Source organism: Pyrus communis, chromosome 5 (assembly GCF_041283825.1).
Source record: "Pyrus communis isolate YQ-2024b chromosome 5, ASM4128382v1, whole genome shotgun sequence".
In the NCBI taxonomy this organism is placed as follows: Eukaryota; Viridiplantae; Streptophyta; class Magnoliopsida; order Rosales; family Rosaceae; genus Pyrus; species Pyrus communis.
Window position 1 is genome coordinate 32,579,964 of NC_142569.1, and position 72,089 is coordinate 32,652,052.

Consider the following 72,089-nt stretch of genomic DNA (forward strand, 5'->3'; position numbering starts at 1 on the left):
TGCATGCAAATTAAGTGTCGACCCCCAACCCACATACATAAACAAGTTTTAATAACTTAGATAAGCAAATCACATTCATGCCTTAAGAAACAATAACTGGACATAATCAATTCATATAAAACATATAATCATGGCTTCGAATTCACCTCTAACTAAAAAGAAGTTAGTTCCACATGTTCGCAAAACAAAGATAATTAAATTTAAACATTAAAAACAAAGATAGAATACACCTAGAAACACTCCAGGTGGCTCCTCCTTCCTTGCTGCCAACAATAGGGATTTGTGTGAATTTAGGCTCTTGAGGTGTGGTGGATGGTATGGTGTGAATTTGTGGTAAAGGGTGGTGGTTTTTTAGTGTTGTGGCATCATGTATTTATAGGGTGAAGGGGAGGCACGAAATTAGGCTAAAAAGGAGAGGAATTACGACTCTAAATCACCAAAGAACAAGGACACTTTCAATCAGATTCCAAGGAGGACAAGGAATGGTCCTTGTGGCAGATTCTAGAACTTCTAGAAGGGTTACATGTGACATAAACTTAATGCACGAAAATAGGGCTTCTAGAACTTGATATTTAGGTGATTTAATGTAAAAATGAGTCCTCTTTGAAGTTGGGATTAAGGTAGGAAAATATTAGGATAGGATAAGATAAGATAAGGTTGGATAAAATTTGGATAAGATAAGGAAATTTAGATAAGGTTTCTTATTTCTTGCTATTTCCTTATCTTCTTTGCATTTGAACTCTTTTCTCCAGATTTTTAGCCTTTCCTAACCCTTCTTGACTTCAATTTCGTCCATCCTCTTTGCTCCATGGTTAAGCTATTCAATCCATGCCCTAAACTGCTCCATTTAGCTTCAAAATGTCCTTTCTTGCTCCTTTTGCCATTAGGACCTAAAAACATACGAAAATAGCTTAAAAGACTAAAATAAATAGTAATTAACTCAGTAAATGCAAGGAAACAACATAACTAAGTAGCATAAATATGCTCCTATCAATTAGTAAATATACTGTACAACGGAAGGAAAAAGGTTGAAGATGCCTAACAACTGAAGGGCAAATCCGTCAAATCACTGTTAATGAACAGTGTTCATCAACTGAGTTTTAGTATATATAACTAGAAAGTTCTGCCCGTGTGTTGGTACGGGATTAATAAAAATTGTCATAAAGCTTATGTTTCAAAGATGTAAAGTCTATGCCATGAAAGTTTTGTACTAATTACATATGAAAATCTATGCAACAGACACCAAAAATTGTAGAAGTTTTATTACTTTATGTAGAATGACAAAATACGACAAATGTTGTTTACTGCAACGCTCAAAAGTTTTTCTCCAATACTGTTGATTGATAAGAAATCACCCTAGGTAAGGAAAGAAAATATTGTAACACATGAAATAAATTTATATGACAATGGAATTATACTGTAAAGAAAATAAGAATATAGTATGGTTACTTTTTTAGCAATTTTATAGCACCTTGTCAACTTTTTTGCATTTGCCTCTGATTAGTTTTATCTCACTACCTTAAATGTATAACAAAGATTGAAAATGACAAATGTATATTAAATAAAAGCTGGATGAAAAGTAGGAGAACACACTGTTTGGTAGGGTGTAAACAGAAAGTTTTATACCCGTCGATCAATTGGGGTGGCAAAAGTTGTATAGCTGAAGTTGCAATGTAAGCGTTCTATATCACTGCGAATTTGCATCATTCATTTCTTAGTTTCTTTTAGTTCAAACCTAAACCAAAGAAAACAAAAAAATATTAATTACAGTTTATCATGTCTTTGCAATTTAACTTCTAACATGACTAAATATAATCTGAAGGCAATAAAGCTTGAGCCTAATTCTATCAGCCAAAAGGGAAGAACACTAAATTTTACATACGAAGTCCAAAGGGGTTTGATAAAGAAATCCCAAAACAAAAACTATAATTTGAAAATTGTGCATAAATGGTCAATTGTGTTCAAATGTGTTAATAAAGTACATCCACCAAATTGGAAATATCAAGTTGTGAAAAATGAAGCTAATTCCTTTATAATAACAAAATGTTGGTCAAAATACCACAATGTGAACAAATATATCATAAAGAACAAAAAGAAAAACGATACTTACCAATATCAACATATGGATTTCTTCGAAAGAATGTTACATGCAGTGTTATTATCTCAATGGTTTGGTCTGCAATAAGAAAAGTAACTATTTAGAAAGCAGTATCATTGCTACTTGCTAGTCTTCCTACATGATTTAGGAATATAATTAATTAAATAGATATGGGATCACATTGACCATAAATTATTATAGGCAACTCAAACAAAATAAAAAATGAGAATAGTCGTCCGAAAAATAGAAAATCCTTGCTAGAAAAAGTAACTGTTATGCAATTAGATCTCTTTTAATAATTGCACATTTAAATTTTTTTCTTGATCGGTAAGATGTCATTAATACAATGTTCCACAGTTCATTACATTCTCATTTCTAGCCATCAGAATTTGAAACACATAACTAATGAGTGTTATAGAAACTTAGCACAACATTGTTAAAAGAGAATATAAGACCATAAGCTACATCTAGTTTGAGGACATATTGTATTCGTTTAAGAAACTCTTATTGCAGCTTGTCTTCCAAAGAATCATACTTACAGTAAAAATTAACAGTAGCAAGTCATAGCATAATCAGTAAATTAATTTCGACAGAGCATATAAAACAATCACTACCATACATATAACTCCATAAATTACACCACATCAACCTTGAAAGGTCCAACATGTCCAAAACTTTCAAAACCTTCTCCATATTTAGCTCCAATCGCCTAAAAACAATGAAAAGTGGACTGAAAAAAACATAAATTCATCAAAATTTCCTACCCAATGATAAGTTAAAAATGAAAGTATTTTCACTGACGAATATATGCATAGTATTAGTTACTATGTTGAATTGTTGGTAACACGGAAAATACTCTTCCATTCTCTTACCCACCAAAAAAAGAAAGCACTATAAAAATCTCAGAGAAATTCTTTGCAAGATTATTGAAATTACAAAAGTGGTAAACCAACAAGTCATGTTTTGGATCAATGTTGGACCACATTTGTTTCACTTTAACTGTCATAATTACAACCTTAAGACTGGATTCTAAATTCCAAAATTAGATGAGCAATGCTTCCTGATGCCGCATGATTAGACATTTGGAATTCACTCAACCTTAAATTTTAAAAGAACACACAAAAGAAACAAAACTTAAAGTATCCCTCTCTTTTTACCTAATCAAAATCGTGTCTCAGGGAAGCTGTTGTCAGAGGCTTAGCTTTCTAGTGTTTACAACCCACGAAATAAAAAATAAATAAAAAAAGAGCCTCGATAACCAAAATATGCATGATGGTATTTTTCATTAGACAAATTAGTTATTGACTACAAATTGGGTAGTTTAATTATAATTACCTCTTGAGTCCTAGTTTTAGCTTTCCTTATTTAATGGCTTTTAGAGCTGAAAGCTTGAGAGCGACTGCAAATAAATGATCAAAAGAAATTTAAATTCATAAAAATTAATAAAACACCAAAAGAGAAAACTGAGTTTGAAGTTTTTGCTGAACTTACAACACATAAAAGATCTGTTTTTGTAACACATTTAGATTCTTGGGTTCAAATTTTGGAAAAATAATGATTGATACATGAAAAAAATGTCGGAAAAATATGTTGAAAAGAAGATGAGTTGTTCATATTATTTGATTTCATAAAGTTTGGTAATACTCACTGGTCCACTTTGATGCTAGAGAGTGGTTGGCCATCTGGCTTGAACAGCAGAACACAAGCGCTTCTGTGTAAATACAATACCAAAACAAAAAATGAACAAAAACTCTTTGAAAATTAACATCTCTTATTCCATACAATATATACAGTATATATAAGTAAATTGCTTACGGGTCTGACTTCAATATAACCCCACTCCTCTTCATCCATCTAGAATCGCAGCAGCTACTACTATTGTAGTTCCTGCAGCTGCTACTGCTATATTGAAATTGACTACCTTATATAGTTGATTTCACATTCTTACACACATGACAAACCAAAAAACATCCAAAACATATCAATAATCTAAACAAAGGCCAATTTAATACATTTTCTCAAACAAGTGGTAAGCACTGATAACAAAAAAAATGAACAACCACTGTGAAAAATACACCCGAAGAGTTAGTGAAATTTGATATAGAACATGCAATCATTTATAAAACATCATGAATAAATAAAGGAAAACTTAACAACTCACCATCACCAAAATCAATCAAACACTGTAAATCTGCAATTAACAAAACAAACAGCAAAAATTCATAAAATCAAACATGCAACAATATAAATCTACTAAACAGAAGTTAAGATAACTGTGGAAAATATGGAAGAGAATGCTTTTTCTCATTATATTTCTCTACAAGATTACAAGGATATATATACATGATACAAGTGTGTAGGTAGGACAAGGTAGCCGTCCTAGTGTGTAGGTAGGACAAGGTAGGACAAGGTAGGACGGCTGTAGGGGACAAGGTAGCCGTCCTAGTGTGTAGGTAGGACAAGGTAGGACGGCTGTAGGACGGCTGTAGGACGGCTTGACGGCTGTAGGACGGCTTGACGGCTGTAGGACGGCTAGTGTGTAGGTAGGACAAGGTAGGACGGCTGTAGGACGGCTTGACGGCTGTAGGACGGCTTATTCTTCCAATACTCCCCCTCAAGCTGGATCAAGGAGGTTAATTGATCCAAGCTTGGAGAGCAGACTTTGAAACTGAGGAGAAGCAAGAGACTTCGTGAAAATATCAGCAAGTTGATCTTGGCTTCGAGTGAATGTGGTTTGAATTACCTTGGACTGGACTTGTTCCCGAACGTAGTGACAGTCAACTTCAATGTGTTTGGTGCGTTCATGGAACACCGGATTGGAGGCAGTATGCATAGCTGCTTGATTGTCACAGAAAAGAGACATAGGTGTGTTGATTGAGAACCCTAAGTCCGAGAGAATGCCCTTGAGCCAAATGAGTTCACATGCAGTGGAAGCCATGGCTCTATACTCAGCTTCGGCACTTGAGCGAGCAATTACATTTTGTTTTTTGCTCTTCCGTGTCACGAGGTTTCCTCCAACCAACGTGCAGTAGCCAGTAGTGGATTTTCTATCAATAGCATTCCCTGCCCAGTCAGCATCGGTGTAGGCAATGATTTGAGTATGACCATTGTTTTTCATGATGATTCCTCGACCAATGGAGCCTTTGAGGTATCTGAGAATTCTTTTAACAACATTTAAATGAGCTTCAGTGGGTGCATGCATGAATTGGCTTACAAGACTGACGGCGTAAGTTATATCCGGTCTGGTGATGGTGAGATATATAAGCTTACCCACCAATCGTTGGTAGTAACTGATATCACTGAGAGGTTCTCCTGTCAAGTCCAACTTCAATTTGCTATCAAAAGGAGTACGAGTTGGTTTGCAATCCATCATCTTCACTTCTTGAAGTAAGTCAATCACATATTTCCTTTGACTCAAAAAAAGTCCCTTGGGTGAAGTGGCCAGTTCAATCCCAAGGAAGTACTTTAAAACTCCTAAGTCTTTAATGGAAAATTATTGATGAAGAGAATGTTTAAGAGTGTGAATATCATCAATGTTATCACCTGTGATGATGATATCATCAACATAGATTAGTACAACTAATATGCCAACTGATCTTATTCGAACAAACAGGGAGGAATCAGCATGACTTCTCTTGAACCCAAAATTTTCAAGTACCGAGCTCAGTTTGGCATACCAGGCACGAGGAGATTGTTTCAAGCCATAGATTGACTTATGAAGCTTGCAAGCCATACCTGAATTCTGTGCTTGTGGATGACCCGGGGGTAGTTGCATGTAGACTTCCTCTTCGAGGTCTCCATGTAAAAAAGCATTTTTTACATCCATTTGGTACAATGGCCATTCATGGTTCACTGCAACAGATAACAAAACCCTTATTGTGCTCATCTTAGCCACGGGAGCAAATGTCTCCTTATAGTCCACTCCAAAAGTTTGAGTAAAACCGCGAGCCACCAATCTTGCCTTGTGTCGTTCAATTAAGCCATCAGAATTAAACTTGATTTTATAGACCCATCGACTGCCTACCACCTTCTTGCCTTTGGGAAGTTGAACTACACTCCAGGTTTTATTTTCATTCAAGGCTTTGAGTTCTTCTTCCATGGCTAGCCTCCACACAACTTGACGATTGGCTTCTTGAAAGTTCCTTGGTTCACTTTCATAGGACAGTTTACTGAGGAAGACTGCATGAGAGTGAGAGACTTTGGAGTAATTTACAAACTTGTGAATAGGGTACCTGGCATGGTAAGTTTCATAGTCTTGTAGCCTTGATGGTGGATGTCGATCTCGAGTCGGATTCCTGCGGGGTTGAGCTGGGATCACAATAGGTTCAGCTCCACTCTCTTGTATAGATGTTGTGTTATGGTCATGGGGAACTACTTGTGCTTCTGAGGCTTCAGTGTCGTCTCCAATAAGCAGGTTGTCATTAAGAGTTGCATGAGAGTCCCGGTTGTGAGGTAGTGAATGGACACAGTCACTTAGTTCGACTGGATTTGGCAATGGGAAGAGATCTAGGAAATGCTCCCCCTGACGATTTTGATCTGATGATTTGTTGAAATATGGTTGGTTTTCATCAAACCGTACATCTCTTGAGACAAACATCTTCCTGGAGCACGGATTGTAGCATTTGTACTCTTTTTGGGTGGAGGAGTATCCCATGAAAACACACTTGACAGCTTTGGGATCAAGCTTGTCTCGGTGATGGGATTGAATATGAACATAACAGGTACATCCAAAGATTCTCAGATGGGAAAGATTACCTTTTTTGTTTTGCATAACCTCAGATGGTGATTTTGTATCCAGAACACGACTAGGCAGTCTGTTGATAAGATAGGTGGCTGCAAGAACTCCTTGAGACCAAAACCTCTTAGGCACATTCATTTGCAACATTAGCGCCCTGGTTTTTTCAAGTAGGTCCCGATTCTTCCTTTCGGCAATTCCATTTTGCTGAGGAGTACCTACACAACTTGTTTGATGTATAATTCCATGGGTGCTCAAATAGTTAGTCATATTTTTGGATGTATATTCAGTGCCATTATCAGACCTTAGTATGTGGATTTGGGACGAAAAATGGTTCATGACAAGATTATGAAAGTCCTTGAAAGCATCCATAACTTCACTTTTGAATTTTAGGAGGTACAACCAAGTGGCTCTTGAGAAATCATCAACAAAGATAACGTAGTACCTATAACCATCAAAAGACTCTAGAGGTGCAGGTCCCCAAACATCGGAGTGCACCATCTCAAACAACTTGCTAGTCCTAGACATGGAAGAATTGAATGGGAGTCTAGTAGATTTTGACAAATGACAAATTTCACATACAACGGAGGATTTGCATAAACTAGGGAACAACGTAGACAACACAGATTCTGAGGGATGTGCTAGGCTTTGATGCCACAACCGATGTTCTAGGTTTGAGCTGACTTGGAACCCCTTTGGAACATTGAGGTCCTCTGAAAAATACTACAGCCCATTTAGGTAATGACCTTCACCAATCAGCTTCTTGGTGGCTAGATCCTGAAAAACAACATTGTGGGGGGGAAAAATTGCACGACAGTTTAGAGAGTTTGTAATCCTTCCTACAGACAATAATTGAAAAGGAAAAGATGGAACATATAACGCTGTGGACTCAACAGTTTCTGAGATCAGTTTAACTTTCCCTCTACCTAGAACTGGCACACCTCTACCATTTGCTACAGAAACTAGTGATGGTTTAGTGTGGCTTTCAAAATCGTATAGCTTAAAATATTGATTTGTCATGTGATCTGTGGCACCTGAGTCTATAATCCAAAAATCATGAGAGTGACTAACATTTAGAGCAGTTGAAAGAGCACACATGATACCTGGAATGTCTCCTTGAGGTACATGACCAGATTCAGCTAAGAACCTTGCAAACTGTCCAAGAAGAGCAGTTTGACTTTCCCCAGTCGACGTTTCACCTGTGCTTCTTTTTCTGGTTTGAAGGTAGGTTGAGAACTCATTCAGCAAGTCAGCCGGATTGGCTGTAAAGTTCATCGACCCACCGATGGATGTAGCAGCAGCAGCATGGTACTTGTTTGTATGTGGTCTGGCGTGTGAGCCCTTATGATCTCTTAAAGGCTTGTTCTCAAACCTTGGCTTCAACTCAGGGTGCAATATCCAGCATCGATCTATTAGATGTCCAACATTATTACAATGTAGACACTTCAGATCTGGCCTTTTTCCCTTGTATACTTTATCTCCAAATGACTTGTGATTTGTCACAAAAGCTCTAGCCTCAGACACACTAGGTTTTACGTCAACATTCATGACTTTTCTGCGTACTTCTTCTCGCTGGATAGTAGTGCAAACACTTGCAAATGATGGAAGTTCGGGATTCATTAGAATATGGCTTCTAAGATCTTCATATTCAGAACCCAAACTTGCAAGCAAATGAAAGATTTTGTCTTCCTCGGACCTTTTTAACAGTACGGCAGCATCGATAGTGCGTGGTCGATACATTTCTAGTTCGTTCCACATGTTTTTCATGCAACCGAGATGATGAACAAATGATTTATCACCTTGTTGAAGACTTGCAAGATTCCTCTTAAGCTGGAACACTCGAGCAGCATTGTTTTGATTTCCATACATGTCCTTGACTGCCTTCCAAAGAGCACTAGAGGATTCTGAAAAACTGAAAATTTCAGACAGCTTAGGATCCATGGAGTTAAGGAGCCACGACATGACCAGCTGGTCTTTGCACAGCCATGCTTCATACTCCGGCGATGCGACGTCAGGTGCTTCAATACTTCCATTGACGAATCCAAGTTTGGATCTTCCTCCAAGGGCAAGAGATATTGATCTAGACCATGGAAGATAGTTAAACTCATTTAACAACACAGAACACAAACGTTGGTTTGGGTTGACTTCAGCTTCTGGAAAACTAGGGCGAGGAGCTGTGAAGCTTTCATCTTCTGAGTCAAAAAGATTATCTTCTGCCATTATCGAAACGAATGTGCAGAAGAAGAGAAGGGACAACAATGGAGTCAGGCCGGTTAAGGTTCCGGCTCTGATACCATGTGGAAAATATGGAAGAGAATGCTTTTTCTCATTATATTTCTCTACAAGATTACAAGGATATATATACATGATACAAGTGTGTAGGTAGGACAAGGTAGCCGTCCTAGTGTGTAGGTAGGACAAGGTAGGACGGCTGTAGGGGACAAGGTAGCCGTCTTAGTGTGTAGGTAGGACAAGGTAGGACGGCTGTAGGACGGCTTGACGGCTGTAGGACGGCTAGTGTGTAGGTAGGACAAGGTAGAACGGCTATAGGACGGCTTGACGGCTGTAGGACGGCTTATTCTTCCAACAATAACATTAATGAATTTGACCTACTATTTTACTGTATTCGATTTTTGGAATTTTGAGTGAATGAATGGCAAAAGAACATATAACAAAATAACAGAAGCGTACCCCATTAGAGGAAGCCTGCCCAGCCAACCGGCCAGAAACATCAGCAAAGGTACAGAGCCCCGTTGCACTAAAGAATCAGAAGACCAAATCACTATATGAGCAACCCATATGAGAGGTAGAGAGAAGCGGAAAAACAAAAGGAAAAAGTGAGGAGAGAATGCAATGAAAACGAAAGATAAAGCATTAAGGCCTCTTAATAGAATAGTTCTCGATGATCAACACGTGGAAGACAGAGGCTAAAAAATCAAAGCAAAACCAAAAAATAAAACAATCAGCCTCTGAACAGAACCCCCCACAATGATCAACACGTGGAAGACAGAGACCCAAAAAGCAGAGTATAACCAAAAATTAAAACAATCAGAGGTCAAGCAACGGAACCGGATTCTCTCTCTTGAGCTCAGGATGGGATCCTCCTCAGCAGTTCATTCAGATTGTTGAAATTTTATCCAAAGGCTCCAAATAGGAGGCTTCTCTAAAAGTTATAATAATTATAGCAGTTAGATCAAGTTTGAATGGCCCAGATAGACTGCTCATGAGGATCCCCATCCTGAGCTCAGGAGAGGATCCAATTCCGCCAAGCAACAACATTTGTGGGACAGAGAGAGAAAAAATAATAATTAAAAAATTAATGGCGGGATAAACAAATTATTTAAAATATGGGAGTTAAATCAGGCCAAATGGTTTGTGGCACAGCAATCACTAAAAAATTATAAAACACCAAGAGAAAAGCACAGAAACAGAGAGGAAGAAAATGGAAGAGCCTTCGAGCATCTTCCCCACCAAAAACGACGCACACAGGGAAAGCACGTGCAAAAAACCCCAAAATGCATGTGGCATGGGTAAAATCGCCAATTCACGTATCATCTTGAAGAAGCCAAAAAATTGTGCGTTCCACCAGGTTTTAGTATATAGATAATTTTTTAGCTATAGGGAAAGCCCCTTTCTCAAGCTTCATGGTATTTATACGAGGAGAGAAGAAATCAACGGTGGAGATTGAGTAGTATGAATAAATGGATAGTGGGTACATTGTTTGCATGTATGATGGGTTGAATGTAGTTGCAGCCCATGTGTGATGTTGGAACACTGCTTTCGGTTTGTCACTTTGGGGCAAAGGGAATCATGAGGGCCCGTGGAGTGTGATGGGGTTGGGCTGTTTGGTGGACCTTTATGGCATGGTTTACGGATGAGGATTCTCTACAAATCCTTACATCTCAACCGTTCATCGTACATCATGCGATCAGTTTTCGTTAGGTACTATTTGTGTTTAATTTTAAATAAAAAATTCAAAATAATTTTTGACCGCAAAATATACGATGAACAGTTAAACTATAAAAATCACTAGAATCTCCACAATTGAATCGGATCGGATCCAAATCCTTGATTCACATGGTTGGATGTGGACCCAATACAACAGCTTTGTGTTATGTGTGGGACCCTTCAGTATATAACCTAAGGTTAAGGTATTTATTATTTGTCCGCTTGTCTGGAGATAACTTATATCACACGGAGAAGATCCTCATTCAATCGATGTTGGTGACTAGGTGTTGTGGTCAGTAATATATATAAATTTTCACATAATATTCATATATTTTGAGAACGGAATGCAGTTGTTAACAAATTAGCAAATTTAGTGCTTCTCTCGTTTTCACTTGTTTGGCATGCCGCTCCTCTTGTAGGGATTCTTCCTCTTCTGCACTCAGATTTTTTGGGCATGTCAGCCTGCAGATTTGTCTCTACTTCTTGATTTGTGATTTTCTTTTTTACCTAATCTTTTTGAATTTTTCTTTTCGTTTTGCAGCTTGTCTTGCAGGTTCTTACCTTTTAGGTTTATAGAGGGGTTTGGGCTTATGTCCACCCAATCTTTTTCTTGTATTTTCTTTTTCAAGAGATGTAAGGTCTATGTCCCCCATTTTTTTTTCTTGTATTTTCTTTTCCAAAATGGGTAAGGTGTGTATCCCCTGCCCTCTTTTCTTGTATTTTTTTTTTTTTTGCTCTATAAGGGGGTAAGATTTATGTCCTCCTGACTAGGTGTAATTTTTTTTTTTTTCCTATCAATAAATTTCACTTGTACTGTCGAGGTTTTCCAAAAAATAAAAAAAAAATATTATTAGATTGTAATGCTGATGATAGCTCGTTCCATGTAAAATTTTCTCACTTGTTTGAAAAAAGAATAGAATCTCGAGCATGCCATGCATATATGCATGCATGTCGATTATAAAATTTGTACAATCAAAATATATTATTTGTAAAGGATAATGAGCTCATTCCAAGGAATGCTAGTATTATCCACTCATTTTGTGCAAGTATTATCCACTCGTTGATTCTAATTTGCTTCCACGTTGACTCACGAGTCAGGTCAGTCAAGCGTCGTGTGCACTGACATTGTTATAAACTTGTAACTTAGATATTTTAGCAAAACTTGAACAAATTAATCCTCTTATCAAAACCCCGTGGTTTTTCCATGCAACGTGACATGATCCCTTTCTACTTTCTCTCCTTACTTCTTATTGCATTGCCCGGTACTAGCTTGAATTTTGCAAACGCTCCCACAAACACCCGCGGCGGCTCTTCAATTGTCAACTGCAAAAGAAAGGACACCAACTGCTATAGATCGTCGTCAGGTAATCAGCCTCCGTCGGAATCGCTGTCGCCGCCTCCTCCGCATTCGCAGTCGCCGGAATCGCTGTCTCCGCCCCCTCAGCAATCGCAGTCGCCGCCTCCTCTGCAGTCGCAGTCACCTGCACCGCCGCCTCCTCTGCATTCGCAGTCGGCGGAATCGCTGTCTCCGCCCCCTCAGCAATCGCAGTCGCCGCCTCCTCTGCAGTCGCAGTCACCTCCACCGTTATCTTTGACGCCTATGCCTCAGTCACCACCGCCACCGTTATCTTTGCCGCCTAAGCCTTCGCCCCCGCTGTCACCTTCGCCGCCTCCTTCGCTGCCAAGCTTGCTGACAAACAGATCTGGTAAATGATGATATCCTTCAAGCTTTCTACAATTCTTGTGACTGATAAAAATTGGTACCCTCGTATATAATTTCATATGCCACAAATCACCGTGTTGAGTTTCATCTCACGACGTAATAATATGAATCGTTCATTTTTATATTCTCCTTTAAAGATGATTCTTATAGCAAATAATCAAAATAAAAATCGATTAGCTCTTTGATTATTGTTAGGTAGGCCCAGAGATATATTTATTATAATTTTGTATTCATACAGGAAGCAGCAAACCCTCATCGATGATAATCATCGTTGGTACTCTTGGTTCAGTTGCTTTCTGTTCGTTAGTTGTGGTTGTGGCCGGATGCTTCTTTCGCAAGAGACTTCGAACAGTCAAAGAGAGATACCACTCCAAACGACAAAAGAAAAAAGGTAATTACTTAATAAAAAGATTTGAAAAGTATTTATATATTACTTCAATTTCTTAATAAATTTTTTATTTAAGACATCTAATCTTTTGAGTCAATGTTTGTAGTTGGTAATGATATGAAGAAAACTGTCGAGTCATTGCAATTTAGATTGGGAACTATTGAAACTGCCACGAACAAGTTTTCAGATGATAACAAATTAGGTGAAGGAGGATTTGGTGCCGTTTTCAAGGTATGAAAATGTTTATTTGCATGAGATCCTTCGCTCCACAAAATTATGGAGGCATTCCTACGCGAAAATAGTTCCTGATCATCGCTATGTGAAAAAATATTCATGCAAAAATCAACAAAAAAACATGTGAACTTTTACGCATCGAACTGTATAAAACTAAATGGTCAAAATAGGTAAAAATATATATATTATGAACTATCTATCTATTTACTATAATTGATTGACTAAATGACCTTAATTAGTTTTGATTACATATTATACTACATAATTAATAGTATTTACAACGCTTACTGCTTAGTTCACATTACATATTGTAGGGCACACTTGGTAATGGACATGAAATAGCAGTAAAACGGCTATCGAAAAGCTCCACACAAGGTGTACAAGAATTTCAGAATGAGGTGGTATTGGTAGCCAAACTTCAACACAGAAACCTTGTGAGGCTTCTGGGATTTTGCTTGGAAGGAGAAGAAACCTTACTTGTCTATGAATATGTACCCAACAAAAGTCTTGACAAATTTCTATTTGGTTAGTGAATATCATTTGACCAAATATTTTCCCTTGTTAATTACAATATATATGTGCGTGTGTGTGTGTAATTGGCTGTAAATTTTATCATGTCCTTGATAAATGTTACCCATGCAGAACCCAAGCAACGAGAACAGTTGGATTGGTCGAGACGTTGCATGATAATAGGAGGAATCGCTCGAGGAATTTTGTATCTTCATGAAGATTCTAGGCTTAGAGTTATACATCGTGATTTAAAAGCCAGCAACATCTTGTTAGATGGTGAAATGAATCCAAAAATATCAGATTTTGGGATGGCTAAAATGTTTGGAGTTGATGGTCAAACTCAAGGAAATACCGAAAGAGTCGTCGGAACTCTGTAAGTTTCAATTTATATAACCTTTGATCCTATTTAAGTTTCAACTTATATATCTTCACATATAAAATAGGAGGATCTTACGGTACCTCATTAAAAAAGGGTAAATCGCCAAAATGGTCCCTGAGATTTGCATAACTCATCGCCTTGGTCCCTGAGATTCTAAATCGATAAAAGTGGTCCCTGAGATTGTCCACCATCCATCATTTTGGTCGTTTCGTTAAAAACTCCGTTAAGTGTCCTGGAGCTCTTGGCTGGAAGTTTGGGCAATTTTCAAAGCTTCGTAACTCATTCGTTTATTAACCAAATTGACCCATAATATATCAAAATGAAGATAGGAAAGTTTAGAATAAGATTATACCTATTTCAAAGCCCAATGGTTGCCAGAGATTTCCAGAAAATAGCCTCAAAGTTGACTGGTTCGATTGAAAACTTGAAAACTTGTCAGAAACTGGGTAAACTTTAAACGTTCATAACTTCTGCAATACTCAACAAAATCAAGTGAATCAAAAATGAAATTCATACTTCTTGACGAGATGAAAAGAATGGTACCTTTTTTTACTGCTAACTCACGGTGGTTTGGCCAGAAAACGGCTCGAAAGTGTCTGTCTTGGTCTCGAGTTAGCCATTTTCGAGCTGTTTTCCAGCCAAACCACAGCGACTTAGCCGTAAAAAAAGGTACCATTCTTTTTGTCGAGTCGAGGAATATGATTTTCGTTTTTAAATCACTTGATTTCGTTGTGTATTGAAGAAGTTATGAATGTTTAAAGTTCACCTAGTTTCCGATGAGTTTTCAAGTTTTCACTCAGACCAGTCAACTTTGAGGCTATTTTCCAGCCATCTTTGGCAACCATTGGGTTTCGAAATAGGTATAATTTTATTCTAAACTTTCCTATCTTCATTTTGATATATTATGAGTCAAATTTGGTTAAGAAACGATTGAGTTACGAAGCTTTGAAAATTGCCCAAACTTCCGGCCAAGAGCTCCGGGACACTTAACGGAGTTTTTAACGGAATGACTAAAATGATGGATGGTGGACAATCTCAAGGACCACTTTATCGATTTGGAATCTTAGAGAGCAAAGTGATGAGTTATGCAAATCTCAAGGACCATTTTGGCGATTTACCCTATTAAAAAATAAAGGTACCAGTACCCTTTAATATAATCATATTTTAAAATTATTTTAGACCATTGATTAAGTTCAACAAATGATCTTAGTGTTAGATACAGTTTTGAATAAAAATTTAAGGATTATCTTAGACTATTGATTAAGTTCAAAAAAATTTCTTAATCATAAACGTTAAGAATTATCTTAGACCATAGATTTAAGTTTAATGAATTACCTTATACCATTGCTTAATTTTATTTTTGTACAAATGCGTAAATTACCAACGGTTAGATTACCAAGGTTGTCAGTTACTGTGTGGAAATTAGATTACACTGTCAAGGTAGTATATTACAAGGGGTGTGCTATCCACACACCTCATTTTACTTCTCACACATCTCTTGATAATTTATGTCCGTTGATATTTTTCAATTCATCCGATCCGACGGCCGAAAATTAAAAAGGTATGTGAGAAGTAAAATATTGTGTGTAGATATCACATCCCTATTACAATTGTGTTGAACGTTATTGAATTACAATATTAACATTAAAATTAAAGAGTACTTGTATCTTATTGTTTTAATAAAGTACCATAGACTAACCCTAAAATATATTTGTTTTTTCTAACTACAAAGTCTCAACGCATTAATTTTGTACATGCAAGTGGTTATATGGCTCCAGAGTATGCAATAGAAGGAATATATTCAGTAAAATCAGACGTCTTTAGCTTTGGTATACTCCTGCTTGAGATCACCACGGGGAGAAAGAACTTTTTAGGCTTTAACTGCCGTTTTCCTACACTTCTAGCACACGTAAGCATTTAATAACTTGGTATAAGAATTATTTATATATACATCATTATTCCCAAATTATTATATGGCTAAGCTATCAAAGATTAGAGTAGTATACCATTTTATAATTACATCCTTAAAAATTATTGTTTTACAGGCTTGGCAATCATGGAATGAAGGAAAAGGGTTGGATTTGATAGATCCAATACTGTCGAAAGATTCATGCAGGCCAGATCAAGTTTTGAGATACATCCACATTGGACTATTGTGTGTTCAAGAGGATGCAAACAGTAGGCCGACCATGTCATCAGTTGTTTTAATGTTGAAAACTGAAACTATTAGTCTTCCCAAACCTGAGCGACCGGCATTTTTTACAGGAAGATCTGCAGATATGCAGGATCAACTAGCTGCTAAGAGTTGCACCATCAATGGTTTAACAATTTCTGATGATCTTCCCCGTTAGGGATAAATTATAAATTATATGCTTGTATATACAGCCTATGTCTCGCATTCAACCCCTATATATATACTTCTCGTTCAAGTGACATTTTTTGTGAGACTGAGAATGAATTACGAAGTGACATTGTCAAAGTTGTTCGATGTATACGTGAGTAGTGGAAGAACCGAAGAAGGAGAAGACCTTGATAACGAACAACTCATAAGCTTTAGAAATATTCAACAATCCTTCCCTATTTTGAGAATATATAATAAATGGTATTACAATACTTCTCTCTTTTAAATTAATCACAAGCATACCGATATAATCATGCATACAATAAAGATGTCTTTCGAATTAAACCTTTAATTAGTATAAGTAATTCAAAGTTATAACGAATGCAATGGTGACCTAAGTTTAAACCACCTATTCTTATGTTAAAACCGGAATCACTACACACATGATTATGTCTTATTTCCTTAAAAGAAATTTCTGAACTAGTTAAGCACTATTATGGCCCTGTACTTCATCCTGGTTTCATAAATATTTACAAGAGAAAACCCAACTCTAAGCTATATATTAATTTTCAGTGCTTTCACAACCACTTATCAATAACATGTTATTACCCATTAAACTTTTAAACTAGTGATGTTCTAGAGAAAGTCGGGTTACCATTATAGGTGGCTAATTTTCTATAAAGGGTTTTAGCCCCATTCCACTAGATGTACTAACTACCAAAGCTCTTGAAAGTGCTTTCGTTAACGGATCCGTCAAGTTATTACTTGATTTAACATAAACAATATTAATAACTCCATCAGTTATTAATTGCTTGACATATTCATGTCTCAAGCTAATATGTCTAGACTTTCCATTGTATAGCTTATTGTATGCTCTAGACAAAGTAGCCTCACTATCACAGTATAAAGAAATGGATGGAATTGGTTGTGGCCACAACTCTATTTCCAATAACAAATTTCTAATCCATTCCGCTTCTTTACCTACTACTGCTAATGCTATAAATTCAGATTCCATAGTTGAATGTGCTATACATGTTTGCTTCTTCGAAGCCCAAGATATTGCTCCTCCGACAATTGTAAAAATTCACCCTGATGTAGACTTATTATCGTTAGCACTTGTTATCCAACTTGCATCTGAATATCCTTCAAGTACTGCTGGAAACTCGTAGTAAGTTAAACTCAGGTTTATAGTTCTTTTAAGATAACCAAAAATTCTATTTATTACTTTCCAATGAGCAGTACTTGGATGACTAGTGTATCTAGAAAGTTTGCTTACTGCAAATGTGATATCTGGCCTGGTACAATGCATGACATACATTAAACTTCTGATTACACTAGCATACTCAAGCTGTGCAACGGATCTACCAGAATTATTAAGCAAAGTTTCACTAGGGTCATAAGGGGTATTTGCTTCTTTTATTTGTAGATGCTTAAACTTAAGAAGCAATTTTTCTATATAATGTGACTGACACAAAGCGTAACCTTTATTATGTTTCTTTACTTTAATTCCCAAGATAGTATCTACTTCATTCAAGTCCTTCATCTTAAATTTTGAATTTAGATACTCTTTAGTTTCAGATACACCTTTCATGTTTGTACAAAAAATTAGCAAGTCATCGACATATAAACATATAACAACACCATAATTATTTGTGAATTTAGAGTATATGCATTTATCAACATTGTTATGTCTAAATCCATATGATAAAATGACAAAATCAAACTTTTCATGCCATTGTTTTGGTGCTTGCTTCAATCCATATAATGACTTTACTAATTTACAAACTTTCTTTTCATTCCTAGGGAGAACAAACCCTTCTAGTTGTTCCATATAGACTTCTTCATCTAAATCATCATTTAAAAAAGCCGTTTTCACATCGATTTGATGCACATGCAAATTATATAAAGATGCCAATGCAAACAATATTCTAATTGATGTGAGCCTAGCTACTGGTGCATACGTATCAAAATAGTCTATTCCCTTTTTCTGCTTAAAACCTTTGGAAACCAGCCTGGCTTTAAATGTCTGAATAGACCCGTCTGTATTGTATTTTCTTCTAAATACCCACTTACATCCTATTGCTTTTGATCCTTGAGGCAAGTCTACTAAAACCCATGTCTGATTAGATATCAATGATTCAAATTCATCATCTATAGCCTCTTTCCATAAAGCTGCATCTCTTGAAGTCATTGCTTCGCTTAGACTTTTAGGATCATCCTCAACATTCAACAATATGGGTATTTTTTTTAAGAACCTTTGTTCTATTTCCTTCAACTAAAAATACAATAGATTGAGATGAAATAAAATCAGAGCCTAGAGTCTTTTCTTTTCTTACTCTTTGGCTTTTCCTTAGTTCATTAACAATTTCAGACTATTTTCTTTTCTCACCTTGGGAATGACTACTAGCCGGATTAGAGAAAAATGTTTGATCATTCTCTTTTCCAGACATTGATTAGTCATTATAGAATTTATTTTCTATAAATTCGACATCTCTAGACTCAACTATTGTATTTGAGTCTAAATTAAGCAACCTATATGCTTTTGAATTTTCTGCATATCCTACAAATATGCTTTTAATTCCTCTTGGACCCAACTTGGATCTCTTAGGATCCAGTGCCTTGTAAAAAGCTACACAACCCCATACTCTCAAATATGGCAAATTTGGTTTTCTTCCTTTCCAAATTTCATATGGTGACACATGTGTGTTCATAGATGTAATTCTATTGTGTATATGGCATGCAATAAACAATGCTTCACCCCATAAATATTTTGGAGTATTAGAATTAATCATCATAGAATTAATCATTTCAGTGAGTGTTCTATTTTTTCTTTCTGCCAAACCATTTTGTTGTGGTGTATAAGGTGCAGTTCTTTGATGTATAACACCATGCTCTTCACAAAAAATATCAAATTCATGTGAAAAATATTCTTTACCTCTATCACTACGAAGACATTTAATTTTCCTTCCTTTTTGGTTTTCAACTTCAGCTTTATAGCGCTTAAAACACTCAAAGGCTTCATCTTTATTAGACAATAAATAAACATAAGTGAACTTAGAACAATCATCTGATAAAATATATTTTTCCTCCTATTGTTAAAACACCATTAAATTCACATATGTCAAAATGTATTAAATCTAATAAATATGTATTTCTTTCAGCAGTTAGAAAAGGTTTCTTAGTCATTTTCGCTTGAATACATGTTTCACATTTATCATTATAATCATCATTGCAAGAAATTAAACCAAGTGTGCGCATGTATTTTAAAGATCTAAAATTTATATGTTAAACGTAAATGTCATAAATGAGAGGAAGATTCAACAATATAAGCAGAAGAATTCACTTTATTATTAATACTTAGTTTGAACATCCCATCACAAATACCCCTTCCCAACAAACATTCCATTTTTCGACATTATTAACTTGTCGGACTCTAGAACAGTCTTTATACCATTCTTACATAATAAATTTGTAGACACAAGATTTTTTCTAATTTCTGGAACATGCAGTACATTAAGCAACATCAATTTCTTCCCAGAAGTAAATTGAAGTTCAATGGTTCATTTTCCTATAACTTTGGCGGAATTATAATTCCCCATTAAAACCTCTTGATTGTTCATTAATGCTTCATATGTCATGAATGGTGCCTTGTCATTGCACACATGTATAGTAGCTCCCGAGTCGAGCCACCAATAAGAGGATTTTATTGCTGCTGCCATATTTAGTTCGGTAACCATGCCAATATGCATCATTAATACCATTGCAACAATGTTATCAATTCCAGAGTTTTCCACCATATTTGCATTATTGGTCTTATCAGCATATTCCTCACTTGCTTTTATGTATCTACAATCACGAATGTAATGGCATTTCTTTCCACAATGGTAGCAGACACCATTTGCATTCTTTTGATTGTTGTTGGAATTGGTCTTCTTAAACTTCCCTTTATCAACTTTGACTTTGAAGTTCTTTTTGTATTTGTTTCATTCGACAATGTGAACTTTGGACAAATCTTGATTTGCAAAATTCTTATTACGATTTCGAGTTTCTTCTTCAATTTGAATACTGTTTTGCAAATCTTCCAAACTAATATCTTTCACCATGTGTAGAAGTTTCTTTCTATAATTATTCCATGTTTGGGGTAATTTTGTCATAATAGCCCCAACTATCATAGGATCCAGAATAACTATTTTAAGTTCACGAAGCTTTGAGACCAAGACCAATAATTCATGAACTTGGTCTAGGATGGGTTTGTTATCAAACATAGTGAACTCATAATATTTGAACATTAAAAATTTTATCGGTACCTCTTTTCTCTGTTGTGTACTTGTGTTCAAGTGCTTCCCAAATTTCCTTCGGAGATTGAATGTGTGCGTACAGGTCATATGAGCGATCAGATAATGTGCCCAAAATGTGTCCTCTACATACCAATTCATCTTCTTCACGTTTCTTTCTATCGGCAACTATTTTGTCCGTATCTTTGTCACTTGGTTCACCAATAGGCTCCAATTTCGAGTCCAACACATAAATGACATTTAGAACAATAAGCATGAAACGCATTTTGTCCTTCCATCAGGTGAAGTTTGATCCATCAAATTTGTCTAGCTTGTAGACATCTTGATTGATAATCTTCAAAGCCATGTTATCGGACTTGTTCTCCGTGACGAAAATAACACTTTAAGATTGTTAAAAAATGTAGAATTATGGAGAATAATCCAAAGATTGACTTTGAGGTACAACTTGAATCGTTTCCTTAAAGTGTTATTTGCCCCCACTCGAATGAAGTTTGCTAAAGGGTTCTTGGCAAATCACTTCCAGTATACAACAAAGTATGGAATATTCGATTAGCAAAACCGAATTATATTCCCTTAGAAATAACTAAAAAGAAATTGTATAAATGTGATGGAGAGAGAAGAGAGTAAGCAATGTAGAAATTAATTTCTGAAATTGTATATGAAACATTATGCCACAATATGTATTTATAGACATCAAAGTACCCGTTCATCAAGCCCCTTCATTTTAGTTGAAGATGCACAACCCTTCTTAATAGTGTTTACCCAAAAGACATGTCTTCTATTTAATATTTTCAGAAAATAAATTTTGATTATTTATATTTTTTAATTTTACTCATACAATTTGAGTAAGCATCATGTCTTTTAACTAAAAGTTGTAACCATTCAACTAATTACATTTGCTGCGCACTGCAGCACCCTTTATCATACACACACGCTGCACAATGCAGCACCAAATCATATATATATATATTGTTAAAATATTCAACAATACCCAACCGGTAATGTAGCCCTTGCAGTTGGAGAGATTTTTTAGTATATTAGGAACACAGTTTGATATATTAAGTGTCATGATACAATTGGTTGGAAACTTGAAAAAAAAAATTATTTTAACAAATGTATTATGACACTTAATGTACTCCTGGCACACCACAACATTTCTCTTGCAGTTGGATCCCATTTATACTCAAGTTTACATGGTCTCAATAATGACACTACTTTGTTTGCAGTGCTGCATCAAACACATCTACATTGGACAAATCACATACTTAATCCATTACCCTTACAATTTTCTTTTGTTTTTGCAATTTGAAGTTTTACACCAACGACCTCCAATCGTTATGCTTATACCTACTTTGGTCAGCACTATGATTAACTCAGTAACATGCATAGGGGTGTGAGTGTGCTAGAGAGAGAGAGAGAGAGAGAGAGAGAGAGAGAGAGAGAGAGAGAGAGAGAGAGAGAGAGAGAGAGAGAGAGAGAGAAGGAAAATAAAACAGACAAACAATATGAATCACCTTAAGGAAGGATGAATCTCATCCCTGAAGTCAGAATCCAACCCACTTAAGACACCTCTGATGTCCTCAGAATACGTTTCTCTAAATGCCTTTAAGTTCACCTTAAAGGTGGCAAATCTCCAGCCATAACTTTACCATTCTGAGTCTTCACTGAATTCAAAGAAAAACTATCACATAAGATCCACAAATACCACACCATATCAAAATTCAGATAAGCTAGGGAACAAATTATACATACTTTATTTTCTAGACTGCACAACTAAACCTGCGTGAACTGGCTTTGAAGCGATTGATCCGTAATGTGAACACCCACATAACTTGACATCTCCACCAATTACCAAGTGGAGAACAAAATAATTTCCCAGTTTTTGAAATCTTCCTCAGATTCCACTGCTGGAGAACAATCTAGCACGAATATATCAAGCACCAATTCAGTAGTCAACACCCAATTCCAGAATCAGAATCACATCAAATCCATATAACGTATACCTAAATCAATAAACACAGAGCACCGAAGCAGCCTAATGATTGTGCTCTATAAAATCACCAACCTCTCCTACTCTGTTCCTAATACTCATCATGATAAAAAAGCTAAATCAAGGCATAAATTTAATTACTAAATCAATGGAATAATGATGAAAATTTCAAATCAGAAATATATTATCTGCATATGAAGCACATATCTAAATAAACAGTAAAACACACAACATCAACATGTTAAAACACCCAAACCAAGAGCTTCTCCGACTCTCGCTCCCTGCCCTTTGATTTATCATTCAAAATATTTATCAGGAGTCAAAATTAATACTCACTTAAAACAATGAGTACATTCGAATCCAACAAATACTAAAACATAATAGTGCCAGCATAATGATTTGGCACTTTGAACGCCATAAAGCTTCCTGCACAATGAGAAAACAGCAGCAACCAGACAATAGAAAAGACAAAAGGAGTTGCAAGGCATACATATAATGGAACTACTTTCCTATCGAGCTTCATGCGATACTATGAAAAACATCTTAGCTTTAACCAATCAAACTATCGGTAATATATTTTCTGATTAATGAAATAAGTTTAACCATATATTCAAACAACAATGATATAAGCAACATAGAAATAAAATTGCAGAAAAATTAAAAGCATCTATTCAATTCAGGTGCTTGAAATTCATATGTTTACAATTCATCTATTGAATGGAGCATGTGGAAATTGACTAAATTCATATATATGTTTAGGATTCATCCTTCTTCGTCATAAAAATTGCTCCGAATTGAAATTTTCAATACAATTTGAGCCAAAATTCAATTTAGTATCTGTCATCATCAAAATCTTCTTCTGAGTCAAAACTCGTGATTGGGGGAGTTCAATAAGCAACAGATAATTACCTAAAGGGTTCATCCACCAACAACAATCCCTTCCTCAACAGCCGAATGAAAAAAATAAAAAAAAAGTTTAAATTTTGATGGTGCTTTCTGTGCCAAAGATATGATGAAAGAAAACTTAACATGTGTACCTGCTCAGGTAGAGTGAACAAAGATTTTATACAAAACAGAAAAATTAGCAATTTGTAAATTTATTTTGCCATGCTATACAGTTTTTAAGAATCGAGTAACATATATTTTTGGACATACTGGTTCTTCGCGCGAATAAACTGAAGGTGTAACCCCACCTTCTCCTGTGGAATGCTTCTCTAACAGCAATAGCAGACAAACTGATGATGATGGGGACTACTGAATTCCTGAAAAAAGCATGAAATTTTGAAGCTTTACAAAGATTAACAATAAAACTGCACCTCGTGGAGAAACCACATAATTCACTAACCTTGATAAAGTCAGAAGTATCCACATCCTGCCTGTCTGAATTCCTGAAAAAAGCATGAAATTTTGAAGCTTTACAAAGATTAACAATAAAACTGCACCTCGTGGAGAAACCACATAATTCACTAACCTTGATAAAGTCAGAAGTATCCACATCCTGCCTGTCTGAATTCCTGAAAAAAGCATAAAATTTTGAAGCATTACAAAGTGTGCTTTTTAAAACTTGGACACAGGGCCTTCTTCTTCTTCCGGAAATTATCAAAACTAATCAAATTGTGGAATTCCAATCGTTAAAATGACATACTAGACTGAAGAAATATTGTCGTACACCTCTCACTTCTTCAATGGAGCTATAACTCCTTATACCAAGAACTGCAACAATTCAATCAAAAGTGAGACCAAGTTTATGCAAAGTAAATACATACACAATAACATTATATTTGACAATATAAGACATTGAATGCCCCCATTCAGAAGCTGCATATAAAAGTACCTTCTTTAATTCCTCTGGAAGACAACCTTTAATAAGACCAACTGCCTTTATGGCCATTTTGTGTCAAATTATCAATTCAAACAGAGCTTTTCATGCATATCAAAGTGTTTTATTAGCTTCTATCTTATTGAATTCTGGCACGCTAATCTTATGTTGTTTGCTGAAATCTAATCACAATGCTTAATTGCAATTGTCTAATCATATCAAAGTGGACAAATTCAGAATATTAACCATCACAGCTGATGGCATTAGAAAAACTGTTGAGCAACAAAAATAAACACACCCAAGAATCAAACAGTAAAAATCAAGGAGAAAAATGCACAAAGCTGCAATCTTTAAAATTCAATCACATATTCAATTCAAACTACATGGCTAATATTCAATAACATGTCCAATCTTTAAGCACATTTAGCACAAAAAAGTTGCATCTTTTTCACTGTATTGTTCCAGACTTTAATCACATGAATTTAAGCAACAAAAGAAGGAACCAAAAGAAACACAAAAAGTACCTGAAGACATTCAAGGGTCGGAAAACTGGTTGATTTGGACGGCCAGAATCTGAGCTGAGCTGAAATGGAGGTGGGGTTGATGCAGAGCATAAGGACTTTATTCAACAGGGCTTTTGGTATTTTGGTGTTTGGTCATTCCATTAATTATTAATTTGAGATTCATGTATCTTAGGCTGTGATTTAATATTTGTAGTAATTTTGATGCATTGTAAGTTGTGTTTTAAATTAAGTTGCTAGGTCGAACAATTGTCATTTAATATGCTTTGGTGGCTTAGGGAGTTGTATTTGCATTGATGAAGATGTTTTGGTACACTAGTATATTAGGGAGGGAGTTTGATATGTTAAAGGAAGACAATTGGAATTATAATTTTATGGTAATGAAGAATTGAGCATTGCTCTTCTATCATTTTTTCTGTCAAGCCTCGTGTGTCTTTTGACATCTCCTCTATCTCTTTGTCGTTCTGCATTAGGGGTGGTCAGTTGTGGAGGTGTCTGGGTGTGTGTGTGCGTGCTTGTGTGTGTTGAGTAGAACTGGATTTGTGGTTTATGGCTGGTAGATGTAGTGGACGAAAAAACCGTGCATATAATTCACCTGCAAGCATTATCCCACATCCAAAAATTAGACAGAACCAACAAAACAATAAACAATAATTTTCAAACAGTGCATAACCTTTTGAATCAGAGGGAAAAACTGAAAACCCATACCCTCCCACGGAAAAACAACAGAAAGACCAATGGCGTGGTTGTAATTAATCTGAAATTCAGATTGAAACACTGTTCATTTCTACAGTTCCAATTTCAAACCTTTCTTTTGACTAAAGTAATGATTTTCATCAAATTAAGTAGTAGCGTATCCATAAATTTTTATGCTTGAGGAAAAAAATAAATAGATGAAGCCAATACTTTGCCTGGTAGTCTATAGCTCGCCGTCTTCCCTCAACTTCTTGGAGGTAAGTTAGTTTAACTTCTTGCTAGTCATGCTTAAGGGCAGGATAAAGTGGAAAACACTGCTATGTTTTCTTCTTTCTAATGGGCTAGAGTTTGTTTTCTTTTTGCAACACCTAGTTGGTAAATATCACAACGTTGTTATATCAAATTCATTCAATTAAAAAATGTTTCTTTTAAGTTTTCAATTGATGCCTGAAAATTGTGCCAAGTATTATATTTCCCTTCCTTGTGCAGCAATAAAAAAAGAATTCGAAGCATGCTATCGCTGACCATTTATAAATTATTAGCCTTCTTGCATGGGCTCACACACATGTAGAAAATATTTTTTGAATCACGACGTGCTATGCACGACTTACACGTTTTAAATGTAGTTATGTGTGTAAATTGACCAAAGAAAAGTCAAATATTTGAAGTAAATGAATAATCTTAGATCATGCTAGAAAAAACCCTCATAAACCAATTAAAGCAGTTGAATCTACATAATAAAATCGGTCTCTATTGAATTTACATTAAGAATAAAGAAAACAATATTTAATAAACAACTGATTGAATCACAGCTAGCTCATTGTGAGACTAAGCCCACCCATCCCCTTAGTGTAGATAATATTGTTTGTTTAAAAAAAAATTTATTTGACAACTAATTTAATCACATTATTATCCGCGTGTGAAATACATTTTTTATAACCAGCATTACACGCCTCTTAAGATGTTTTGAACGTGTTTATAAATAGAGAAAATAATATTTAATGAACAACTGATTGAATCATATTATTACTAGCCTATTGTGAGGTACTAATTATTAAAAAAAAAAAAAAAAAAAAACTTTACAAAAAAAATTAATTATTAAGAAACACTATTAAAATCACCAAAATACATTTGCCACATTTAATGCATTATTTTGGATTGCTTTTGAAGTTTTCTGTTTGAGGGGCATTTTTGTCCAATTATTTTTTGGTAGTTTGTGAGACAAAAAAACTACTGTTCATTGGACCCCTGACTTTATATATAAAGATAATGTGCCGCCCCAACTCATACCTTTCATAATATGTGGTGTTAATTCTCATCCAAAAAGGAATCTTCACTAGTTGATTAATTCAACAAAAAGCACGACAATCATGTTTTTTTAATATAAATGATATCTTACACTAATCTAACACTAAAGGGAGGGGAAGGAAGAGAACCAAAAGACAGTGAAAGAAATTTTAACCACTAGAGCAATTCACCACTTGCAGCACAACAATCATGTTCCATGAAAACAATCTTTGAAAGAAGTTCCATACCATACGACAAGCACTTTATTTTTACTTTAAATGAACTCAGCAGAAGTTCATTCACATAATCTCGCGATTGAAAAGAAAAAGTCACGCAAAACCCGTGAGGGGCTAATACAATAATACGTGCATCACGAATATTTATTGTTTTTTATTTTTTTTCATTGTTCCTCTTTCTTACATCGAATAACATCTACTATTATTACGTGTTATTAAGTGACCAACCAATTCCTAAAAACATTCGTTTTGTGGTTGTATAAGATGTTTTTTGGGATTAAAAAAAAATGGACCAGCCTATAGTACATACTGATAGCTATAAAACTAATAACCAACTCATCATGAACTAATAACCAACTCATCATGACATGGATCGGCAGGAAATACCATTCTGGCACAACATGAAGAGGACTGGCACCTACTGAAATAAATGGGAGTAAATAATGAAGACTAAGTACCTCAAGTACCTCAAGTAGTACTGTTATTATATATATATATATATAATAAATGGGATCTTGTTCTACTAAGTACCTCAAGTAGTCCTGTTATTATATATATATATATATATATATATATATAATAAATGGGATCTTGTTCTACTAAGTACCTCAAGTAGTCCTGTTATATATATATAATTTTTTTTTTTTTAACAAACGATATTATTTACCTAAAAGCATGAGGAGTGGGCTAAACTTCACAATGGGCTAGTCCTCACAATGGGCTAGCAAGAACATGATTCAAATTCGCCTTTGACAAGAATCGAACCTAAGACCTCTCACTTATAAATGAAGAGGAATACTACTAGACCGTAATACTAAGCGACAATAAGTTTATAAATTTGCAAAAGTAAAATCCACAAAGCAGAACCACAACAATTCTATTTGGACACACAAAACTATTACTCTTTCATAGAGTGAGCCTTAACATTATATGTGAAACTCATCTGTATTAGAAAATAATCATGTCAATTTTGTGTGTCCAAATAGAATTAATGAGACAGAAGAAAAAAAACACAATAATTTAAATACTAATTCTCCTACTCGTGTCATTTCATTGTTTAATTGGCTCAACATCAATATTTACATCCCCTTTCATAAGCACTCCAAGCAACATTATTTAACATTCCATATAATAAACAAACACTACTCACACCAACAACAACAAAAAATGCACTAACAATATCATGTCGAAATTTGATTCAACATTTCAATGACTTCTTTCATGGCCGGCCTTTGTTTTGAAATCTCACAAGCACATAAAATGGCAATGCTAAAATACTCCTTAACTTCCCCTTCATCCAAATCCTCCATCGAAATGCCTGAATCCACCATTTCCATGTGCCGATTTTGTTCCCTCATTTTCCTAGCCCATTCCACCAAGCCCATTTCCTTCCCGTCGTGCATGGTCGGCAAATTCGGCCGCCTCCCGGTCGCAACCTCCAACATTAAGATCCCAAAGCTAAACACGTCCGCCCTCACGGTTGCCCCCGTGAACCCTTCCTTGTATTCCGGGGGCATGTACCCCATCGTGCCGGCAAATTGCGTCGACACGTGGGACTGGGAGGCATCCATCCTCCTGGCCAGCCCAAAATCAGCAATATGGGCCTCAAAATCCTTGTCCAACAACACATTGCTGGCCTTGATGTCCCTATGAATAATGGGCTTTTCCAGCCCATGCAAATATGCCAACCCATTCGCCACCCCACTAACGATCTTAATCCTCGTTTTCCAAGATAACGGTAATCGTAACCCCGGCGCGTCATCATAACCGTCACCGTCCGTTGACGACGAGTCATTAAGCCAAAGGTCGAGATTTCCCTTGGAAATAAACTCATAAATTAATATCCTATCGGCGCCGGAGACGCAGTATCCCAACATTTTGACGATGTTCGGGTGGCGAAGCTTACCTAGGGTTTCCATCTCGGCCTGAAATTCCCGAAACCCTTGGAACGCGTCGGGATCGAGCTTCTTGATCGCGACGGTGAGGCCGTCGGAGAGTTGGGCCTTGTAGACAAGGCCGAAGCCGCCGTCACCGACAACGAGATCAGCGGAGAAGTTCTTGGTGGCCTTGACGACTTCTTCCATGGAGAACTTGAGGGACGGATCGAAGGAGGTGGTCTCGTCGACGCTGATGGCGGAGAGGGCGGCCGGGTTGCGGAGGGGACGGGCTTGGCGGGAGCGGGTGGATTTGTTCTTGGAGCCCTTGAAGAGGAGGTAGACGGCGGTGAAGATGACGGTTACGAAGAAGAAGCTGGCGGCAGCTGCGATTACGGCTTGGAGAGAATTGTCCACGGGCATAGTGAAGTTGATCGGGGGGAGAGAGAGGGAGTGGGTTTAGTGAGAGAGATATACGATCGATGTGGATGTGGTGGAGGAGAAGGGGAGGGAGGGAGGGAGGAGGCGGCAAAGAAAGCAAAAGGGGGTTCGTGGAAGGTGGGTTTTTGACTGAGAAATGGATGGGGGAGGTTGTAATGAAATGATCAGCAGGCTAGTCAAGGACGACGAGTCAACGCCTAATTCGTTTACTTTGAACATCAAATTATTGTCTATGGTGAACGTATTACAAGGACCGTAAGTCTTGGCAAAATTACGCTTCCCAAACCCAAATTTATTGAATATGTTTCTGAAAAAATAAAATCATACCTAAATACATTGGAGGATGCTACTGACATTCTCATGTTCTGAATTTAGTTTTCGGCCTACGCTTCTCGTTCTTTAATATTGCACGATAATCAAAATCGGCTATTTTTTAATTTACATACTAAAAATCAATTATGCAAAAAAATAAAATAAAAATAACGTTTAAACTGACGTTGCAATATTCACATGTACATCTTCTTTTACTTTATTTTTCAATACCTAATTTCTCACCCGTAAATATATAGGAGTATTTTTGCTCATCACCATAACTATGGTGTATACTTACTACACACATCATCTAACACATATTCTTTCAACTAATTATGGTTAACTTTAATATTAAATGTTCGTTTTCTAATTTTGAAAAAAAAAAAATTAACTATGATTTAAGTAAAAAAAAAAAAAAAACACGTGTCAAAAGATGAAATGTATGGTGAACATTCACCATAGTCGGTGGTAATGAGCAAAAATGTACTCTAAATATATTAGAGGATGCTACCAACATTCTCAAGTGGATACTCTCGTCCTATCTTTCGTCTCTTCTTCTCAAGCCATGATACTGCACGATATGTGAAAAAATAAAATAAAATAAAAATAATAGATTTAATTCACGTTGCAATATTCAATACCTAATTTCTCTCCTCCAATGAAACTATGTTTAGTTTTGACTTTACTCACATCACATAGTCCTGTGTCTACGGAAATGATGTGGAAATGGAAACAACGTTCCAGCCAAGTAACCAAAACCCCAAACGATATCAAATGTGGATCACCAAATATACAGGTAATAACAACCGCAAGTCGATTATTTCCAGAAGAAAATGAAGCTTCATAATACGCAGAATGGTAGCTCACAACGCCGAATATGTAAAAATAGTCCCAGAATCATAGTCGAAAATCTCATGGTGGTAAAACACGAGTAACGTTTCATTGGTTTTTCGGTTTCAAACCAATGAACATGTTTGGAAGAAAGATCAATCCTGCAAGTACTTAATCTCATTCTCGGTGTTGCCGTCAGATGGTTCAGCTTCGGTAGATGGCCTTCGAGGAGTGCAGGCAATGCCTTTAACAATGGAAGAATATAGGTCGAATTCCGCCTTCAGTTTCAAGCAGCAAGCTTCTATCCACTTCTCAGCTACACTTGTAGCTACACTGTCTTGGCTGTCCCTTTCATGTTCTTCAATGGCAGGTCGTATCTCATTGTATAGAGATTCAAGATGAGTGGCAGCATCATTTTTCATCCGCTGCGAACAAAAGTTTTAACATGAGCAGTTTCGATAATAGACCACTGCTGAGAGTGTGACAAAACCATTTAAGTTCAAATATTAAAACCATACTACAACAAAATGTAAATAACATAACTCCATGAAGCATAGATTTACATGTAAGGGCAAAGTTAATGACGATATTTTGGTCCACCGACAAGATCAATAAAAAACTGAAAAATAAGTACCTCATAGTTTAAAATTTCCTCTTGTGCTTCCTTTGACGCTAAAAACGCAGCAACAGATTTGGCGTCGACTTGCTTTTGTGCACCATGTTTCAACTTTCCATTATATTGTTTTGATCTTTTGTTTGACATGGACCCTGATCCAATGTGATAATTCCGACCTGCAGTATTGCTGCGGATACGAGATATCATCGCATTCTTTTTTGAAATAGCCAGTTGATTGTCTTCTGAATAAAGTTTCCTCTCCATGTTCACTTCTGTTTTTACCTCCATAACTACACCCTCCATTGGAACAGAATCAAGTGATTGCACAACAAGAGCAGTAGACATCAACGGATGTTCAGAATCCACATTGACATTCTCCGTCATCCCATCAACATCAAACTCAGAACTTGAGGAGTTCACAGCCCTGAAAAGTCTAGACGAAGGCTCATCCTCTGCAGAATCGTACAGTGGAATTTTCTCAACGGAATATCTGTCACAAAGAGGCAAGTTATATTTGAATATGAAAAAAAAGACGTAACTAGAATGCACGTCTTCAAAAAATCTCTATATATGTATGTGCGTGCGCGAGTGAGTGGCATGTTTCGAAAAGATTTTACTTTGATACAAAGACAAAGTCAAGATAAAACTGTGTCTAAAACCTATACCTTTCAACTACATAGGCCAAAAGTGTGAGAATAGTTCTGAAATTTAGCAAGATAACCAGTCCCACCAGAGAAGGTGGAAACTACTTGCACTGATCCACTCATTTGATTCATGTTTCTTATTGAACAAAAAAAGTGATATTGTTACCCCGTTGATCAAGAATTTAGATTTTTGGAAAATATCATGATCATCCAATAAAAGGGTTTCTACTTTTCCAAATGAACGATTTGAAGACCTATTGATTCAAACAACTGATTTTGGAGTTGATTATTAGGACCTTCCATGGGGATATCCTCAAAACTCAGTCTTCCACAAAACTCATAATTCTTGAAGAGTTTCCTCTTTTACCCTATCAGTCCAGTCAAGGTCTGAAACGGCTCAAGAGTTCAGGTCAAACAAGAATTATTTTTTTTATAGGAAGCACAAAATATACATATTAAGGGAAAAAAAAAGGTATATAAAGAAACGAAAAATGTGTCCATCTATCAAAAGTATACAGAATTACAAACAATGTAATTACAGGAAAAGAAAAAAAATTATAAAATATGAAGAGGAACGGACACGACACTGGCACATCAATAATGACAAGGCAAGTTTTAACAAATTAAAATACCACACACCATGGATGCAGGAAGTGTATACTTTATTTATTGGTTTACGGTTTAGTTTCATCTTTATGCATACTTAGCTTGTAATTAATTCATCTAAAGTTGATAGTCAAAAGGTTCATTGAAGGAATGTAAAACCAAAGTCCTAACTCCATATAAACTACTACAGTTTAGCTCTGTAAGTGTCATAAAAAATGTAAAAATAACAATATAGAAATACAAAAAATATAAGAAAGAATAAGTATTCATATGTAACCCTTTCCTATCGTATAACATCCACCTAAAGTTTTAACAGTTTCTTGAGAAAAAACTATATTTTCACCTCAACCTATATTTTCACCTCACCTATGTCATCGAAGTGTTGGGAAAATGTCAACAGGGTGTTGGGTGGTGAAAAATGCACACAGACCACGTAGAAAAGCACTGTGTCGTTGTCCGACAAAAAACAACTTTGAAGAAGTGTCATTGCTAGATTACTATTTATTCATGCCTATAACGCAAACATGGGGAACTAATCAAAGGGAACAAAATTTAGAACTACAATAACTAAGTATGAATCTACAAGAAGCAAGTGCATGAAGGCCGACCAAAACACAGGCTAAAGACATGTTAAAGTAAGAAATTCATGCAGCAATCCATTCTGCAAAAAGAAACTTTGAGGAGAAATGCATCCCAATGTATGGTACATTACCTGTCATCATCGTCTTCCCATAGGTAAGTATCCTCCTGTTTGTAAAACAGTTGCACAACACAGGTTAAAATATTTAGTAAGAAGAACAATTTACTGAACAAAAGGAAAGAAAAAAAACAGTAAAACACACACCAGAACTTTCTATAAATACACAACGCTAACTGCTAATAATAAATAGAAGCAAATCAATACTCGGACAAAAGCAAAATAACAGCAAATGAACACCAGAAATCCTATGAACACCCAATGCTAAATGCTAAAAAGAAATGAAATGCATAAATAAAACAAAACATGACCTACAAGATAAGTATGCTAATACAATTAGGATTAAACATGCTAATACAATTAGGATTAAACAAAAATTACATGGAACATTAAAAAAACATACAGTATAGAGAAACTAGTTTCTCGTATGCTGATTTTATGATTGAAAGCACTACTGATGGAAGACCGATACATTAATGTGGGGGTTTTAAAGGATTCTCAGTTCTTCCCAATTTCGTTGATATGTGCACGATCAAGATACAAAGTGTATTGTTTGTATGTTGACATGTACAGTTAACTGATAAGAGTGGTGCACTAGTGTGTACAATCTACTCTCGTATACTTAAGGTATTTTGGTAACATGAGATGGTATGTATGGGGGGATACATTACATTTGGGGCACCTAACAATCTATGGTATTAGAGCAATGGAGGGATACATGGTATATCTCAGGCCAACCGTTTGTTTATCATTGGACACCACAATAGTCAAATGCTGCCACTATGAATGATTTGTAGGATACAAGAGAAGCTGGTAGCTTTCGTAACAGGCGACATATAGGATGCCCTGTCCATACTATAAGGTTTAACACTTAACCACCAAGTCTATATCACTGGAAATATCTGTTTCCATTATTCGTGTAGGGTTTGGATCCTTCTGGTGGGATTTGCAGCTTTGCTAGCAACATCCACTTCATGGCCTCTCCTTCTGGGCACATTTGTGCATATAGACGATATCTCCTTTCAGAGCACATTTGTGCATATAAGTGATCGAACCTGACCATTCTAAGCATATTTTTGAGACAGTTTGGACTTGTGACTTGCACCTGACCGAGTCAGATTTGATCAGAGCTGACAAGAGATTTGAAGCGTAAAATACAACTAGTATACAGTGTCCCATCCTTGTGCAGCTGGTGTATGATATCTGCTCCAATTAGACGTAATGGGAGGCACAGGATGCCCTGGCCTTATGAACACCTACAAGAAACATATGTAACATTAATCTAAATTGTCCTTCTACAAATGATATAGAACAGTCCATTATTATGGGTATCATACCTCCACGCAGTGACAATCATTCATAAAACCAATAGCAATCTGTCGACGCCTTGGCAAAGGAACTGGTGCCGACCGAAGTGGTAGGAAGGTAAGGCACTGAGTAGATGATAAGTGGAAAAGCACGACCTTATAGCATGACGCTATAAGATGACCCATGTCAGGCATCATCATCCATCTATCAAATGGTGCTCTACCTTCATCAAAGAATGATAGTCTCTGTGCTAACTCACGAACCCTGTCTGTGCTGCCATACAACTCGCCATAATGTGCAGAAAATGAAGACAACTCAGTAAGCAAGTCATTACGCACTTGCAAGTATCCATTCTCACCCAATCCTACTAAATCAGCAACTGCCCTAAACCTGCAGTGACCATCATGACATACATCCTTGACTTGCTGAATGAAGGACCTCAATCCAATTGGGAACACATCAATATACGAAATACCTTTCATTGACAGCGTCCGGTACACCTGCATGAATATGAAACCTTGTGTATAAATGGGTAACTATATGATATTCGATTTAGTAATTGGTATCTTTATTATCTTCTTCTTGGTTCGCTCTGTTTGCTAGTATGTAAAATTTTGCTGACCATCCATTGGGCTAGGTGAGTGACCATCCACAGATGCAGATCTCAAATCAAATGCATATGGATCCTGTTGAGTGGACATATCAATTTTCCCCCTCAGTTGACCTCGTAATCTGGACTTGACTCCTGGTTCAACAAGATTAGTTGTATAGGGTGCTACAAGTTCTCTCACTCTTTTCCTGAGCATCAACCTATTTTCTGCATTTGCCTCCAGAAAGTATTGTTGAAGCAACTCCAACTCAGGAAACTCATTCACATCCATGGAATCCTGAGCAGAACTAGGAGGTAGTATATCAAGTTTTGTCCAATGGGGGTCAAGAGACTCAAGAGGAATTGGCTAACACTCCCCCTTGTATTTCACAATCTCGTGGGCACAAGGTAGACCATGGGTTCGGGGTATAACACAACACCAATTGAGGTGGCTAGTTTGGACTGAGATGACACCTTCTCCAATGCAAACATAGATACAACTCCTCTCAGATATTTGAATTCTGAAGACTTGAAGCTTTGTTGTGTGACCATCAAACACTTGTCAAAAGATATCTTTATGTCAGTGTGCTGTAACTCAATAAGAGAGTGTATACTCTCAAAAGAACCCTCAAAATTCCCCTGGCTCATACCAAGTTCCCTCTTAAGCTTGGTATGTGCACCCTTGGCCCTATTAAAACATAAAAAATTGCAAACATGTTAACACAAAGTTACAAACTTTATAGTAAACCAATGATGTAACATTGAATGAGTAATATAACTCATGAAATTACCTGTTTGATGTTACATTACCAAAATGCATGATCATGTCCGTCCAAGCTGACACAAATCTGTCCTTGAAAGGATTCAACCATGTGTTTGTAACATATTCCATGACCTCAGTGTACATACTAAATTCTCTCTGTAACACTGCCAGCTCCCGTATGTAATCATTTTCTGTAGGAGAGGTCACCAGTACATTCCACTTCATAATAAATCTATCACACCTTTCCTTGGACTCAAACAAGTTTTTGCATTTGGCCAACACATGCTTATTAATATGCCATTTACATTTAAGATTTTTAGCAGTAGGGAATACTACCTCAATGGCTCTCATCAATTGCAAATCCATGTCTGTGACAATTACATTTGGCATGGGACACTCCACCATGACACCACGCAATTTACTTAATGCCCATATATAGTTGTCTTCTTTTTCAGAATTCAAAAAGACAAATGCAATTGAGAATGTAATATCAGTGGATGTGACGCCTACAACCTCTAGTAGGGGATAATAATACCTATTGATCTTGTACGTGTAATCTATCATCAAAATGGTTGGAAATGCACGTAACAACTCCAAACTCACAGGATGCACCCAAAACAAGTCCTGCACACTATCTGACATAGGGCACCTCCTATGCAACTCGACATAGTCATGCTCATTCAACTTACGTAACAGTTGTTGCATTTGAGACCTCTCTGCCTTCTCTTTAACTCTTTGCCTTTGGCGTGCATTATAGATCGTCCTTATGGCAGCAGCATTGAGTTCATCCCTTTGCTTCAATGTGCTCAGGATTTCTTTGGGTCGTACTAAATTCTTTGACAAGTCTATCAAGAGTGAAGTCTCCTGCTCCGATAAGCTCCCTGCATATGAACGCCCATCAGGATACTCAGTGGATGCATGGTTATGCACTCCACATACAACCTTTAGCATCCATCCGTCCCCGTTCGCTGACTTCTCACCTTTCAATGTGAAAGGACACCCACACTTCTTTGTGCCTGTCCCATGTCTTTTTTTTTGCAGCCCTAGTTTTCTTCTCCTTAAATCTTCCACCCCTCTCGCAACCTAATGTAACTCTTGGTTTTGTACTCTTACAACCCATATCAGATCGTAATGTCACAATAACAAACCCATTTCGCTTCCCCATCTGACAAGCCCACTGCATCAAGGACGCTCTAGTCTTGAATATCTACAAAACAAAGGAAAACTAGCATGCAAGTACCCAAAATATGCACATGGCTCTTATTGGGACAAAAGCATTTTAAAGACAAAGTCGGTTACCACATAAGTAGTAAATTCACTTGTGAAATTCATTACACGGTATGAGCGAACCCTACTATCTTGAGCAGAATTGTCGTCCTGCATTCTCAAAACAAGTTTGAACAAAGAATATGTTACAAGAGGAAGCCATAGTCACTATTGGAAACACTTCCACCAAACCCAAAGCTAATGAAGCTATCTCATAATAAATTCCATTATCAATTTAAAGATAAAGTTGGTAACCTCATTACTCGTAAATTCACTTGTGTAGTCTGTTGCACATTCTGAGCCAACCCCACTACCTTGAGAAGAAGTTTCGCCCAGCATTAGAGAAAACGAGTTTAGATGTAGAATTAGGTGAGTGTTCTGTTAGAGAATACAGCACATAGAGAGAATTGTGTGGCTAACTGGCTCCACTTTCTTGTTGGTGTGCAGCCATTTCTGGTCACACACCAAATGTCCTCTGCAGCAATATCTGGCTACACTTAATGAATGGTTGTTTGGCCACATATAACTGCACAGTACATTTGGTGCTCAGCTCTGAATAACCAAACAAAACGTGAGCCCAGTTTTAGTAACCAAAAGAACAAAACAAGCTCAACTAATTTGGCAAATAACATACCTTTCCATTCTCACTGACTTGTCATACATGATGATTTGATGCTCCATTGACCAAGAAAACTCAATATGGGTGGTATTATGTGATTGGGGTTTATGGAGTGATGAAGGGCTGATTTTGAAGATTGTGATGGGGTTATGGTTAGTATTGGATGGTAGGGTGGGTATAAGCCTGAGTGAGCTATGGTGGAGTAATTGGAAAACATTTTAGATGTGAATTAAGTTGTTTTATGTCATTTTTCAAAGGTTATAATGGTCATTAAGAAGAGTTATTAAAGCTTAGAGTGCGCTGGTCAAGCCTAAAACATTATAACCACAAAATTTCCCTATATTTCAACATGTTAAAAACAACCCAATTTGGTCCCAAATTTGGCAAAGCTAGAATCATTAAAGAAACCCAATAAACTGGTCCATGAGACACCGTAAATATTTATTTTTCAGGTCGTTAGTAGTCTTTCTGAGGGAGAAAAGGAGATAAAACCAGAGATTTCTCTCTGCCAAACACCTCAATGTTTACTAATTTTCTCAACTAAGAGCCTAATTGAAATATTGTGAACTCTACAAAACCCTCTTTGCAAGAATAAAAACCATTAAAAGAACAAAAATTGGAAATTACCAACTGTTCAACTTTCAACTGATGATGGCGATGCTGCCATATAGTAACAATTCAAGTTTTTCGTTGCATGCTTCTGAAGGAGTCTATTGGTTGTGCAATGCTGTGCAGGTTTGAATGATAGAGACTTGGGGTTCTATTTACTAGCGTGCTAAAAAAAATAAAAAATAAAAAAACATAAAACCCATACCAAAAGAATTCCCTTTTCTTAAATATTGTAAGCGTGAGTTTGCTAAAGCATACCAACTCAAAGAAAAGGCTTACACCACACTTTTTTGAAATTTCGCAGAACACTTGCATGCCTAAAGACATTTTCAGGTTGTCTCTGTGAGGAATGCTTAAGCTTTTCTTTCTTTACGCTAATTGAAACAATGCCTCTAAACTAAGCGTCAGACATATACCCCCATAAAAGTTTGTTGGAGACAATTGCAAACCAATAGAAACTGCAAACCCCTAAAACCATTTTATAAGCATAAAATATGTAATTATAATCCAGGAAAGTTGATAGCATTAGAGAGGTTAGGCAACGAATTTCAAAGCAAACAATGGGACCATGCCCAGAGAAAAAGAAACTGAAAAGATTAAAAAAAAATGTAACCAGAAAGATTGCAGAACTTGCATTATGCATCACAGGCAAGATTTTAATTTTCTAGTTCAACGGCAGTATCCAGATAATTTTATAATGAGAAAATAGATAATGTGCAGCTATGGAGATAACAGCCACACTTATAGGCTATAGCACACCCTCGAAATGACTTCTTTTTCATCTTTAATATCTAAAATGAAGACTTGTGTCCAGAATGTTCAATCAATAAATTACCTGAAAACCACGAGACTTGGCCCCAAGAAATCCTGAACAGCTCGAAGCACCACAGAGGCAGCGAACCTTAGCTCCCCCATACCATTCAAAATTGTAGTCATATGCCAACTCAGTTCCTACCAGTATATCTTGTTTTGCAAATATTCCAACCCTAATTTCCCCCAACACGTTCCACTTTCTTGTCTCACAATTTGGTTGGCTGAAAACATTAAAGTATAATAACTCAATCTCAACTTGGGGCAAGTAAATAAAATAACAGCTAGTTGTTCTAAAGATGTACAAAATTTTCCCAAAAAGATTTGCCTGATAAGGCTCACCATGAATGATTTATAAAACGAGCAACGCTTCCCTTTTCAGTTGCATCAATGGATTCAGAGGCATTGAGAGAAATAATGAATGCATCTCGGAGACCTACATCAATGCAGAAATTAAATTCAGCCTCAAATAAAGTAATACAAACATATATTTGGTAAGCCTATTAAATCACCTTGAATTTCATAAGTGTGAGATCTTTTCTTTGCTTCTTTCCATGATATCACTTCCCCACAGTACTCAATAATAAATTGTCCTGCCTGCATTGTGCAAAGCAAATCAAATAGCTTACAATAAATTACAGATTCACTCAAAACATCAAGAAACTATAAATAGCTCACAGACTTATAAAGCTTCAAGGTTCTCAGTTGAGTCAAAACAAAAGTTCCAAAGATAAATAACATACCAAGATGCACTATACAGTTCAAACGTTTCAAAAAATAAATAAATAAAGCAACCATAAACTTGCCTAAAACCCAGTAATATGTATTAATTGACTCAACTAAAACAAATGAATAGCAAAGAACCCAGGTAAAGAGAAGTCACTTTACATTTGTAAAAAAATAAAGATAAAACTAATAGGCTATTACCTTTATATTCTCATTAGCTAAAAGACCCCAACCACGACCTTCTGTTTTAAACAACTTTGTCTTGGCATATTCACATTTCTGAAATCTCTGTTGACAGTAAACAAACAAGGTATCAGAAATGAATAATAGAAATTTCATAGTATTTGAACAGGGAATTGAATATTCAAATTATCTTAAACTCACGCTAAGTACATCATTATCCCGATATTTTCACAAAAAAGGAAAAGGTGTTCTAGATAATTTATTAGAAAATTAAAAAAACAGCATAAAGAATGTTACAAAAAAATAGAGAGTTACAGATGCAACTATGAAATACAAAGATTGAATAGTGGTGCCATTCCCAACCCCATCTATTTCTCCCCGCCCACCTTTAACTAAATTTTGTGGTTACAAATAGGATGATGTCGCTATCAAATATAAACTTTCCTTGTATTTGGTAACAAATTCTCAACTCCATTGGTAACTGTGGTCTCACCACCATATTTACTCTATTTTAAATAATAAAAATTTTATGAAACAAAGGTAACAAATAATGAAAACTTGTCCATCTAACAAAGGAGATTAACCAAAATAACTGCACAAGCAAACTAATCATAATTTCATACTCCCCCGGTCCCCAACCAAGAAAAACTAAACTTAAAGGAATGCCCCTAAAATGATTTGTCAACTTTAACAAATATCCCAAATATGCTAGGTCAACAGAGTGGTTTCCCAATAATAGGATGAAGGTATACCTTCTATAACTTGGATTGCGCTTGGACAAACCTAAGTTGTAAATCTCATTATTGACCAAAAACAAAATCTAAAAGCACATCCATAAATTCTGAACTGCAGAACCCATAAATATATCTATTGTTCAGAATTTCCATCTACCTGCCAAACTATACCATTCTGAACCATAAACAATTACAAACCCTCATTGCCATGCAAAAACAGTTACGTCACAATTTTCATGCCATGCACAACTTTCATGTACACGCTTATGTCCGTAAGCATATAATCATTAGTAAGAGGCAGGTGGAGTGTGCATGCGTTGGGGTGTGTGCATAACATCTTATTCCTTCTGTGAAGAATTGAAACTTTTGATAGATGAAAAATCGGTTAAGATCAATACTAAACCAATATGCTGATAAACATTATGAGAGGATAATACAAAAGACAATTGGAAATAAAATAAATAAAACATAAATTGGTTAAGTATTATAATCTTCTACAATCACAATGTACAAAGTCCTGAACTATATGTGGTGACGCCATGAAGGCTTACATATAAACAGAAAAAGACAAATACGAAGAAATAATATGCAAGCAAACAGATCCATATTCACAAACCCACGAGCAGGAGGTGGGAGAGAAGACACACACACACACACATACACACACACACAACACCAACACCAACAACAACAACAAAGCCTTTTCCCACTAAGTGGGGTTGGCTATATGAATCCTAGAACGCCATTGCGCTCGGTCCTACACACACACAACACCAGAGGAAAAAAAAATATTTACCTGATTCTTGCAATGGACACCGCAAGGGCAATGCGCAGGAGTGCATTCCGTGTTGGTTAGTACATTCAAGCACCTCTCTCCACATGCACTTTCAGGATCATTTTCATCATACTTGCATTCACATATGGCAACATCTTCCTCCGTCTGTATCTTGTGTCTGCAAATAAACAAAGAGAGGGAGAAAGAAACCTTGTTATATAATTTCAAATTGTCAACTGCTAATGCAAATAACCAACCAACGATAACCAACTACAAAAACCTTTCCTTGAACCGATTAGCAGGTAAAAGTTGTAACTAAACAGTGTTCTGTCTCATTGGTCCTCTCAGGCTGATATTACTTTCAAGTGAGCAAATAATTGTATACCATCTATCTGAAACCCTAAACCCTAAACCTCGCATTGTAGATTCAAAACAAAATGAAACAGTCCATCAATCCTCCCAACTGCATCCGGCAATTAAAACACTTAACAGAGCCCAAATTACAGGCAAAGACAACAAATTGAGAAACCCAGAAGACAAATTGGCAAGTCATCAACCAATGCAGTTCGATTTCCACAAACCCAATTGCACGCAGTTCGATTTCCACAAACCCAATTGCACAAAACTCATGCCGAAGCTAAAGCTAAAAACTAACAGAGAGACAGTGATTGTAACTTACCTTCTATGCAAGAACTCGTTTTGCTCAATGTGGGTGTACCGCGGCCCTTGTCCGGTACACTGTTCCGTCAAGCAGAGCAGCTGGCGCGCACAGTGTTCTTCAATCTGGTCAATTTCGGTGTGTGCGTGATCTGCCTCTGACTCCATAGCTTTCTGAAAGCTGCGATTCTTTTCGGTCGCTTGGTTTCTGGTCGAGACACTGTGTTTGGTACCCTCCTTCTTCCTCTCTCTCTCTCTCTCTCTCTCTCTCTCTCGTCTCTCTCTCTCTCTCCCTCTCCCTCCCTCCCTCCCTCCCTCTTACTGAAATTCCTCTTCCTCTTCCTCTTCCTCTCCGTCTGTCTCCCTCAACCAAAACCCTCCGTTCTGTTTCTTCCTGGGTCTTCTCTTCTGTTTCTTTATGAGAACTTTTTATGTGACTTGACCATACTGCCCCCACCCCCGCACATCTCTACTAGTAAAACACCCAGGCGAGCAGGCCCATCCAGGAGCATGATCCAAAGCCCAGAAATGCAGGCACGCGAGCCCAGATGCAACAGCATCTGCTAGTACAACATTAAGGCAATTTGTCCAAATTTAAATAAAGAACCCGTCCGAACCATATATGCTGTCAATAGCATAGAATATAATTTATAAATTTAAGTGTATCCAACTTAAGTGATGTGAAATTTTATTTTATTAAGTTGATATTTTTTTTAAGCAAGTATATCATAATTTGTATAATGACACGTGTTTTGAGTAAATTGAAAAATATCTTCTCTTCCCAAGCTTAACTGTAAATAGTCATTTCACAAAACACCACATTTTGAAATCTCTTTATCCCGTAATTAAAAGATTCAACATTGTGCATCACTTCACTAACTTTCCCCCCGTCCACCAACTACTGCGTCATTCTCATTTTTCTTAGCTTGTATGACAAGTTGTTGAGTATCCCGTTTTCCCCTTACAAGGTGACCTCGTCCGTTGAGGGGTTTCGACTGGACTGACGTATCTTTGTAGGAAAGTACACAATAAGGAAATTCAACAATAGGGTTTAGTAACTAACTAACTATATATACACGACTGCATGATCACATGATATAAACTTGAACTGAACAACCAAAAACTCCAAATTGCACCAATATATATGACTGCTTCACAAACATGCAAAAACAAATGAATGTAAAGTAATGAGGAAAAGAATTACTTGTAAAGTTTGTTACACATGTCCATAACGAGATCCGCACTACCACCTTAACCCACACCCATATGCAACTAATTAAAACGAATGGCATAACGTATCTTTATAGGAAAGTACACAAACAAAATTAGGGATATGAAACTAATTAAAGGGTTATTCTCCCATATTCAAAAAGGAAAAACAACAATTTTTGTCATACTCAAAAGACTAGAAACCTAAGAGGATGGGGGCCTAGTGCAGTGGCACTAGAGCCAAAGAAACTCCCACCTCACCCAAGTTCGCTTCCCCCACCTCCAAGTTTAAATAATGATTTTAAAAAAAAAAAAAAAAAAAAAAAAAAAAGACTAGAAGTTGGAGATTTTGTCAAACCCTCAGCAACAATAGTCAGGTCAGGCGGGATCCTATCCCAATAGGGGCACATAATTTCGTTACAGCCCTTGCGAAGGCAAGCTGAACACGTACCGCGCGAGGATATTCCGATATACTAGATAAACTGATTGGTTGTCTTCTTTGTCGGGGCAAAATTAAAAGTGGAGTCTAAGAAAACTACACCCTTCAATTGAATGATTTCAATCTGTTTTAATAGTGCAAAGTGATACAAGAAAAATTCCAAATATTCTCAGAAATTATGTCTCAATCAATTCAAAGTTAAGTCAAATAGAAAACTTCATTTTAATCCTTGAAAAAGATGAGTTTTAGACTATAACATTGTGTAAGATTAAAATCCAATTTTAGTCGCTAGTACATTTAATCATCTCATTTATTAGTTATATTTTGATGCTTTATTTATCTTTTTATTCCTATTTTAATGTATTAATTATATTTAAATTTAATTTTCATTTCATTTATCATAATATATTTTAATGTCTACATTTAGGCAACTAATTTTTTTATAATAGTCCAATAACAATTTTGTATGTTCTTCATTTAGGTACATTAATACATTTGAATATTTCGGTATATCCATCGATACAAACATATAGGTACATTAATTCATCAATACAAACATATACATGCATTTCGGTACGTACATTTTGGTACACACATTTGAGGTTTTTTTTTAGTACAACGTTATATTTTATATTAAGGCGAGGGGCGTTCGGCTAAGCCACATAATGGACAACTTAATTTGGTATCGAATTCATTATCCACGAGATTTGAATCTAATACCTCTCATTTGAGTATTGACTTTTAGGTACATTAATTCAATATACTATATTTCAATACATACATTTCGGTACGTACATTTTGGTACATACATTTCGGTATTGACATTTAGGTACATTAATTCAATATAATACATTTTGGTATATACATTTAGGTTCATTATAATATATTTCGGTACAATCATGTAGGTACAAATATTTTGGTACAAAAAAGTCAATTTTATATATTTCGACACAGTCATTTCTGTACACTTATGTATTTATATATTTTTGTATCACAAATTTCTTTTAATATTTTCTCATTTATGTTCATTTATAATTAAAGAACTAAAATATGTGCACATTAATAAAATTAAAATTTAATGTGGAGAGATTAAATAAAAATACACATTAAATAACAAAAATTGAATATAAATTTTGATAAAAGTACACTTCAAGGGATTAAATTGAATATGTAATCTAACACCAAGTTTTTTAAAAAAAAAAAATTTAATCTTTTGTAAGGGACTAATGTTCAAAAACCCCAAAAATAAAATACAAAATAACTAGACTGACCTCTGAATGAAATTCTAGTAAACTTATCAGATAAAGCAGAGCCTTCAAAGCCAACCAAATTCGCTTTTTTACCTCATCCACGCTAGTCATTAACTTCAAATCCTCAATTTTATAACCAATGATTTTGTCTAAGCTAATCCTCTTACGATCTAACAAAAAAACTCAATTGCTTGTTTCAATCCGCTACCTAGAGCGCGCGCACACGCACACACATATATAGATACACACACACACACATATTCCCGGCTTTAGTTTTATAAATCCATGTAAACGGGTTGAACAACAGGGACAATTATGCCGACTAAGTAATTTACATTCGGGGTTATGTTGTATTTGTACGTAGACACGATATACTTTGAGTGTTTGTTAAACATATATCATTAAAGAAAATCATGAGTCATTCTCTAAAAAAAAATTAATGTGCCATATTCTAAAATTTTAAAATAATACAATTTACTTGTGTCAGATTCAAGACTGCAAATGTATTTCGAAAAGCTTCCTCGCAATATCCATTGGGCTGCATATTCACTTGTGGCAAAAGTCTTCACAATTTTTAGCTGCCTCATCTAAACGACCCAAATAGCCCATTGCATCTTCTTCATCGTCAGCCCTACCGTGTATGTTGTTCTTCCTGGAGGTATAGTGGAATTCGTGATCTCGAAGTTATCTTCTTCCGGAAAGGTGAAAAATGAATTCGTGCACTGCTTGGATAACGTGAAAGGTGGTGGAATTTGGGCCATTGGGGAAGTGGTGGAACCAAAAGTGAAAAACACAACTCCGCTGATACCAAATTTGTATGTCATACAATCTTAGAATCCTTGGTAACACTTTTAACTTGATTGAAAAATATGTTGTAATTGCCATCTGCTATTAATATTTGAGCCTCATTGACGAGTCAATGGCGTTTGGGTTGGTTGATATCTCCCAAGGATTCACTTCAGCCCTTGATTAGAGTATGGGATTGGGATTGGGATTGGGATGAGCAGTAATCAGCATACTATCTGGTAATAGGATTGTATAGCATCTATATATACAGTGTTGATTCTAAAAGATGAGGAAGGGAAATGAAATCCACACCCCTTCTGCAGATTTTAAGAGTTAACCATTTATTCAACAAGGGCGAAGAAAATGTATATACTCAATAAGTTAAGGTCTCTATTGCTCAAACATCTGCACCCGGCACCTAACAGACGCTCTGCCCCTAACATCTGCATACCTTTTCCTCTTTATTATGTAAGAGAAAACATAGACTTAAAGATTAATACACTAGCCAAGAACACAAGGATGTTAAAATGCTTGAAATAAACATGTTGGAATAATGGTAGGCTAGTCAATTTTCTTGTTCAAAGTTAGGCAAGTTAGGTTAGTCAAGCAAGTTAGGTAAGTTAGGCAAAATTAGGTTTATGTTCTTTTTCTTCCCTATATATATGTTTCATCTTGTAATTGTTTCATCAAGCAAATATGTAAGGTTCATATTTTATCATGGTATCAGAGCACCGTTTCTGGTGACTCTGAATACCCCACCTATCTTTAATGCTTCCGCACCACAACCAACAACATCGTCATCATGAGTGATTCAGGAACCAACACAAAACCACTAGAGATGGCTACTGATCTCTCGAACCCGTTTTTATTACACCCCTCAGATAAACCTGGGAACATCTTGGTCTCCAAAACCCTTCAAGGAGACAACTACAACACACGGAGCCATGCGTTGAGCACAAAGCGAACAAGCTAGGTTTGGTCGATGGAACCATTGACCCACCTACTGAAACAGATAAACAATTTGCATTGTGGCAACGATGCAATGACATGGTTCTCGCATGGATCCTGAATTCTGTACATGAAGACATTGCAAGCAGCGTTTCCTACTACACTTCAGCAGCAGATGTGTGGGCTGACTTGCGTGATCGTTTCTCTCAAGGGAACGATTCACGTGTTTACCAAATTAAGAGAGAAATTGTTGAGCACAGACAGGAGCAACAATCGATCTCAGTCTACTACACCAAACTAAAGGCGTACTATCTTGTTTTACAACAAGAGAAACAAGTGGAGGTATCTCTCACTCGTCATAACAACAGTTTACATACGATGCATTTGACAAACCATAGGCTGCACAACGAGGTAACTCCTCGTTTAAATGCTCATATTGTGATCAAAAATATCATACCGTAGATCGGTGTTTCTATCTCAATGGTTTTCCACCGGGGCACAAATACCATGGCAAAAAAAAAAAAAAAAAAAAAGACGATTCTTCCTGCGACTAATCAAACAAAGACTGGCAGTGAAGTCACCACAGTCACGGATCAGCACCGTCATGAAACCAACGGTGACAGCCCCAAGTTCACTCCTGAAGAGTACAACCAAATCATGGCCATGCTCAAGGAAAAACAACTTGGATGGTAATCCTCACCATTTTGCAAACGTCACAGGACATGGCTACGAGGAGGACGATTGGCCTGGGCAAGCGATATAATGGGCTCTATTACTTGTCGTCAACACAAAATCCTCATTTAGCTCACAATGTCAACCGTCATTCAAACCTTTGGCACCCACTAAGCTCGGCACAATTTGAGGTCTTAATTAGCAAGTTGGGTGTCATCGACATTCACACTCCAACTTGAGGGGGAGTGTTAAAATGCTTGAAATAAACATGTTGGAATAATGGTAGGCTAGTCAATTTTCTTGTTCAAAGTTAGGCAAGTTAGGTTAGTCAAGCAAGTTAGGTAAGTTAGGCAAAATTAGGTTTATGTTCTTTTTCTTCCCTATATATATGTTTCATCTTGTAATTGTTTCATCAAGCAAATATGTAAGGTTCATATTTTATCATTTTTTTTTTTTTTTGATAAAATATGAACCTTACATATTTGCTTGATGAAACAATTACAAGATGAAACATATATATAGGGAAGAAAAAGAACATAAACCTAATTTTGCCTAACTTACCTAACTTGCTTGACTAACCTAACTTGCCTAACTTTGAACAAGAAAATTGACTAGCCTACCATTATTCCAACATGTTTATTTCAAGCATTTTAACAAAGGATCAATCAACTCAATCACAATCCGTATACCATGTATGCATTATATGTAACTACTGAAGCATTCACAACATACAACTAAAATAATAAAGAGAAAATTAAGCAAGTCTCCAGGAAATCCTCACCTTCAGCAAGCTCATATGCAGTCATTACTAAACAATGGATGAGTCGTATGACTTGTGCGATACGGGCAGGTGGTAAGTCACTTCATCTACGTCTAGCCTGGAATTAGTGTTATCATATTTGGCATCGGGCAGTCAAGAACACGGTGGCCATAGTCATTACAATTAACACAGCAAATGGCAGAGCATATGACATATTGTGCCCACACATATTATCCTTGCGAATACAGCGCCTACAAGCTAGTTCATAGCCCTCACCAACCAGAGTCACGCCAGGCGGGATCCTAGACCAATAGGGGCACATACTTTGGTCACAGCCCTTCCGAAGGCAAACTGAACACTCGGAAGTACGGCGACGTTTCTTCTTCTTCTTTAAAGTAGGAGGGGCATTCTCAAGTTGTAGTTGAGTCATAGAGTCATCCAAAGCCTCTTTTTCTTTCTTCTCACCTGCATCATCTATTCAATTCCTATCAAATTTAAGAAACAATAACAGGCAATGTGTTCAAGAATTAGACATTATAAAATCAGGGTGGGGGTGGTGAGCCAATACTTGAAATGTTATGTCTCCCCATGACACTTACTAAGAAAATTAAAGCATATTACACACCATAGCATTCTTGTTGTGTTGAAATTGGATACCAACCAATAAAAGCCAACTAAACCTAATTGATTAATGCTCAGAACCAAGTAGTTTAGACAACAATAGCAACCAGTTCTTTCCAATAAGGAATAAATTAGAAAAGATTAATGAGTTTCCTAGTTTAGACAACAATACCGTCAAATAGGATCAATTACATAATAGGCTGTTCATCTCTTGCTTGAAAAGACTTTATAAAGACTAAAGCTTCAGAATTTCGTCGCTGAGCATGTCAAATTGGGCATAAATATAAGCATACACAACATTTAATTTCAATCTTAGACTCAAAGAACTTGAGAAACGGGTAAAATTTTGGTCTCCACTGTACTTCTCCTAACATAAAGACCATTGAGTAAAGAGAATCAGTTATCCACACAGTCAAATGGCACCGATGGGGTTAATTTTTCAGAATAACTAACTTTATCCTCAAGAGGTGGTGCCAGAATATCGTTAAATTCCACAAATCCAAAACCCTAATGGTAATCTATTGATTCCAATTAAGCATTTGTTGGAAAAATTGATAGTAGGTGTAAACACAGGGAAAAAAAAAAAAAAAAAAAAAAAAAAAAAAAAAAAAAAAAACCCTAATTCAGTCATAACCCTAATCACTCAATTGGGCATAACTTACAGAGCAGGTGACATCGGGCTTCTCAAACTGGCTGAGGAGGGAAATACTTGAGTCGGCCTCCGGAGGCAAAACATCGAAGAGGGCATTGGAGTGGCGGTCAAATTCTCGCTCTACGCGAAACCTCTCAACAACCTTAAGATTTTTATTTTCTTTTTCCGCCAACACATCTTTAGTTTGAATAAACAACACTGTAAAGGCAACCGGCGACATCTTCAATTTGGATAAACAGCACTGGAGCCGTAGAATCAGCCGATCAAGGAGCACCTTCAGTTTGGATAAACAAGCTTTGAGACTGACTGGTTATTTGTCCAAGTCTTGGTCGACAAGGATTTTTGAGTAGAGGTCATCTCATCAGCCTTCTCGGCGAAGTGAGGTGTTACAGGTTACTACATTCGGCACATTGAAAGACGAATTCGATATTTAAACTTCACAGAACTAGTAGCCTTGTCTTCAGGCTCTAGAACCCAAAAGCCGAGACGTGTTCCTTCAAGAAGTCAACAGTGCGCCCAACACGACATCAACACATTTTACTCCCCGGCCGAGCTCGGCCGACGAGTTGGCATGCCCTGCACACAACCAAATGACGTAGTTAGCTTATTAATTACTTGGCATGCGCGCCAAGTAGGCTTGATAGTTTTTAGGGTCAACACCTTGTTAAACCATTTTGCCAATTCTACTACTCGTGAATACAATGCTCATTGAAGAAAAATAAAGCCAAAATTCATGTAAATTAAATGTCAAAATGGTCTATGTGTTATAGCCATATGGAAAGTGAATATTAAGAAGTCCGAATTTACTTTTGAGAGAATTTAAAGTTACCTCTTCCAAAAGGCTTGGGAAAGATGTTTGCCAATTTTCCTTGAGAAGTAACGTAGGAAGGAGTGATTATACGACAACGTTTACTTGCTGTCTTTTGATTTTCGGCAAAACACCACACTCAAATGACAATTTTTCCCCTAGAGACTACAATTTTTCACCGTCTATTACATTTTTCGTCCTAATGTATCAAAATACATGAACTACTAAGAAATACTAGAACGAAGATCCAGAATCAACTGGTTCTGGTAGGATGACTCTTATCCCAAGTTCTTTTATATATCTACCATGCATCATAATAAAAGAGCAAACCGCTTCAATTCTTTGCCCTAACAGCTGAGTTAATTGAATCATTTTACAAAAGGGACTTCGTGCTTAAACGTCGACAGTTAACATCAATTTTGTTATTATACTTATATAGAGATCTTACCTAAAGAGATCCCTCTGTTCATAAAATATAAGGTCTAATTATGGGGCCCAATTCACGATGAATTTCAACAATCAAATTGCGTACCACATGCTTGCAAAAACTATTTCTATACAATTATTCAACCATTAATTATTTGACTTGGTCTCCACGAGAAGTAGTGACCCATGGAATTAAAGCCACTAATACACATGCAAATGGCCAGGGCCATCCGCACACACATATCTGATACGAGTTTATTATTATTGAAATAAACACACGGATTACAGTGAAATTAAAACAACAAAAAAAACAAAGAAAAATGTAGTGATGAAAGCTAATGCCATTTTCGTAGGGAACACGATTGCATTTGCACATGCAACAAGCCTTTTAAACCCATAGGTGATCCAAATGGGACGAGTGAAGTCTCGTGAGGGTTTCCAGAGACGCTACCCACAAACATCATGCATAATGGTCATTAACATTTACATGTACCACCAGAGACTGAGTACATATCCACCCCTTGGGAGTCCGGGGTTTTTTGATGGAGGCGTAATTCGAATCTATTTTCAATGAACGGCCTTGTTAAAAGGTCGCTTTGCAAGTGGCGTAATCGGCAGCGTGTGATTTGGTTGTTGTTATCGGGTGGTCCGACAGGCTCGACCTTGAACAATGTGCAAGCCCAATTGTCTTTGGTTTCATTTCGATCGGTAGCTGCGGCCAGGACCAGTAGCCTGTTTTGGTCCACCCTTCTCAAGTAGTTGCCATTATAGGAGCATTTGATATGCACATAATGCTTATCAGCATAGTCCTCATTGTTTGGTGTTTCGGTGGTGAACTTTACGAACCGGCTGTCAGGATTGTCTTCAGAGAACTGGACAATCTCATTAATGTCGCTTTCTGCATCAAGTTGATAGCGCAAGTATTTGTTGTTGGTCTCTGCTTTCAGCAGAAAGGGGCTTGGTAATACAGGTGGAGCCATGTTGTATGGTATAACTGGGATTGGGAGTATCTCTCTTCTGTCTTCTCTCTTGATGATTGAATTTGCTTGCTGTGAGTGTGATCCCTAGCTCAAAACCTGCTTTCCTATTTATAGGAATTTAATCACTAGCTAGCTCATGTTCTGACATTTTCTTAGTCTTTTTGAATTAATATTAGTTAACTTCATCTGTCAGTTTCTCATCTCTTTCATTTATATGAACATGGCTGATCTCATTCAAGTGACGCAAGATTTGGTAAAATAGCTGATCTCATCCATTTATTTGTATTAATTCAAACTAATACTTTCCAGTCGTGAAACTGATGAATGTGCTTTTGAAGTGTTAGGTGCGAAGACGAGTGCTTATATTATAACAAAAAATAAGAACTTAACCCGTGAGCATAATATTTTTTTTCCCTTCTGTTTGGGGTCATATACAAACAAATACATGCTTTCTACGCAGATGAAACTATATCAGTCTTTAATTTTGAGGGAGAGACTAATTTTTGCTGGTGCATTTGTAAAATGGCTAGTAAGCCCAATTTCCTAATAATTAATTGACTTAGTTTCTAAGACAACTAGATCCGGAAGATGGAACTACAAACTAGCAAATTGTCAACTTTCATAAAGTAAATGGCTACAGGTGTGGAGTCTTTTATTAGAATTGTTTTGTACATGTTCTGAGTATGGTGACGGATTAAAATACATGACTACGGGTGTTGCGGGTCTTTATATAAAAATATGACTTTCATAACATGTGAATTCAAGAACTTAAAATCTCAATCATGCGTGTTACCTACCGTTCCAAATAAAATAGGTATAAAAGACAATAATATAACTGTGCAGGTGTCAAGTATAACTAACGATCCGTTCGCACCCATAGCTCGTTTTGTACAAAGGAATGGATAACTCCCTAATCTAAATGGCAGTTGAGAGGAGAAATGGAAATAATATGACCAACTAGAGAGTAGAAGATGAATTGCAAATGAGTTTATAACAAAACACGGCATTCAAGTGACTGGTTATATAAAAAATTAACCAAGTGGGAGAGAGATTGACTTTCACCCCTTGTTGAGGACAAATTAAAGGCGATCTAAACTCTTAGGTTAGTAGCTAGGCAAGCCCCAACCCTAACGTGTGAGTTGCAAAATCATCTTGAAACCACAAACTGACAGTATTAGGTTTGTTTCTTTTACCTTTTGTTTATAAATGGCAGTAATAGATTGGTTTCACAGCGGTAATTTATTCTCTTTGAGAAACTCGAAATGCGACTAAATGAACGATTGATCTATTGTCAACTTTCATAAAGCACAAGACAAGGATAATATTGAGCATATGAACATGGCTGATTTTATTGGCGTGACTCAAGATTTGGTAAATATATAGCTGATCTGGTTGATTTGTTTTTATCCTTGTCAAACCACTATGCCTATTCTGCCACTCGTGAATATAATGCTCATTGAAGAAAAACAATGCCAAAACTCATATAAATTAAATGTCAAAATGGTCTCTGTGTTATAGTCATATGGCCAATTTTGTTCCCGTGTTATCGATTTGGCTAATTTAAGTCCTCGTGTTTGTCTTTGTTAGTCAATTAAGGACATTTTATTCAATCTCTTTTAAAAAATTCATATGAAAAATTATATGAGATATAATTACCCTCTCTTTATAGAAAAATGCAAATCAATAAGAAATGACACATATAATAGATAAAACTTCCAATCTGAAAAATGATTATGGTTGTGACATAGAAAAGAGAGGGGTAATGTTAAGGAGGAGGTCGGGGAGTTGGGAGGAGAATGATTTTTCATTTAATTTTTAATTTTATGTCATTTTTAAAATATTTTAAATCAAATAAACAATTTGTAAATAAGTTTACAATAATTTATAATTTTTTTTTACAGAAATTAGATGGAAACGTCCTCAATTAGCTAATGAATATAAACACAAGGATCAAATAGGCCAAATTGAAAACACAATGACTACATTGACCCAATAATTAAAACATATGGACCATTTTAATTGTGAAACTGGTGAAAAGGCTTTTGAAGTGTTACGTGCGAAGACGAATGCTCATGTTATAACAAAAAATAAAAACTTAACCCGTGAGCATAATATCGTCCTCTGTTTGGGGTCATATACAAACAAATGCATGCTTTCGCAGCAGATGAAACCCCATCAGTCTTTAATTTTGAGGGAGAGACTAATTTTTGTTGGTGCATTTGTAAAATGGCTAGTAAGCCCAATTCCCTAATAATTAATTTACTTAGTTTCTATGACAACTAGATCCGGAAGATGGAACTACAAACTAGCAAATTGTCAACTTTCATAAAGTAAATGGCAACAGGTGTGGAGTCTTTTATTAGAATTGTTTTGTACATGTTCCGACTATCGTGAGGGATTAAAGTACATGAATATGGGTGTTGCGGGTCTTTATATAAAATTAAGAATTTTATAACATGTGAATTCAAGAACTTAAAGTCTCGATCATGCGTGTTACCTGCTATACCAAATAAGATAGGTATAGAAGACAGTAATATAACTGTGTAGGTGTCAAGTATAACTAACGATCCGTTCACATCCATGGCTCGTTTTGTACGAATAAATGTATAACTCCCAAATCTCAAAGGCAGTTGGGAGGAGAAATGGAAATAGTATGACCAACTAGAGAGTAGAAGATGAATTGCAAATGAGCTTATAATTAATCACAACATTAGAGTGACTGGTTTTATAAAAGAGAAACCAAGGGGGAGAGATGTTCATCTTCACCCCTTGTTGAGGGCAAATTAAAGATGATCTAAACTCTCAGGGTAGTAGCTAGGGCAAGCCCCACCCCTACGTGAGTAGCAATATCATCTTGGAACCACAAAATGACAATATTAGGTCGGTCTCTTTTACCATTTGTTTTAAATGACAGTATTAGGTTGGCTTCACAGCGACAATTTGTTCTCTTCGAGAAACTCGAAGTGTGACTAAATGAACGATTGATTTATTGTCAACTTTCATAAAGCACAAGACGAGGACAATATTGAGCATATGAACATATGGTTGATCTTATTGGCGTGACTCAAGATTTGGTAAATATATAGTTGATGTCATTGACTTGCTTGTATTCTTGTGTTTGAACCCGATTTTACATTATCGCCCCGAGCAATCAAGGTTGTTGGATGACTAGAGTTTTATACCATTGGATGACAAAGTGGTTGAGATGATTTTCAACAATTATTAAGAAATAATATATTGATTTTAATCATGATAGTATCTCTTAATGTATATTAGGATATCTAAACCTAATATTAGGTATATCCAGCTAGTTGTTTTGAAAAGAGATGATCTGATCTGTCGTCAAAGGATTGTACAAAGACGTTCGAATAGCTTATCATATCAAGCCCTAGGTGCATGCAATCTCCTACGTGGCTAATTATTATCGAAACCTAAGTCCTATCTCTGGTATGGAAGTGGGTGGTACAATTCAAATTGGCTTGGAATTCATGGTCATGTTGGAGTGAATGGGGTTGTAGCACGTGGCTTTATCTTGAGACATGGTGATTATATTTCATCAATTGGAATTACTTTGCAGAGTTTAATTTGATGAAGGAATCATCATGCATGTACATGGTCTTCGTCAAGGGAAATATGCATGATGGATTCAATTGGTGAAGTGATTTTAGGGAGATTAACTTGTTTATTTATGGTGACGTGATAAGTTTTGGATAGGGGGATAGGCCTTGGCCTATGGCACGGATCAACTTCGCTAGTTTGAGTTGCAGATGAACTCTATAAAATTATCAGGCCGTGCTGAGCTAAATACGTCCCTATAAATACAGAGGCAGTGGCAACGGAAGAAGCTTTCTCCAATTCAACACACAAACTACCCTACGCAAATTCTTGCTCTACGCGAAACCTCTCAACAACCGTGAAATTTTTATTTTCTTTTTCTGCCAACACATCTTTAGTTTGGATAAACAACACTGTGAAGGCAACCGACGACATCTTCAGTTTGGATAAACAGCACTGGAGCCGTAGAATCAGCCAATCAAGGAGCACCTTTAGTTTGGATAAACAGCCTTGTTGGTAGAGGTCATCTCATCAACCTTCTCGGCAAAGTGAGGTGTTAAAGGTTACTACATTCATCAGCCTTCTCACCCCTTGTTGAGGGTAAATTAAAGACGATCTAAACTCTCAATATAATAGATAGGGCAAGCCCCACCTTTACGTGTGAGCAGTATTCTAAAAATCGGTTTAGGCCCTAGGCAGTGGAGCAGTGGTTCGCTGCCACGATTAAACCAAAATCATTGAAGAAATCGGCAAGGGTATTAGACGGCGCCTAGACGGGCACTGGGTGGGCTAGGAGGCCTCGGGGACCGCCTAGATGGTCACGCTTTGATAAGAAGTCGATTGCAGCGTCTTTCTTCCACTGCGATTTGGACGGCTCGTCGACGGTCTCGACAATTTCGATCTGCAATTGCAGTGTAAAAAAAATGGGGCGATTTGGTGGGATGAGAGAAATAACCTCTATCTGCAATTGCAGAGTAAAAGAAGTGCTAATGAGGAGTGGATCTGCATTTGCAGAGTTGCAGAAGAGGGACGGCTTGGCTGTGGGGGGAGAGAGAGAGAGAGGAGGGGGGGGGGGGTAATTACCATTGCAGAGAACAAATGGGTAGACGGTAGGTCAGAGGTTGGGTAACTAATGAGTTAGGGTTTTTTTAGTTAGGAACTTAGGTGGCAGTTATTTATAATTTGGGGACTATTTTTTCTTTAATAAGAAAACAAGCCCAATTCTTCTTTTAGTGAAAAACAAGGCCCAATAATGATTAAAACAAATGGACTGACTAAATGTTACAAAATCAATATAAAACGTTCCAAAATTTTACACACATGCTTAAATCCGCCTAGGCTCCATCTAGCCGTCTGGGCATTAAGCTCCAGCCGACAGTCCGACTAGGGCCTAGCGTTTTTTAGAACCTTGTGTGTGAGTCGCAAAATCATCTTGAAACCACAAAATGACAGTATTAGTTTGGTTTCTTTTACCATTTGTTTATAAATGACAGTATTAGCTTGGCTTCACAGTGGCAATTTTTTCTCTTCGAAAAACTCGAAGTGCGACTAAATGAACGATTGATTTATTGTCTACTTTCATAAAGCACAAGACGAGGATAATATTGAGCATATGAACATGGCTTATCTTATTGGCGTGACTCAAGATTTGGTAAATAGCTGAGCTCCATTCATTGCTTCACCCAAAAAAAAAATTAGTGACAAGTTTAATTAGCTCTTTAATTAATAATCAACTAGTCTTGGAAAATTAATGGAGCTTTCTCATCATGTACTGTAGTTCGCTTGCTTCCTCCTCTCCTACACGAGCAGAAGCAAGAGCGTCTCCATTGGTTCGAATTGTTTGCATGGGGACACGAGACTTTTTCGGTCAAAACTACAGTCAATGCATAAAAACTTTCTGCAGCATCCAATGATCTCAAAGAACTTGATATAAATATTCTTAAGGTAGCAGCAGAAACTGCGAAGGACGCCCAAGAGTTGCTTAACAGTTATCAGCCCGTGATCAAGAGCAGCAAGGAAACCAAAGCAATTCAACAGTGTGCACAATCGTACGGATCAATTGCTTCGTGTTTCCAAGGCACGCAAGATGAGGTAAACGAAGAGGAGACCATGGCCAACTATACCGTCGTAAGGATCTCCGACGACATCGGTGCTTGCGAGAAATCACTGAGTTCTGATGGGGTGAAACTTCCTAATTCAATATCCACCAGACTTCAATTGGTCAAGTTGTATTACAACCTTGGATGCACCGCCACTATTCAATTACTAAGAATTTGGCTTAAGATTCCCAATAAATTACATAATAAATGTATCTATATATGATTACTAATTTACTACATAATAATTGTTAAAGAGTGTGAGTAAACATTGCAAACGGATGGGGTACTGTTTTAAATCTTTATCAATTTCTTTTGAGGGGTACCTGCTGTCAATACTACCATCAAAGGAGTCATTGGAAGGAAACGAAAACATTAATTTAATTTTCAAAAGAAAAAATTAGGTTTCAATCGCCCATGATGACATTTTCTTGATTGCAGTGTTTTAAACTTCTAATTTATGTCTTTTTTTTTTTTTTTTTGACAATGATTTATCTCGTTTGACTTTAATGAGGATATTTTCCTGATCCTCTTTGTGTGGATTCTGGAGATTCTCAAACTGTGTCCGTTCATCGTACATCGTACGGTTAAAAATTGTGGAGCCTAAATTAATTCCAAAAATTCTAAAGGCAACACGTGGACTTTTATTCAAGAATGGCAAGATTGCCCTCAATAAATGAGCAGACTTCTCAGATGCTCCCATGCACAGCTCACATCCCTGGAAATCTCAGCAGCTAAATAAGACTGCCACAGCTCACTTGCCCTTGGCAAGGAATTAAAGATAACGATTAATTACCCAAATCCTATCTTTAATACATTCCCAATTGAAGATTGACTCCAATCAAGTAAGTAATTCTAATTTAAATAAATTAAGGATTATCACATCATTATCTCAAGATATTATTTTCTATTTAATATCTTGGGAATATTTAGAGAATATTTTTCCCTTAAACACTATGGCCGACCCTATCCCTATAAATACCTCATATTCTATCAAATTTTCAGAGCTTTTGCAATCCTAAAAAAGCCCTAAACACTACTCTCTCAGATAAACTAACTTAGGCATCGGAGATCCGTTGACCTAACCCCCGTCCCCCCACCTCGTGGGTGCATGAGGCTTAGGTCTTTGATCAAATGCGTTGATTGTTTAGCAGGTGCATTTTCGTCAAGACTGAAGACGGCTGAAATTTGATTCGACAAAAATCATTTTAAATACTTTTATTTAAAATTAAACATGAATAGTACCTGATGAAAACTGGTCGCACAATGTGAACATATATGATTTAAGGATCCTCATTCCTTTGACTTATTTCCACGTCAACATTTAATATTATTTTATTACTAGCCTTTTTTTTTTTTTTTGAACAAACGATATTATATACACTAAAAGGAGGGGTGTGCTTAGCCTCATAATGAGTTAGCAATAGTATGGTTCAAATTCGCCTATAACGAGAATCGAACCTAAGACCTCTCACTTACAAATGAAGAGGAATATCACTAGACCGTAGTACTAAGTGGATATTAATAGCCTCTTTGCAAGTGCTTCCATGCATGTGACAGGCTATTTTTTATGACACAGGCTACGCACCCCTACAATTTAAACATTATGTCAAAATCACGTATATCATGTGGTAGCCTTTTTAGCCTCTTATTAGAGTACAAAACGTTTCTAAAGTTCTCCGTAGTTTGGTTCGACTGCACTCGTGATATCATTCAAGACGTTCTTCTTCAAGACTTGTGGTGTATTTGAGTTTGGTCAATGAAAGTTCTGTCATATTTCCTTAAAAAAAGTTTGAATTGTAAGAATTACATAAGAATTAAGCTAACAATATTACCAACGCGGTGTTAGGATTATCAACATGAACAAACAGACCAGTACCAACCAAATCATAGCATCACATTAGTCGCAAGGATGACTTACCTGATGTTGCTGCTATTGAATGAACAAGTGAATCAGTCTTCTACTTCTAGCACACCGATGACCTCTACTAGTAAATAGTGTAAACTTTATGTGGTTATATAATTAAAACACAAATGAAGGAGTTAGCTGACCTGATCATGAAAGGATAGCCATTGGAGATCAAACGGAGAAGACGAGGGATGTGGCAACACCAAAGTCTTCTACAAAGCACCTAGCCGGATGCAACTACTTTATGGGAAGCGTTTGTTGTGTATCTAGGGTTTGCAGGGACCTTAGTATTTATATTGGCTAAGGCATTAAGGTTCCATCTATAAAGGAATCCCAAATCTCACTTTTTTAGCCTATCAGTTAGTTATCATAATCACATAAAATAAAGAACTCCATCAATCTTACTTGTATTACAAGACACCTAATATAAGATTGATATCTTTAGGAAATCAAATCACAATATCTACATTAATCTCCAATATTACATTCCTATTATATGTTGTAGACCATTTAAGGGTGATTTACATCGGAATAAATCCAACATTCTCCCACTGGTCTACACACATAATATTTATGTTTATACTTGAAATTGGAGATTAATGTAACTTTAATGGCCATGTAGTTGTGATAACATCCTATACTTGATACAAGTTTCTGTCAAATAAGTCTTTCAACATGGAACTAACAAGGTTGTAAGGTTGACACAACCCAAAACCTTCATAATCACGCATGCTAAAATCCTCATACACATGAAACACTGTCAAATTATGATTGCAGAAATGAACTTTAATTACTTGAATGTGTCTCAACTTTTATCATCTCAGGTCCTCTTTAATGCAAACTTATATTGCAGTTGCAAACAAGACTTCATAAAACATAATTAATTCAACACCTACGAGCAAGATGAATTAATATGTTTTTGACACTGGTTCGTATACCATATCAATTACTTTCGTGAGAATATTTTCAACACTTATGAGCAAGATGAAAAAACCCTCACAACTAATACAACATATAAATCATGTCATGCCATTTTAAGTCGAACCAAAAGAATTAATCATTCCTTTATGACTTAAAATGCAATTTGCTTTATTGGATATCAGATATATCGTTATCTGATAATTGACCAACACATAAACATGTGACTACATGAATCCAACCGGAGATTAAACTGAATAAATGGATTCAATCAACCATACATGCCCTATAGGTCATCTGCAAATGTAAGGCATTAATTACATGAAACTCAAGCTCTCACTGATTTGCAGCATCGTCACTTAATTTGCAAATCACAACTTAAATCATACTTTTGAGATATGCTTGTGGGGACACCCTTACTTAGTCAATGAATGCATATCACTACAAAATTGTCTTTCTTTAACCCTTCCTTAACACCTTAAATAGCATAATCTCAATGAAAGGTAACACTAAGACATTCACCGCTGTTTATACAAAACCATGCATCCCACAACCATCTTATTTGCATTAATAATTCCATATTTGTGCTAAGTCCCATGAAACGAAAAATTCTTTATAAAGATTAATAAATAATCAATCAAGGCATCCAAATGATTGCAAGTAAAAATATACACATACACCAATTACTCATTCTGCAACTTAAACATATTATTGTCATTCGAGTCATGGCATAATTCTAATTTCATCAACCAAAACACATATTCATGGAAGATAGAATAACACTTTTTGCAAGTTCACTTAATGCTCAAAACTTTAGAACAACTCCCACTAAACTTTTAGAGTTTATACATTTACTGCAATTAAGTTAATGAGTGTGAAGCCCAATTTTCTTTCACTAATTCTCCCACTTGGGCAAACACTCATTCATATATTCTTTCAAGGATGTACCTAAGCAAATTTGCTTCATATTTTAGACATAATTAAATAGACATCACAACCAACATAAAGTTATCAAACAGAATTTCAGCAATGAGTTACACTTACTTTAGAATTTATCATAATTAATTTAGAAGCTTAATTGCTACCAAAATTTTACAGATCAAAATAGACATACTAATTTCATAAAATAAAAATATAGAGCCATTTTAAGTCACAATAATTGTCTAAAGTGACATCTCAAAAAACAAAAACAATCTGCCAGCAAAACTGTCTGTACGAGCATGGGTTACTAGTAAATTCACCATAATTACACTACATGGCAAAAATTTACGAAAATTTGCAGACACATAGTAGACATATATATGTTGAACATATCAAAAATTCAGTTCATTTGGCGACCATTAGACGTGTCATTCACCCGATTTAAATCAAGACACGCAATCTGCCAGAAACAATTATGTGCATCTATCATGAATTTATACATCCATAACAAATTCAATTTCATATCATTTCAATTTCGATGTCCAAAGGAAACTCTAGTAGTCAAATTTCATCCTCTAAACCGACATCATAGTTCAAATTGAAAAGATTTACAAGCATAAGACTTAAACAATGCGTACCTTAGCAATCCTTGATTAACCTTCATGGGTCCAATACTTTGCATCAATAAGTCTCATGAAGAGACACAATATACGTCATGATGCAACCGATTTCCATCCTTAAAACCACAACCTATTATGGGGCTCATAGTGGGATTTTGTAACTGATGGCATGGAATTTTATCCTCAATAAACTTCATGAAACTAGATTAATTTACACCTACGGGCAAGCAAATTAATTAGTTTCTAGTACTGGATTATATGTCACAAGAGTTACCTTCATAAAAAACTTCAACACTTACGGGCAAGATGAAGCTTTCACAAACTCCTATGAAATAAAACCCATACTATGCCATCTTAATTAAAACAAAAGAAATGATCCACACCTACGGGCAAGAGGATTATCCCTTTTATTCTAATTAAAATGCAATGTTGATCGAAGTAACTTAAAACCACAGTCCCAGCATCAACTAAGCCGCTACGGCTTGCTTAGTTGACAAGACATTGATCATCTCCATCCTGAAACAATACAAACGTCACATGGATTAATTAGCTGTAAGTGACAAAATTATGATAACCTGATTCAAGCTTCAATTCTTTGACAACAAATGGCCTTAATTTAATAATCTCCTTCATGACTCCCTTCGATATCCAATAATTAATCTCAAAAAACCTGACAACGTACTTGAAAAGAGATTATTCACATATAGATCAAGTTGTATAAGAACTGTAATATCAATCTTCCACCACAAGGATATCAACACATATGAGAAAACATGATGGAGCTAATAGATTCAAAATAGAAACACTTTAAACAATATAGTCGCTTTAATTCAAAAGCCAAATTGTGATATCACCTAAATGCTCTCTTAAGTAAAACGGATTCCTTCTTTTGTACCTTTCTTTCCGTAGTACAAGACTCCTAAAACATTAACATCAAAATCATGCATTAGCCTTGTAAATACCAAATTAAGTAAAGGAACAACCAAAATTCTTTTCTTCCAAAAGAAAAATCTCTAATACATGCCATACATTAGCCTTGAATAATTTATTTTCTTCTCCCCTTATGGCACATAAAAATTGACTGATCAAAGCATTGCTTAAATTCTTTAGGCATAGGAAAAACTAACAAACTATATACAAGTTTGAAAACTTATGCTTATCAACTAAGTCACATACTTAGAATGAAATACATACCTCATGCCTTCATATGTTCACCACTTCTTTATAAACATATGTATAATCACGTGACCAACCACAATTCTCATATAAATAGATCAAATACAAATGAGAATTGTCACATAATTACTACAACCTCATTTTATTTGTATATTGTTCTTGTTCTTGCCACCGGATGCTTTCTGCCATTCTTAGTCAATTCATAAGTTATGCATCAATTTCATAATTAACTAGTCATATACAATTGACTATACTTAGATATGAAAGCAAAATTGTAGACAAACCAATTTGATTAGTCATGCATATTCCTTACGTGTTAATATCACTGACCATACGCAACAAATGTACTGCATAACTATTTGCTTATCTACCAGATTATACATATATTTGTGTTTTGTATGGGATCATCTCAAGCTTAAAGCAACATATGACCACCCGATCCATGTATAAAAAAACGTCATATCTCCATTTTGTTACATGTTTGCAAATTTAAAATTTAATCCATATTGATTACTTCCCACAGCAACCAATGACATGGCAATCCAATTCAGTCTATATATATGTCCCACACATTATCATATAAGACAACTGATTAAAAAAAATTGATTTGCCCGAATTTATTTTACCCATGGAAATCAAAGGCAATAAGAACTTGGGGTGTTTTCCAAAACCTGTCCGTGAGGCATCTGGGGGGTGCTTAGTGTCCCCCTTGCATCTGTTCACCCTGGAAACTGCGACCGGACCAGGACTTCATATGCCAATGTCTCTGTGCATGTGTGTGTGTGTGTGTGTAAATGAACCTTCCATATGTTAATGCCTTCATGTCTTTTTCACTGTATGTTTTCATTCCACACATCAATTCCTTCATATGCCGGTATATATGAACCTCCCCATCGAACTTGCTGATGTACAAGGATCTCAAAAATTTCTCCAGTGCAAGGTTAGAATAAATGTAAATATGTACATATTCTTACACAACTTGAGAATACATCGACAGTACATGGTAAAACATTCCAGCCAAAATATTAGCATGACAATAATATGTTTAGAAAATTTTAAATATGCCATGGTCTTCAGTCTTAGTTAAATTTAATGAACTGAGTAATCAAATTTTCTTTATCGTCCTTTATCAGAACTGTTAGTGGCAATAAAATTTGACTAATCAATTGATTTTTAAACTTACATGTACTTGCTTGATCCAACAATTGCTGCCATTTATGCAATTGTTTCATGTCATATTAGCATGGCGATTGTAGAGTATAATTCATATAGAATATAATTCATGCCAAACATGATACCTTCGTTGTAGCCAACAATTCAGAGAAATCGCAATACCCTAAATTTATAATTGCTCATTATATTTAGTGTTGACCGAATTAGTTCTAATATGACCTGATCAAACATATATGTCATAAAATTGATAAAATTAGTTCTTATTCAAATACACCAATTGCCCATTCGGATATACATGCTGCCAAAATTTATAAAGAATTGGATCCATATTCGTGACATGCTTAACTAAAACATGATATTTAATGTACCTACATGCTCGACAATAATCAGCACATCACTTATGCAAATATGTCTTAATCTTATAACCAATTTAAGCTTTCAAGGATCCAATTAAATATATACACCAACCAAAGTACAATATCATAGGCCATCACGAAGAATATCGAATTCAATGAGACAAACCGTTTTGCTTTGGTAGATGACTCTGTTTTGCTCGCTAAGTGGAGGGGACCTTCTTCAGTTTTCCAATGTAAGGTCAGAACAAATATAACATGCTCACAAAAATTTAAGAACAACATCAGCGGCACGTGTGATTAGTAGACTTTCAATGTTTATCCAAATATCAATTACTGATTAAGCTGTTTGCTTTTAGTCTCTAAAATCAACTTTTCTTAATAGGTTTTAATCATATAACCAATGGCTCTCATACCACATGTAAACTTTATGTGGTTATATAATTAAAACATAAACAAAGGAGTTAGCTGACCTGATCATGAAAGGATAGCCATTAGAGATCAAACGGAGAAGATGAGGGATGCGGGAACACCAAAGTCTTCTACAAAGCACCTAGCCGGATACAACTACTTTATGGGAAGCGTTTGTTGTGTATCTAGGGTTTGCAGGGACCTTAGTATTTATATTGGCTAAGGCATTAAGGTTCCATCCATAAAGGAATCCCAAATCCCACTTTTTTAGCCTATCAGTTAGTTATCATAATCACATAAAATCAAGGACTCCATCAATCTTACTTGTATTACAAGACACCTAATATAAGATTGATATCTTTAGGAAATCAAATCACAATATCTACATTAATCTCCAGTATTACATTCCTATTATATGTTGTAGACCATTTAAGGGTGATTTACATCGGAATAAATCCAACAAATAGGGTTTAGTTCTTGAGAGTCTTATTGTGTGGAAATAGGGACTTCTTCAATATGTATATATATACCAAAATATCCTCTTAGAGATCCACTAATACCGGCCTATTATCAGTAGTAGTGATAAACTCTATCCTCATAACAAGTTCAAGTTCCATTGTGATTCTTATCTCTCAGTAAATACTTGATAAGTACTCCTGTTAGATTGGCTGCACAATAATTAAACTCCACAATTCCTATTATATCAAGGATCTCAGATTCCTTCAACCACACAACTCGCATAATGAGTTTACGTGTAATTCAAGAAATCTAGTTTTTATCTCATTGTCATTCACACATAGTCTAACATGAATAAGTTCTTTTTGAAGAAAAAAAAATGAAGTCTAACCTTTTCCTTTTGGTAATCTCGTATATCAATAACTCCAAGTGAAAAAACCAAATCATTGACTGCCGGACAAATAGTCTAATCGTGCTTTTAAATCAGATACTATGTGAGATTTAAAGGTTGTGTCTTGAAGTTGTAGATAGCGTTATAACACGTCAAAATTGAATGGGTGTTTCATCTTCTACATTGCATTTTGGAGACGGTTTCAATTGCTTGTTTTATTAAGAGGAAAAGTTAGAAGGTGTGCTAACCAAGGCCAGCTACATGGTAAGGCAATTGCTTTTGGGGAAAGATCGTTGGGTTGAACCCTTTACTTCCTTGTTCTTATAATCACTCATACAATTGCTTTGTACACGAACGAGATGAACAAAGTATCTAACCTGATTTTCTTCGAAAGTTTTGAATACTTTTTCGGGTGTTTGAATCTTCGAGATTGTAGATTGTAATTTTGATCATCTTTCATACAAAAGTCGGTAGTAGGAAAGTTTATAACTCATTGATCGAGCTACTTTCTCGGAGATCAACAAAGCCTTCGAATACATGTTCCCGCCCGCGGGGGGTGGGTAGTGTTTTTTTTTTTTTTTTTGGTGGGGGGTGGGTGTGGTTGTTTTGGGGGGGGGGGCGGGGGGGGGGGGGGGGGGGGGCGGGCGGGTGAGAAAGACGTAAACTTCCATTTCCATTCACAAGTATAACACAAAGTGGTGCAGCTTTACACACTTTCAACACGATGGATGTAAAAATATACGAAAGAAACAGCAAATGATAGACTTGTCAACGATATAAATATTTTGTGCTTAGATATTGTTTGTACCCAAAATAATCGATTTGGGCTGAGTATTGTTATGGGCTGGGCCCAGAGTTAGACAATCCTAATTCCCTGTCTATTTAGATAGAAGGCCAACCCAAGGTGGAATAGCCGCATTTGAATAAATGCTGGATTCCATAAGGATTGAGATTAGATTCGGCTAAGTCCTGATTTAATTAGAAGTCTTCAAAGATCAGGACTGCATAATAAGATTCGTAATATTCCAAAGATTGAAGTGTGAATTTGATCAGCACAAGGAATGAATTAAATACAAAGGAATGATTAGGTTTAGAATCCCAAGTCTGGTGGGAGTGACCGAGCCCAACCCAGATGATAGGATGATTTGTTATTGGATCAAGATATGCTGAGGAAATACACAAATCTGCCCTGCACAATTTCTCGCTCTACATGAAATCCAACTGACCTCCCTAACTTCATCAAGCATACCTCTCAGCTTGTGTTAAACAGCTCTGTAATTGACAACCAGCGACATCTCTCAATTTGTGTTAAGCAACTCTGGAGCCATAGAGCCAGGCGATCGAGGAACATCTCTTAGTTTGTGTTAAACATCTCTACTCCAAGTTCAGTTGACTACCTATATAAGTCTCTATCAATGAGGGTTTTTTGAGGATTTGTTGAAAGAGGTCATCTCATCAGCTTTTTCGACGAAGTGAGGTGTTATCAGGTTACGTCGTTCGACACTTTAAAAGTTGAACATTTGTGAACTTCGCAGAAACTAGCAATCTTACCTTTAGGCTGTAGAACCCAAAGGCCGAGATGAGTTCCTTTCTCGGCTCCAAACGAGTTCCTTCCTCAACTCCAATCACTCGGATAAAAAGTCAACAGCACGTTTGACACCAATGCCACCTTCATCTACTCACCGACTAAGCTCAATTGCCAAGTTGGCATGCCCCGCATTCAACCGAAGGATATAGTTAACTCATTAGCTATTCAACCGCACGTTACATGGGTTTGGTAGTTTTGTTGGGTCAACAGATATATAAGGTTTTTGTTATATGTTCCTGACAAAATATGGTCCTAATAGTAACTAATTAGCAGAGGTACAATCTTTTTATGTATGCTTAAAGGTGACAAATCAGTAACACCACTTTTTTACGCAGATGATTTTGTGAGTTCATTCTGTAACGTATTTCAACGATCCGAAACATCTATCTTTTGGATCTTTCTTCAAAGTTATATCAACAAAAACACCCCAAAAACTAGAACCATATAACCATGGGATTAAGGATTTTGAGTTTACTTGTAGAATCGTATTCGTTCATCTTTCTTCACTTCAAATGAATGTCTTAGTGGTTTTGAGTTTGTCTATTTATTGCAAATATCATTTATAGGTTATCCTTACAACAAATTACCATCCTATAATTACGTGAGTTTAAATTTTGAAATATGTCTATTAAAAGAGGCAGTTGAATCATGTTTGATTGTATTGAATGATCCATGAACCCCAAAAGGACAAACACCTTGTGGTCAGTCTTACAGACAACAGATAGATACATGTGTGTGATTCTTGATAAAGACCTTTAGCCCTCGATGGAACATCCCTATGAACCCATGCCCCAGTTGACATAGTTCATGTGTTATAAAGAAATAAACATTTTCGAGTTGAGGCCATACGGTTTCACATCATACGTCATCACCACAATAACATCCCTCGATTGACCTATTAAATTGTTCAAAGATACCATACCTTCGGATGCGAGCTTGCGCGATAAGACCAAATTAAACATAAAAGACCATCTGTAGTATACGAGCTTCCAGCACCCATCATTTGTAGAATTCAAAGTCAGTGTCGGGCTTCTTCACGTTGGTTTGGTAACCCTTCTCAAAGTCCTTTGGGAGTATGACATATCGGTTCTTCCGAACTGCATGCATTCCTGCTTCTTGACATATAGCTGAAATCTGTACAAACCCAAACCATTTACGACAGTTACTACACAATCAATTTTTTTTATATAAAACGATAAAAGATCTGAGACCACCAGCAGAGCCCCGATGATATCTTAACAATCAGACACAGAATACTACAGCTGATGTCAAATACGAGAACTCACATTCGTCAGAACAAATTTTATGGAGATCCACTATGAGAAGGTCTTTGTTATCGATCATTAAAAGGCTAAATTCAACCCCATTTGACGATGTTACTGTCCCCAATGCTGGCATTATTTACAGATCCGTCCCATATAAGACATGTATATTCTTAAAGCCATAATTCTTCTAAACAAACATACATGTACGTGTCTAACATCATGACTGTTGTTCTAACCAAGAGCTTTAAGCAAATATTTCTTAGTATTTCAAGATCATAGCACAAGCCCAACAGCGCCCCCAACCAAAACCCCGAATTAAATTAAAATAGAGAATTAAAAAACACAACATAATACTAACAGGATTTAACATTGGTAGAAGAATGAGAACGATAAGCATATTCTCTCCCAAAAGAAATTAGTGTCTCACCTCAGCAGCACTGATTTTGTCTGGCCGAGAGACATAATCTTCCAAGTCTACCTCATCACTCAAGTTCATTTTAGCGGTGCAAACCTGCAGAACAGGCAGGTCCATTGACATTATAGTAATTGCATTAGCTTGTTAAATGTCCACAAGAGTAAGAAATCATGATTGCAAAAGAAAATATAGAAGAAAGGGTATATAATAAACTGGTGCCAAGTTAGATAAATATCATAAGACATAAGGATAACAGAGGGCTGAATGGGATAATCTCATGTAGAAATTGGGTGCAGATGTGTTTTGAGGTGTCCGACTTCTGTGCAGTCCGAATCTCAGACATAGGGGGTAAGTAACAGGTCCACTAATATGGATGGCAGTGAATGGACATAGCACAAGCTACAAAACTTGTGATTATGAGAAAAATGAATACCTCACAGCTTACAAACAACATTTCACCAATAACAATTCTTTCATTGAAAGATACTTTAACCATATTATTTACCTGAAAAACAAGTCTTTTCTGCCTCCTATCAGGCAAAGGAAACTCAATCTTCCGATCAAGCCTTCCAGGACGCACAAGTGCAGGATCCAAGGTGTCTGCTCGGTTAGTAGCCATAATAACCTTAACATTCACTGTCTGGTCAAACCCATCCATCTGAAAAGATATTAAGCAAAAAACAACGTTGAGAACAGAAAGCAGAAAAGGAACGTTTCAGGGTTAAACTTTCCGATGTCTGTTGAAATATTTTCTCCACCCCCACAGCGATGCATTGAACATCCAAGTTCCGGTTTATTTACAGTTTTAGTTCATTCAGATTACAAATTCTTTCAAGTCAAAACTTCCAGTCCTACCTGATTAAGGAGCTCCATAAGGATTCTCTGAACTTCTCTGTCAGCTCCAGTTTGAGCATCAAACCTTGCAGTAGCAATAGCATCCACCTCATCAATAAAGATGATGGCAGGTGCATTCTCCTTGGCAAGACGGAAAACATCACGAACCATTCGTGGACCCTTTGACAAAGAAAACAAAAAGAATTAAGAACTCACACTGTTTCTAACTTAGTCAATAAAACAGAGCGTGAGGCAACAAGAAAATATCACAGTGCCCTTGCAACACTTGCCCACAATATTTGTTATTCCAAAAAACAATAAGGATCTGTTGAATGTAAGAAAAAGATAACACACAAAAAATAGGACTATGTTATATACCTCTCCCAAATACTTCTGAACAAATTCTGAACCAACAACTCTGATGAAGGCAGCAGTTGTATGATTAGCCACGGCCTTTGCTAACATGGTTTTACCAGTTCCAGGTGGACCATAAAGCAATACACCACGTGGGGGATCTATTCCAATCTGTTTGTACAACTCGTGATGGGTAAGTGGCAGTTCTACTGCTTCACGGATTTCTTGCTTCTGAATGTCACATCCTCCAATATCCTGATGCACCACAACCAAAAAAAAAAAAAAATTAAGGGATTAACATATAGATTATAATTAAGTCAATGTGCCTATGGGTATTTAGCTTAGAGGCAGAGGCAAACAGATTAATCACATGCACAAAAAGCTTCACTGAATAACCGGCTTGATTGCATTTGACAGAGCAAAACACATAGCGAATTGCTTCTATTACATAGCTAATTGTATAAGGAAACTTACTTCTTTCCTAATACAATCCTCAACAAAATAGGACACTAACTTTGACGAGCCAATTCCTATAAGAAATAATAACAGGCAATGTATTCAAGAATTAGACATTATAAAATCAGGGTGGGGGTGGTGAGCCAATACTTGAAATGTTACGTGTCCCCATGACACTTAATAAGAAAATTAAAGCATATTACACACCATAGCATTCTTGTTGTGTTGAAATTGGCTACCAACCAATAAAAGCCAACTAAACCTAATTGGTTAATTCTCAGAACCAAGTAGTTTAGACAACAATAGCAACCAGTTCTTTCCAATAAGGTATAAATTAGAAAAGATTAATGAGTTTCCTAGTTTAGACAACAAACCGTCAAATAGGATCAATTATATAATAGGCTGTTCATCTCCTGCTTGAAAAGACTTTATAAAGCCTAAAGCTTCAGAATTTCGGCACTAAGCATGCCAAATTGAGCATAAAAATAAGCATACATAATAGTTAATTTCAATCCTCATAGAACTTGAGTAACGGGTAAAATTTTGGTCTCCACTCTACTTCTCCTAACATAAAGACCATTGAGTAAAGAGAATAAGTTATCCACACACTCAAATGGCACCGATAGAGTGAGTTTTTCAGAATAGCTAACTTTATCCTCAAGAAGTGGCTAGAATATCGTTAAATTCCATAAATCCAAAACCCTAATAGTAATCTATTGATTCCAATTAAGCATTTGTTGCAACAATTGATAGTAGGTGTCAAGCACATGAAAAAAAAACCCTAATTCAGTCGTAACCCTAATCACTCAATTGGGCATAACTTACAGAGTAGGTGACATCGGGCTTCTCAGACTGGCTGAGGAGGGAAATACTTGAGTCGGCCTCCGGAGGCAAAACGTCCACGAGGGCATTGGAGTGGCGGTGCAAGGCAACGGAAGCAGAAGGCTTGAGGAGCTCCCGATTAATGGTGCTGAGAATCCTAACATAGTAATTGGAGCCAGTGGTGGAGCCCACAATCCCGTTGTTCTGGTCGACCATCTCCATGAATTGCCCGATGACAAGCGGCACCGATTGGATCCTCTTGACTTCTTCCTGGGCGCGGAGGAGCTCACGCTTCAGATTCTTCTGCTCGTCCTTGACATACTCTTCCTGGATGTCGATGAACTCGAGCTGTCGCTGATAGGACTTGAGGCGGCTGTAGAGATCATCCTCATCGGAGGCCTGGTTTTGGTCGGTGTAGCCCTGAAGGTCCAATCTTATGGAGGGGATTGAAGCTGGTGGCTCAGGCAAAGGTTTCAGATCCAACACCATGGCTGATCCTGACATTGTTGCACTCTCGGAGTTTCGATTCTTCTGGTTCGCTCTGGGGAGAAGCGAAGAGAGAGAG

General features: G+C 36.4%; 4 protein-coding genes, 3 long non-coding RNA genes and 1 pseudogene across 9 annotated transcripts in view; 1 reads left to right on the top strand and 7 right to left on the bottom strand.

Moving 5' to 3' along the window:
- Positions 1–1,624: 1,624 nt before the first annotated feature.
- LOC148697170 (uncharacterized) lies at positions 1,625–9,738 on the bottom strand. Its single transcript, XR_015963149.1, has 7 exons — positions 9,525–9,738; positions 4,260–4,289; positions 3,914–4,041; positions 3,747–3,809; positions 2,748–3,497; positions 2,111–2,176; positions 1,625–1,735 (listed from the first exon to the last, which is right to left on the bottom strand). It is a non-coding gene; the product is annotated as an uncharacterized LOC148697170 (long non-coding RNA).
- A 2,049-nt stretch (positions 9,739–11,787) lies between these two features.
- On the top strand, positions 11,788–16,482 carry LOC137726142 (cysteine-rich receptor-like protein kinase 44). 2 transcript variants are annotated; one of them, XM_088694984.1, is made up of 8 exons: positions 11,859–12,262; positions 12,359–12,487; positions 12,743–12,895; positions 12,999–13,123; positions 13,441–13,651; positions 13,769–14,009; positions 15,777–15,924; positions 16,061–16,482. In XM_088694984.1, exons 1-8 carry the CDS (start codon positions 11,986–11,988, stop codon positions 16,364–16,366), a joined length of 1,590 nt encoding a protein of 529 aa, XP_088551110.1. In that variant the 5' UTR covers positions 11,859–11,985; the 3' UTR covers positions 16,367–16,482. The 2 variants fall into 2 exon arrangements, with proteins under 2 accessions (XP_068321118.1, XP_088551110.1); XM_068465017.2 differs by having other exon boundaries at positions 11,788–12,487.
- A 5,257-nt stretch (positions 16,483–21,739) lies between these two features.
- Positions 21,740–23,293, bottom strand: LOC148697171 (uncharacterized). Its single transcript, XR_015962102.1, has 2 exons — positions 22,404–23,293; positions 21,740–22,315 (listed from the first exon to the last, which is right to left on the bottom strand). It is a non-coding gene; the product is annotated as an uncharacterized LOC148697171 (long non-coding RNA).
- A 4-nt stretch (positions 23,294–23,297) lies between these two features.
- LOC148697172 (uncharacterized) lies at positions 23,298–25,567 on the bottom strand. Its single transcript, XR_015962101.1, has 4 exons — positions 24,985–25,567; positions 24,287–24,354; positions 24,113–24,155; positions 23,298–23,903 (listed from the first exon to the last, which is right to left on the bottom strand). It is a non-coding gene; the product is annotated as an uncharacterized LOC148697172 (long non-coding RNA).
- A 2,652-nt stretch (positions 25,568–28,219) lies between these two features.
- LOC137726643 (leucine-rich repeat receptor protein kinase EMS1 pseudogene) lies at positions 28,220–30,295 on the bottom strand (annotated as a pseudogene). The gene has a single exon (XR_015963150.1). The product of XR_015963150.1 is annotated as a leucine-rich repeat receptor protein kinase EMS1 pseudogene (transcript).
- Positions 30,296–30,410: 115 nt separating this feature from the next.
- On the bottom strand, positions 30,411–42,651 carry ASHH1 (SET domain group 26). Its single transcript, XM_068463878.2, has 9 exons — positions 42,283–42,651; positions 41,625–41,781; positions 40,113–40,199; positions 39,698–39,782; positions 39,528–39,621; positions 39,211–39,409; positions 33,237–33,271; positions 31,293–31,764; positions 30,411–31,083 (listed from the first exon to the last, which is right to left on the bottom strand). The coding sequence occupies exons 1-9, from the start codon at positions 42,426–42,428 to the stop codon at positions 30,814–30,816; spliced, it is 1,545 nt and encodes a 514-aa protein (XP_068319979.2). The 5' UTR covers positions 42,429–42,651; the 3' UTR covers positions 30,411–30,813.
- Positions 35,066–39,202, bottom strand: LOC137725252 (uncharacterized). The gene is given in 6 exon segments (XM_068463879.2): positions 35,066–35,556; positions 35,559–35,806; positions 35,910–36,920; positions 36,922–37,088; positions 37,181–37,258; positions 37,403–39,202. Coding segments are annotated over 6 exon segments (2,079 nt in total). The 5' UTR covers positions 37,487–39,202.
- Positions 42,652–68,019: 25,368 nt separating the features above from the next.
- The window catches only part of LOC137726231 (26S proteasome regulatory subunit 6B homolog), a 4,965-nt gene continuing 895 nt past the window's right edge, over positions 68,020–72,089 (bottom strand). Inside the window, exons 2-7 of the mRNA XM_068465124.2 lie at positions 71,528–72,065; positions 70,271–70,501; positions 69,914–70,072; positions 69,564–69,716; positions 69,071–69,154; positions 68,020–68,512 (exon numbers count right to left, since the gene is read on the bottom strand). Of these exons, the coding sequence (XP_068321225.1) occupies positions 68,378–68,512; positions 69,071–69,154; positions 69,564–69,716; positions 69,914–70,072; positions 70,271–70,501; positions 71,528–72,028 (1,263 nt within the window). The 5' untranslated portion in view covers positions 72,029–72,065 and the 3' untranslated portion in view covers positions 68,020–68,377. The remainder of the gene's footprint in view (positions 68,513–69,070; positions 69,155–69,563; positions 69,717–69,913; positions 70,073–70,270; positions 70,502–71,527; positions 72,066–72,089) is intronic.

What these genes read in the sequence shown, in the direction of transcription:
- LOC137726142 (XM_068465017.2), top strand. Translation starts at nt 11,986, where the DNA reads ATGCAACGTGACATGATCCCTTTCTACTTTCTCTCCTTACTTCTTATT. An exon ending in GAAAGAGTCGTCGGAACTCT is followed by an intron (nt 14,010 to 15,776) that starts GTAAGTTTCAAT and finishes TGTACATGCAAG; the next exon opens with TGGTTATATGGCTCCAGAGT. An exon ending in TTCCTACACTTCTAGCACAC is followed by an intron (nt 15,925 to 16,060) that starts GTAAGCATTTAA and finishes ATTGTTTTACAG; the next exon opens with GCTTGGCAATCATGGAATGA.
- ASHH1 (XM_068463878.2), bottom strand. Translation starts at nt 42,428, where the DNA reads ATGGAGTCAGAGGCAGATCACGCACACACCGAAATTGACCAGATTGAA. An exon ending in CCAAGTCTCGTGGTTTTCAG is followed by an intron (nt 33,272 to 39,210) that starts GTAATTTATTGA and finishes TTTTACAAACAG; the next exon opens with GAGGATACTTACCTATGGGA. An exon ending in TGGGAAGACGATGATGACAG is followed by an intron (nt 31,765 to 33,236) that starts GTAATGTACCAT and finishes TCTTTGTGACAG; the next exon opens with ATATTCCGTTGAGAAAATTC.